Consider the following 71,854-nt stretch of genomic DNA (forward strand, 5'->3'; position numbering starts at 1 on the left):
GAAGGAAGGAAGGAAGGAAGGAAGGAATAGCAATAGCACTTAGACTTATATTCCACTTCACAGTGCTTTTACAGCACTCTCTAAGCGGTTTACAGAGTCAGCCTTTTGCCCCCAACAATTTGGGTCCTCATTTGACCCACCTCAGAAGGATGGAAAGTTGAGTTAACTTTGAGCTGGTCGTGATCGAACTCCTGGCAGTGGGCAGAGTCAGTCTGCAATACTGCATTCTAATCACAGGGAGGGAGGAAGGAAGAAGGAAGGAAGGAAGGAAGGAAGGAAGGAAGGAAGGAAGGAAGGAAGGAAGGAGGAAGGAAGGAAGGAAGGAAGGAAGGAAGGAAGGAAGGAAGGAAGGAAGGAATAGCAATAGCACTTAGACTTATATTCCACTTCACAGTGCTTTTACAGCACTCTCTAAGCGGTTTACAGAGTCAGCCTCTTGCCCCCAACAATCTGGGTCCTCATTTGACCCACCTTGGAAGGATGGAAGGCTGAATCAATCTTGAGCTGGTCAGGATCGAACTCCTGGCAGTGGGCAGAGTTAGCCAGCAATACTGCATTCTAACTACTGCAGCACCGGTATCTTAGAGAATTATTTATTTACCATATCATACATGGACTAGCAATCTATATTAACATTTCAACCAGATTAGTAGAACCCAATAAAATATAAATGTTGAAAAGATCTAAGTTCAAATACCAATTCTAGGCCAGGGGTCTCTCCAACCTTGGCCACTTTATGGCTTATGGACTTCAACTCTGAGGAATTCTGGGAGTTGAAGTCCACAAGCTGTTAAGTGGCCAACTCTGTTTCCCCGAAAATAAGACATCCCCTGATAATAAGCCCAATCGGGCTTTTGAGCACATGCGCCAATATAAGCCCTCCCCGAAAATATTTAAATGCAGAGTTGAAAATCAGGCAAGACGTCAAGAGGAGCCCCATGTTGATCTACATGCCCCAAAATAACAAGACCTCCCTGAAAATAAGGCCAAGTGCTTATTTCGGGGTTCAAAAAAATATAAGACTGGGTTTTATTTTCGGGAAAACACGGTAGTCGCAATGTGATCTACAGCTTGACGTGGAACCTTTAGAATAGATTTTATTTGTAAGCCTCTCAGAGTCACCCCGAGAGTGAGTGGGCGGCCGTATAAATCTTCTCACTGAATAAGTAAATAAATTTTGCGTACCTCCCGTAATGCATAATGGAGGAATAGTCATAATCGTCCAGCATGTTGGTATTCCAGTTCTTGATGAAGTTAATTTCAAAACCTGAAAAAAAACAAAAAAACAAGGCCATTTTTAATCATCTAGGAGTCATCTTAGCAGACAATTAGCAATCGGGATTCAAAGACAATAAAAAAAGGTGAAAATTAAGCAAAATTTAAACACAGCATGGATATCTTTTCCTCTGCATCTCTAGAGCTACCTTCTCACAGCTGGTGGTTACACGAACCTATAATTGTATTGGACTACAATAATGTGTAGACAAGGTGTCAGCATTCTGATGCTGCCATAAAAAGGAGGAGACGAGGCTCGACTTTTCACCTACTTATTTTCTCTGTAGATAATATCCCCTAGGAGATCGGATGGGAGGGGGACATTCCTGTGGGCTGAGGTCAGAAGCTGGGGAGACTGACTTGGAAGATGGCCAATGAGAAGATGAGAACTGGGGAACGGAAAGGGAAGGATTTGGGGGTCAGAGGGTTAGTATCGGCTACGACGAAGTCGGGGCCAGATCTGTCGTACTCAATAAATGGAATATTTCAGCAAAGATTAATAGTTTGGGAGTGCAATTTATTTGAGATGACATCGAAACCTGACACGTAGTTTTAAAACTACAGTTTTAATTCTAACCTAACTTCCGTGGACCTCATCTCACCTGACAGGGAGCCACAGCAGAGGGCCCAAAGAGCCGCATGTGGCTCTGGAGCCACAGGTTGCTGACTCCTGATCTAATCCCTTCTGATCATTGATTGGGAGACCATTTGCAAGCCGCAGAAAAAGCCCTTCCTCTGAACCAAAATGGCTGTGAGAGCGGCCCCGTCTCTTACCAGTCAAGATCTCATTCCAGGAAATGTGGATGTATTTGTCTCGGTCAGCCCTGGAGTGTTCGTGCCAGAAGCCCAAGACATGCATCAGCTCATGTAAAACCACTCCTTTGCCGTTCTTCAGGCAGTCTGGAGCCAGGGACACCACTTGCATGCCTCCGATGCGTCCCGCGCTGGAGAAGCAGCTGGAAAAAAAAAAGAAGAAGAAGAATTAAGACGTTGTGTTGCAAATTAGATGGGCTAATGCCCAGCCTCCTCTTTCAATAAAAACGACTCGGCCATTTGCCATGCTCTACTTATAGTAGACTTCTGGTAAACAGAAGCCATTAAACTGTCTCAGAAGCTAAAGCGAGATGCAATATTTACAACTCACACCTCCAAAGCAGTAGAAGAACTGTCGACAACTGTTCCTTTCAATATATAATCATTTTTCACACGTAACGACCATCGCAGCGTTCCCCCCCCCAACTCCTATTTATGACGGTGGCAGAAATGGACTAGAAATGGGGCAAAACTCAGTTAACAAATGTTAACATTTTTAAATGTTTAAATGTTTAAATTTTTAAAATGTATTGTGAGCCGCCCTGAGTCTTCGGAGAGGGGCGGCATATAAATTAAATTAAATTAAATAATTAAATTAAATTAAATTAAAGTAAAGTAAAGTAAAGTAAAGTAAAGTAAAGTAAAGTAAAGTAAAGTAAAGTAAAGTAAAGTAAAGTAAATTAAAAGAGAGGGACAGACAGAGAGAGACACAGAGAGAATAAGAAAGAAGATACATCTTTACAAAACATGTGGGATACCAATAAAGCGTACATAAGAGGATTGGCAATAACATATTTAGGAAAACGAAATAAACAAAACAGACAAATGCAAAAGAACTTAGAGGAAGAATATAAGAGATTAGAGAGGGAACTAAAAAAAAAAAACCCCGCACGACAAAAAGGTTAAAACTTGAAAAAAAACTAAGATGAATTTAATGGAAAATGAAAGAATTGGCGAATAGAATAAAAGCTACAAAGCGAAACTTTTTTGAAAATGCAAATAAAACCAGGACGATGGTTAGCATATAAAATGAAAAAAAAAAAGAGAAAGAAAAGAAATTAATAAGTCAATTAATAGATCAAGATGGAAAGATATGTTATAGAAGTGGAAGGAAAAGAAGAGGATAATTGAGAAATACTACAATGGGTTGCATCAACAAGAAATAACAGAAGACGACGAGATAGAACAATATTTGAAGAAAATGGAACTGCCTAGAATCCCGGAAAAGTTCAAAACATTATTAGAAGAAAGAATATCTATGATGGAATTAATGGAAGGAATTAAAAGACAAGAGGAGACACACAGAGAGAGAAATTATCTGCAGCAACTTTCTCCAACTTGGGGGACTCAAGTGATGTTGGACTCCAACTTCCATCAGCCCCAGCCAGCCAGCACAGAATCAACTCAAGCAGACCATCTGAAAAAGCTTCCTTGGGGGTGATCGGTTCGTGAAGCAGAAGTCTTCAGGAAGGAGCAAAATTTGAGAAAGGAAGCCGAGGAGCTTCGGCAAGACACGTCTTGGCTGTTACTTACCCAGACAGTGGAACGATGGAGATGAAATCTCTCTGGTAGGAATAAGGGACGAACTGAATGCAAGTGAATTTTGCAAAGTCTTCAAATGCTTCCTTGATGATCTTCACACTTTGTCTGTCTGGAATGGACAATTCAGGGACAAATTACTGCAAGTTCAATTCTCACCAGGCTCAAGGTCGACTCAGCCTTCCATCCTTTCTAAGGTGGGTAAAATGAGGACCCGATTTGTGGGGACAATAAGCTGACTTTGTATAAAATATATACAAAAGTATGAAGGCTATTGCTTAACGCATTGTAAGTCGCCCTAAGTCTCCGGAGAAAGGCAGCATATAAATCAAAATAAATAAATAAATAATAAATAAATTGGTGGTGGGTTGTTTTTTTTTTTTTTTTTGGTCCTTAGAGGGAAAGCTTTTAGAAGGAAATAGGCAGTGGTGAAATCCAATTTTTTTTTTACTACCGGTTCTGTGGGTGTGGCTTGGTGGGCGTGGCAAGGGAAGGATATTGCAAAATCTCCATTCCGTCCCCACTCTTGGGGGAAGGATATTGCAAAATTTCCATTCCCACCCCACTCCTGAGGGAAGGATACTGCAAAATCCCCATTCTCTCCTCACTCCTGGGGAAGGAAATTGCAAAATCCACATTCCCTCCCCGCTCTGGGGGAAGGATACTGCAAAATCTCCATTCCCTCCCCACTCCAGAGGAAGGATATTGCAAAATATCCATTCCCACCCCACTCTGGGGCCAGCCAGAGGTGGTATTTGCCAGTTCTCCAAACTACTCAAAATTTCCACTGCCGGTTCTCCAGAACCTGTCAAAACCTGCTTAGACCCCTTCATATGGCCACTCGTTAGATGGATTTGATGATCCTACCAAGAATCCTGGTTTAAGATCCTGGCTAGAGATCGCCCAGTTGAAAAAGCAAACCGAAAGATTCCAGAAGTGGTGGAGATACACCACTGAAGTTGAACCTCTGGATTTTGCAATGATTTCTTTGCAATTAAAATTACCAGAAGAAGAATGCGGTTGTTTGTTTTCATGTCACCAAAGTTTTCAGAATAACAGAATAACAGAGTTGGGAAATGAACCTTGTAGGTCATCTGGCTTGCTGTCAGGGTTCCGACGGATGCCCTAATTAAATCATGAGCCTCGAGCCAAGCTTCAAAAGAAATCCAGTTATTTATTAGGAGCTTCATGTCGGCAAGTTCCCAAGTGAAGCCAGCTCTGACCCTACATAACTTATGCCCCAATCATGACCCTGTTTCCCCCCCTCCAGGGTGTGTTATCAATCACATTCGCCAACGGAGCAATTTCGCGGGTTGTAGAGACCACTCCCCTCCAGCCGCTGTGGGTAACCCTGGGATACAGCCTTGAGAGAGATAAGTTTGGAATGTGCATCTGTCTTTGGCTGCTGTGCTGTTTTGTTGGTTTCCCATCCCTCCCTTGCTTATGGCAACTCGAGAGCAGGCCAGGGATGTTTTGTGAGTTGACACTCTGGTCCTTCCAAGAAGATGGAAGCCTGCTATTGTTTCTTTTCACCCACGTGGAAATTTTCCCAGAGTTTGCTCCTTACCGTATTTATAGGAGATGATATAGGGAATTTGGACAATTCCTTTCCTCTTCGGCCACCTCGGACTGGCAGCGGAGAATCTCCTGAAGGGGCTCTAGAAAGAAAAAGCCAGTCCCTCTTTCACGGACATACACACACTTCTCTTGACAATTAGGATAACTGTAGTTATTCTCCGTGCATTTAATAAACAATCCATTTCTGCACTTTAGAAGTTCAAATTCACCATCTGTTTTTAAAGGCTTCGTCAAAGTTAATTTACCACCGGCAAGATTGGCGAAAATGTTTAAGGACAAATCAACTAAATGTTGGAAATGCCACCAAATACCTGGATCATACTATCATATGTGGTGGACATGTGGCAAAGCAAAAAAGTATTGGACAAGAATCAAGTCATGGTTGGAAGAGATGATACAGCAATGTATTGAATTGAAACCAGAAATATTGCTGCTAGGAATTTTACCTGAAATTTATAATAAAGAGAATGTATATTTGATTATTCATGTATTAACTGCAGCTAGAATTGTATTTGCACAACATTGGAAAAGTGGAGCGATTCCCATTGATGAGAAGGTGATAGGGAAAATATTAGAATGTGCAGAAATGAACAGATTAACATTGGCAATTAAGGAGAAAGAACAAACTGAATATGATGTGATTATGGGAGGTATTTTATCAATGGCTGGAGGGAAAAAAGGGGGGGTTTGAAAATGAAGAAGATTAAAGAGAAAGTAAAAATACATTAAGATAAAGATATAAATAAAAAAGGAAATTGTTAGTGTGTGTGTATATATATATATATATATATATTCTGAGGTTTTCGCGGGTATTTGTATGTAGGTCTTTGGTTATTCGGGTTTTCTCCTGCGTAAAATTGGAAGTGTCTTGGCGACATTTTGACGAAGTCTCATTCGTCATCTTCAGGCTGGTGTTTTCAGCTTCGTGTTTCTTTCTGCGATCTCACATTGCTCCTAGAAGCACGAAGCCGAAAACACCAGCCTGAAGATGACGAATGAGACTTCGTCGAAACGTCGCCAAGACATACATATGAGAATAAGGACGTTTAAAGTTAAAATGTATTATTATTATTATAGGATATTAAGAAGAAAATGGAGAGCATTATAATGTTTAAATGTTTAATATACTAGAATATTAAGCTTAGCAAAATAATGTTATGTGAATGCGAATGAGATGGAATGTTGTTGCACAGAGATTTTGTAACCAGACCACACCCTGCAGATGGGACAGATGGAATGTTCACTTTTATCATTGAAAAATAAAAAACTTTTTGAAAAAACAGGCAACAGAGTTAGAAGGAGACCTTGGAGATCTTTTAGTCCAGCCCCTTGCTACATCAACTGGACAAATAGTTATCCAAACTCTTTTTTTTTTTTAAACTTGCCCAACTGCTAGAGATCTTCATCTCTCTAGCATTTCTTGACTTACCACCTTGATGATATCGCCTTCAAGCAGGAAACTGTGCTCAGGTGCCTCTAGCGGAATCAGTCCTGGGAACAGAACGTGGGAATGGTGTCAAAGACAAACTACTGGACCTGAAGTCTGAAACTCAAGAAACATCATTACTCATAGCTTGGCTCCAAAGGGGGCCAAAAATTTATAAATATTGTAATTAAACCAGGCACAAAAGGGGGACGTTTGAATTTCCTTTCTCTTTTTAAAAAAATCTATTAGTGCTCTGATCCTCGTCAAAAAAAGAAAAGAGCTTTATCTTTTCTTTTTTTAAGTATTTACAAACAATATTAAGGAATAGAATAGAGTGGAGTGGAGTGGAATGGAATGGAATGGAATGGAATGGAAGAATGGAATGGAATGAAAGAATGGAATGGAATGGAATGGAATGGAATGGAATGGAATGGAATGGAATAGGAATAGGAATAGGAATAGGAATAGGAATAGGAATAGGAGTAGATTAGAATAGATTAGAGTGGAGTGGAGTGGAGTGGAGTGGAGTGGAGTGGAGTGGAGTGGAATGGAATGGAGTAGAATGGAATGGAAGAATGGAATGGGATAGGAATAGGAATAGAGTAGAGTAGAGTAGAGAAGGGTAGGGTAGGGTAGGGTAGGGTAGGGTAGGGTAGGGTAGGGTAGAGTAGAGTAGAGTAGAGTAGAGTAGAGTAGAGTAGAGTAGAGTAGAGTAGAGAATAGATGGAGTGTGGAGTCTGGAATCTTCAGTGATGGAGCGCCCACGATTTCTGGTGGCAAGCTGTTCCACTGGTTAATTGCCCTCACTATTAGGAAGTTTCTCCTTAATATAGAGTGGTGATCTTAATATTAGCACTGGATTTGGAAAGGAAATATTTATTGTATAGCAAACAATTTCCTACAACTTCCCACATTTTTTTTTTATTGCTCCGCTCCAGATGTAGATGCCCAATGCTATGATCGTTACATATATCAGATGGCCAAAGGTAGTCCCCAATTGCACAAAAATGTTAATTAGAGATGCTTTTTATTGTCTTCAATTTTTTCCCGTTTCCTAAGAGCATATCCTCACAGTGCTGCTTAATCTGGATGGATATTAACCGACCCAGGGTGGCTGCAATATTATATTTATCAATTTTATTATCTTCCTTATTTCCCCTTTTATTGGTATTGTTACTACTCTTATTCTCTCTGTTGCTTTGCAAGTACTGTAATAAAGATAGTTGAGTGATCTGATTCTTATTAACGTTAATATTTTAAAGCGTAATTAGGATTGACAATACTTACTTCTTTTATTAAAAATTCAATGGCTTAAATTAATTAAACATTCGAGTGCTAATCATTCTTCATCAACATTGTAGAAATATCACAGTATTGAACTAATACAATGTGCAAAGCAAGTTTTATAACAGTATAATTAGAATAGAATAGAAAGTGGAATGGAATGGAATGGAATGGAATGGAATGGAATGGAATAGAATAGAATAGAATAGAATAGAATAGAATAGAATAGAATAGAATAGAATAGAATAATAAATATAGAATGGAATAGAATAGAATAGAAGAATGTAGAATGGAATGGAATGGAATGGAATAGAATAGAATAGAATAGAATAGAATAGAATAGAATAGAATAGAATAGAATAGAATAGAATAGAATAGAATAGAAGAATGTAGAATGGAATGGAATGGAATGGAATAGAATAGAATAGAATAGAATAGAATAGAATAGAATAGAATAGAATAGAATAGAATAGAATAGAATAGAATGTGGAATGGAATGGAATGGAATGGAATGGAATGGAATGGAATAGAATAGAATAGAATAGAATAGAATAGAATAGAATAGAATAGAATAGAATAGAATAGAATAGAATAGAAGAATGTAGAATGGAATGGAATGGAATGGAATGGAATGGAATAGAATAGAATAGAATAGAATAGAATAGAATAGAATAGAATAGAATAGAATAGAATAGGAGAATGTAGAATGGAATGGAATGGAATGGAATGGAATAGAATAGAATAGGATAGGATAGGATAGGATAGGATAGGATAGAATAGAATAGAATAGAATAGAATAGAATAGAATAGAATAGAATATGGAATGGAGTGGAGTGGAGACTGGAGTGTAGAGTAGAGTAGAGTAGAGTAGAGTAGAGTAGAGTAGAGTAGAACAGAACATTGGCCATGTATAATTGGACACAAGGAATTTGTCTCTGGTGCATAAGCTCTCAGTGTACATACAAACAACAAAGTGATATAATCATAAGATACCAATAGGAGAAGGTAGTAGAAAAGATGAGAAGGATAATAGCACTACAGCCCTTAGACACAAGACAGCGCTATGCTAATTAGGTTAGCGGAGTGATTAATATATATTTTAGGAAAGGACCGTAAGTTCTACCTTGGTTGATGTCAAGGATGTCATCATGAGGAGCTTCCTTCTCCTCTTCCTCCAGGTCATAATCCGGAGTGGGCGTTACTTGGAAGGTGTCTCCACGGCCATGCACGGGCTGGGCTGAACAAAGAGAAGTGGGGGGGGGGAGAGAGAATTCAGCCATCCTGTCTACCTGCCTGGTTAGTGCAGGAACCCAACAAAGTCTCTCTTGCTTCTGAACTCATCACCTCCTCGGTCCTTAGCCCAATGGACCAACCTTCTAGGGCAGCGTTTCTTGGCTGCTTGAAGATGTGTGGATTTCAACTCCCAGAATCTCCCAGCCAGGTTTGAGGCACACATCTTCAAGCAGCCAAGATTGAGAATGGAAGGGAAGGGAAGGGAAGGGAAGGGAAGGGAAGGGAAGGGAAGGGAAGGGAAGGGAAGGGAAGAGAAGAGAAGAGAAGAGAAGAGAAGAGAAGAGAAGAGAAGAGAAGAGAAGAGAAGAGAAGAGAAGAGAAGAGAAGAGTAGAATAGAGTAGAATAGAGTAGAATAGAGTAGAATAGAGTAGAATAGAGTAGAATAGAATTCCTTCCTTCCTTCCCTGCAACTCTCCTTCCTTCCTTCCTTCCTTCCTTCCTTCCTTCCTTCCTTCCTTCCTTCCTTCCTTCTTTCCTTCCCCCTCCCTCCCTCCCTCCTCCATGAAACTCTCCTTCCTTCCCTTCTTCCCTCCCTCCCTGCAACTCTCCTTCCTTCCTTCCTTCCTTCCTTCCTTCCTTCCTTCCTTCCTTCCTTCTTTCCTTCCCTCCCTCCCTGAAACTCTTCCTTCCTTCCTCCCTCCCTCCCTCCCTCCCTGCCTGCAACTCTCCTTCCTTCCTTCCTTCCTTCCTTCCTTCCTTCCTTCCTTCCTTCCTTCCTTCCTTCCTTCTTTCCTTCCCTCCCTCCCTGAAACTCTTCCTTCCTTCCTTCCTCCCTCCCTCCCTCCCTCCCTCCCTGCCTGCAACTCTCCTTCCTTCCTTCCTTTCCTACCTTCCTTTCCTTCCTTCCTTCCCTCTCTCCCTCCCTCCCTTGAGCTAATACCAGCCTCCGCCACAAGAGGGCAGTTTTTCACCAGGGATTTCAAAAGGAGGTTGGCTCAATTATTTATGGTAATAAAACCTTAAGATGCTTGTGGGCATCTTAAGAAGGTTGCCATGCCTACCTTCTGGAGTTTGGCACAATCTACTTGAAATGCCACGCCGAAAGCCTTCCCCTGCTAAATGCTAAGCTGGATGCTTTTTATCGGCGCTATCGGGGGATACATTAAGAGATTCTGTAATTCTAGAACTTCCTAAATCAGATTGTGTCTCCAGCAGAGGTTTGGTTTCAGCAGGTTCTGTAGAACCGGTAGGGAAAATTTTGAGTGGTTCGGAGAACCGATAGTAAAAATTCTGACTGGCCCCATCCCCATCTCTTCTCTGCCTCCCAAGACCCAGCTGATTGGGAGGAAATGGGGATTTTGCAGTATCCTTCCCCTGCCACGCCCACCAAGCCACGCCCACCAAGCCACACCCACAGAACCGGTAGTAAAAAAATTTGAAACCGACCACTGGTCTCCAGGCATGGTAACATCCATTACTCAGACTTCTTCTTATTTCATTTATTTATATTTAAGGGCTGCATAACTCCGGGTTTTGGGATGTTCGCAAGTCAAAGTATTAAAAACAAAGAAATGTAAGTAAAGATAAAGGTTTCCCTCGCACCTATGTGCTAGTCGTTCCTGACTCTAGGGGGCGGTGCTGATCTCCGTTTCAAAGCCAAAGAGCCAGCGCTGTCCGAAGACGTCTCCGTGGTCATGTGGCTGGCATGACTCAACGCCAAAGGTGCACGGAACGCTGTTCCCTTCCCACCAAAGGTGGTCCCTATTTTTTCTACTGGCATTTTTTACCTGCTTTCGAACTGCTAGGTTGGCAGAAGCTGGGACAAGTCACGGGAGCTCACCCCATTACGCAGCACTAGGGATTCGAACCGCTGAACTGCCGACCTTTCGATCGACAAGCTCAGCGTCTTAGCCATTGAGCCACCGCGTCCCTTAAATGTAAGTAAAAGACCCCCCCAAAAATGAAAAATAAAAGATACCCGAGATGACCAGAAAACCACACCTATGGAAAAGAAAATCACACACCCCTCCCCAATTCAAGTGGGGAAATGGAATCAAAGGAGTATAACAATCCTGGTTTATTGTCTGCACAACACAAAACACGGCCAGCCATGTTTGCTTAGCTGGATGTTGTAACCTTCTGAGCAGGAACAATGATTAAGTATCCTGCTCCACTAAGCAGTGGTTTGCTTTAACTAAGCAAAGGGGTCTCCAAACTTGGCAACTTTTAAGACTTGGGGACTTCAACTCCCAGAATTCCTCCGCCAGCTTTGCTGAGGAATTCTGGGAGTTGAATTCTGGCTGAGGAATTCTGGGAGTTGAAGTCCACAAGTCTTAAAAGTTGCCAAGTTTGGAGACCCCTGAACGAAGCCCTATTAAACAGGCCATCATGGCCTGGTTCAGATGTCACACCAAGCCATGATGCAAAAAAAAAAAAAACCCCACATCACCCCATAACGTTTCCTGAAAAACGTAGAACAGGGAATGTCCAACATTGACTATTTTTAAGACTTGTGGACAATACTGAGGGGGTTGAAGTCCACGGGTCTTAAAGTTGCCAAGGTTGGAATACCCCTGACCTAAAACATAGAATCCTAAGTCTGGAAGGGACCTTAGAGGTCTTCTAGTCCAACCCCGTTGCTGAAGGCAAGGAGGCCTTATCACCTCCTGGTAAGAAGCCCAATCAACATCTGGTCTTTGCATGGCATAGTAGCAACTCGAGGTCAGAGTGAAGATGGCCAGAGTGGAAAATATGGTAAGAAAGAAGGGTGTTGGGAGGGGGGTACGGACTCCCAGATGGCCTTCAACAGCCTCCAGGGTGGGCCCACTACCCCAAATCATGGCTTCTGAACCTAGAGTTAGAATAGAACAGAATAACAGAGTTGGAAGGGACCTTGGAGGTCTTCTATTCCAACCCCCTGCTTAGGCAGGAAACCCCTACACCACTTCAGACAAAGGGTTGTCCAACCTCTTCTTAAAAACTTCCAGTGTTGGAGTTTGCGTTAAGTCAAAACCGAAAGAGAAACGTGTTTGAACCCAACCTCTGACAACTTCTTGATGGCACTAGGGAAGTGATGGCTAAACTTTTTGCCGTCGCGTGCCAAAAGTGGGGGAAGCACGGGGAGGTCGCCCACATGCGTATCTACACCCATAATTCAATGCACCCCGCCCCCGCAACCCCCCGGTGCCCCCCCCCCACTTTTAGCATGTGATAGCACAGTGGGCCCGGTAGGCCCATTTTTCACCCTCCCCAGGATCCAGGCGCTTTCTAGGAGCCTGGGGAGGGCTAAAACCGCCTTCCCAGCCCACCACACCGGAGGCCGGAAACAGCCCATTTCCCAATTTCCGGTGGGACCGGAAGGCCCAAAAATCAGCTGGCTGGTGCACACATGCGCGCTGGAACTGAGCTACGGCAATCCTCGCGTGCCCACTGATATGGCTCCATGTGCCACGTGTGGCACTTGTGCCATAGATTCACCATCACAGCACTAGGGATTCCTGCCCAGGGCCTTACCTGAAAGAAGCCAAAGGCAGCTTATAACCAGGACCCCAAAGGCATCGTAGAGACCCATGGCTGAGGAACCAACCTGAGGAACCAACTTTTGCAATGCTAGTTCTTGGCTTAACTACTAATTAACTCCAGGAGGAGAGAACCACAAGCATGCTTAAGATGGGAAAATGCTCCTTGGGCTTCTTATATAGAGCTCAGGTGTAGCCAACACAAGCAGGTTAACCCCTTGTGTGACGGAGCCCATCAGCCTCTGCTGCACTCAGGGCTGGGAATCCTAGAATCATAGCATTGCAAAGTATCATCATCTGATGGTCATCTGGTCAAACTCTTACTCAGTCCAGGAGACACAAGAGCCGGCTTCTCCAAAGTAGTCAATGGGGCTATTCCTTGTTGTTGTTTGTAGTACGGATAATTAAAGTAGTGTTTTATTGCATTATTGTCATAAAATAAATATGGGAGGGGGTCATGAACCATCTGAAACTTGATGACCTTAAAAATTTGGGGACTCCTGTTTTAAAAGAATTGGCCAACAGCCTGTGAAGACTTCTGGGGAAGGAAAATCCAGCTGGTTACTCCACTGCCTGAGAGCACCTACAACCAGGAAGTTCTTCCAGATGGCTACCATAGTCTTCTCCTTGTAGACTTAACCCTTGGTTCTGGTTCTGCTCAAGAGAGGTCAGCAACCTGCAGCTCTGGAGCTGCATGTGGCTCTTTCATCCCTCTGCTGCGGCTCCCTGTCGCCTCCACAATTGACAGGGCTTTCGGTTAGGACAGATAGAGAAAAAAGGATGCCTCGCTAGGTGGAGACTCTATGATGGGGGAACTGGACTTCCAGTCGGCTCCAGAATTGAATGGGAGGCATCCGGTTAGGACCTTTGTGGCTCTTTGAGCGTCTAAGGTTGCCGACAAGATGTTGAGACTTTGGAAAGAGTGCAGAGAAGAGCAACTAAGAGGATGAGAGAGCTGGAGCCTAAAATATTTGTTGAATGATGGCAGGAATTGGGTATGTCTAGTCTGATGAAGGGAAGGACTAGGGGTGACATGACAGCAGTCTTCCAATATTGGAGGGTCTGCCACAAAGAAGAGGGGGTCAAGCTATTCCCCAAGGCAGGAGAAGAAGCAATGGATGGAAACTTATCAAGGAGAGATCCAGGGGTGAAATCTACTTACCTTGCCTACCGGTTTGGAAGTGCTCTTGGACCCTCTGCGCATGTGTAAACTCTTCTGCGCTTGCGCAGAGGGTAAAAAAACAGGTTACTTCCTGGTTAAAACCAGGAAGTAATGTCGACCAGGCGGGTGGGAGGAGCCTCGCACTGCCACCGCTACCGGTTCTCCGAACCACCCGCAGCCGCCGCTACCAATTCTCCCAAACCGGTGCGAACCGGCAGCATTTCACCAGTGGTAGGTTGCCCCCGGTTCGGACCGGTTCGTTAGAACCGGTAATAAAACCAGCGGGAGGCTCCGCCCACTGATCCGGATGTCATCACAGGGGATCTGCGCCTTCACGCGGGCGCGATGCGAACCAGTAGTAAAGGTAAGTAGAACCCACCCCTCCATTTCACCCCTGGAGAGAAGCAACCTAGAACTAAGGAGAAATTTCCTAACAGTGAGAACAATTAATCAGCGGAACAACTTGCCACCAGACGTTGTGGGTGCTCCAATAATGGTCTTCAGAAGTTGTGTGTCTGCCATCACTGACAGTTTCCAAGAAGAGACTGGACAGGCATTTACCTGGAACAGTATAATATCTCCTGCTATGAGTAGGGGGTTGGACTAGAAGACCTCTAAGGGCCCTTTCCAACTTTGCACATAGGACAACCCCCCCCCCCTCGACTGTCTTACCACATTTCGTAACCCTGCACTGCAAAGGAACCCATGTTCCAGGGGTGAAATCTACTTACGTTCCTTACCGGTTCGGAAGCGCTCGCGCCGCGCGCATGAGCTCGCTTCGCTCGCGCGCATGTCCCATGCCCGCATACACCTTCTGCACATGTGCAAAACTTTCTGCGCATGTGCGGAAGATTAAAAAACAACAACATTAAAACCAGGAAATAATGATACCCAGGTGGCGATCGCTACCGGATCGCCGAACCACAGGGAAAAATCTCTACCGGATCGGGCGATCCGGTCCGATCCAGGAGCATTTCACCCCCTGCCATGTTCCTTTCTGATGTTCTCCTTACGCCTGCAGGCGAGGCTGTGCAAAGTCTGTGAAACTCAGGTGGAGCGTTGATCGCACTGCAAAGTCCGCCACCTTGACTTTTTTGACCACGCTGGAGGAGATGTCTGCTCACAGGAGTTTGGGGGCCCAGCTCAATCCCCAAGGAAACATCTTCTCCCACTGCATCGTGTGTGTTCTGCGTTGCTGGCTTGGGGGTGACTCTCAGGAAGGCGAGGAAGCTGTAAGTAAGCCTCTCCCTTCCCGCCGACTGACGCCAAGGCTTCCTGTGGAAGAGAAGCTCCAGATGAGAGGGTGGAGGCAGAGCAAGGCAGACAGTCCCTGAGCGTTGCAGGTTTGGCCCCGGGTGCAAGGACCGGTCTTATTATCTCCTGGCCAAGACTAATGCCTCTCATTTCCCTCCTGCCCTGACACTTGAGAAGCCAATTTCAGTCTGGCAGGATCAGTCAGTTTCAGAGCCAGGGGGTGTCTGCACGGTGTGTAAGCAGACAAGATGGTGGGTGCAGTTTTGTGATTCAAATCCTGCCCCCTTTGAAGACGGACTTAGAACAGGGGTGTCCAATCTTGGCCACTTAAGGCTTGTGGACTTCAACTCCCAGAATCCCCCCCAGCCAGTTAACCCCTTTAACCTGGGTTAAACAGGAGTGTCCAATCGTGGTCATTTTAGGTTTTGTGGACTTCAACTCCTAGAATCCCCCAGCCAGTTAACCCCTTTAACTGGGATTAAAACTGGGGTGTCCAACCGTAGTCACTTTAAGTTTTGTGAACTTCAACTCCCAGAATCCCCCCGGCCAGTTAACCCCTTTAACCTGGGTTAAACAGGAGTGTCCAATAAACTGGAGACAACATTGGAGCGGTTACTTTCCTTTCGAATGGCGTAGACGCAAAGAGTTTTCCAGATTTTCGGATTGCTTTCAACCAGTGGTGAAATCCAAATTGTTTTACTACTGGTTCTGTGGGCGTGGCTTGGTGGGCGTGGTTTGGTGGGCGTGCCAGGGAAAAGGATACTGCAAAATCCCCACTCCCTCCCCACTCCAGGGGGAAGGATACTGCAAAAGCTCCATTCCCACCCCACTCTGGGGCCAGCCAGAAGTGGCATTTGCCGGTTCTCCAAACTACCATATTTTTCAGAGTATAAGACGCACTTTAGTTTTTGGGGAGGGAAATAAGAAAAAAGCTGAGTGGCAGGTGGATCGGCCTCCCGGAATACCCCCAATCAGCTGTTCTCAGAGGTGAATTTTAGTAACAGGTTCCTTGGCTGTGAGCTCTGTGCCTTGCTTTTTTTTTTTTTGATGCCTCTGAAACTTCTGAAACAGCTTCAGAAAAAAAAGCCTCCGAAGCTCTGTTTGGAGGCTTTTTTTCTGAAGCTCTGTTTGGAGGCTTTTTTTTCTGAAGCTTCGTTTCTGATGCTTTTTTCAGCCTCTGAAATCTCCGTTTGAGAAGCTGGGTGGGGCTACATTCAGAGTATAAGACGCACCCAGATTTTCACTCTCTTTTTTGGGGTGAAAAAGGTGCATCTTATACTCTGAAAAATACGGTACTCAAAATTTCCACTACCGGTTCTCCGAACTGCTCAAAATTTCCGCTACCGGTTCTCCAGAAGCTGTCAGAACCTGCTGGATTTCACCCCTGCTTTCAACCCTTCAACCCAACTACCAAGAGCCTTGGTAGTACAGTGGTCTAAGGCACCCTGTTATTAAGCTGGTTATTAAGACCAGCTGCCTGCAATTACTGCAGGTTCGAATCTTGCCAAGGCTCAAGGTTGACTCAGCCTTCCATCCTTTCTAAGGTAGGTAAATTGAGGACCCAGTTGTGGGGGCAATAAGCTGACTTTGTATAAATATACAAAAGGATGAAGGCTATTGCTTAGCACATTGTAAGCCGCCCTGAGTCTCCGGAGAAGGGCGGCATATAAATCAAATTTAAAAAAAAAACAAACCATTAAATCTCCATGCCTTTATTCTCTTTTTCTTCTCCTTGTTTCTCCCTCCTGCTGGCTTCCCGCCCTCCTTTTTTTCTTGAAGTAAATCTAGATTACATTCTTCCATCAACCATTCACGGATGCAGCTCCCTTCACCCCAGGCCCTTCGCCCTAGTGACTTGGGAAGAAGCGGTGCTTCTTACGTCTTGCGTTAAAGATTCTTTCGCCTCCCTCCCGCTGGGTCTTGAGAAGAAACCCACGTGCGGTCCGTGACTGCTTGTCACTTCCCACCCACCCAGCCAGCCAGAAATATTCCACTGGGGCTCGGTTTAATCAGCTCTGCTGCTTCATCACAGCCCACTCACTTGCCACAGCGCCCGAGCACATCGTGCCGCTCCAGATGTTTCCGTGAGTCTCCTTGTGGGCTCTTCTCCAACGCAGCTCCTAAACTTAGTTGTGGTACATTGACTCACTGCTCAGGCACACGCACACACCTGCACACAAGAGGGGTTCCGGGGGTGCATTTGTGGCTACACACTTTGCATTTTCGATCTTGCACGCAACCTTTTGGGTGCCGGCACCATAATGCAAATGGACATTAATTACATTTTTTCCCCCCTCTATTGATGAGGGATTTTCCGTTTTGACGATTCTGTGTCTCGGCTGTGAAATACAGTCCACCCTGCAGGAACTGAGCCAGGCAATGCACCTCCTGAATGGAGAGAAAAGACAGAGGTCAATGTACTATTTGCCTCCGCAGATGCGCTTTGAGTTACAGTGGTTTGCTTAGTGACCAAAGTTACAACAGCACTGGAGAAAGTGATATGACTATTTCCCACGCTTATGACCATTGCAGCATTCCCAGGGTCATGTGATTTACAGAAGGAAGGAAGGAAGGAAGGAAGGAAGGAAGGAAGGAAGGAAGGAAGGAAGGAAGGAAGAAAAAGGAAGGAAGGAAGGAAAGGAAGGAGGAAGAAGAAAGGAAGGAAGGAAGAGGAAGGAAGGAAGAAAAAGGAAGAAAAAGGAAGGAAGGAAGGAAAGAAAGGAAGGAGGAAGAAGAAAGGAAGGAAGGAAGAGGAAGGAAGGAAGAAAAAGGAAGGAAGGAAGGAGGGAAGAAAAAGGAAGGAAGGAAGGAAAGGAAGGAGGAAGAAGAAAGGAAGGAAGGAAGGAAGGAAGGAAGGAAGGAAGGAAGGAAGAAAAAGGAAGAAAAAGGAAGGAAGGAGGGAAGAAAAAGGAAGGAAGGAAGAAAAAAAAAGGAAAGGAAGGAAGGAAGAAAGGAAGAAAGAAAGAAAGAAAGAAAGAAAGAAAGGAACAAAAGGGAAGAAAAAGAAAGAAAGAAAGAAAGAAAGCGGACGGAAGGAAGGAAGGAAGGAAGGAAGGAAGGAAGGAAGGAAGGAAAGAGTTTGGAGATTTGGCCGGCCAAGAGAAAGAGAAAGAAAATCAGAAAGAGATCCATTGATTGACTGATCGATCAATTGATTGATTTGGGATATCTCTATGGCACAGCCACACATACTGTACACACACACACCACTTCCAACAAAGCAACTTCGGCCGGGATACAAAGCTCATGACTGTTGTCGGAAAAGGAATGCGTCCTATGAAAAGAATGGAAGGAGAGATCATAACCAGGTTGTAGCAGTCGGGAACTCGGCTCGTTCAAGACCCAGAAGAAGGCTTCACTGTCCCTTTTTTGAAGGCCTGCAGAGCTCAGGGTGAATTCTGTATTGGCGGGGAGGTTGTCCCAAAGATGATGGATGGATAATGGATGGAGATGTTTAGATGTTTTCTTTTCATCCCTGGTCTTTCTGGAGAGCAGCCAGAAAAGCCAAGGAACCTACCGGTATCTCCTGAGGCCCCTTAACTGCCTAATTTCTGCTGTGGGAGATTTCTGGGGTAGAAATCTGCCTGGACGTGACCTCTGCCACGGCCACTTAAAGTCCTTCACTTCCTACCTACATGGGGACGGTCTTTACTCAGACCACGCTGGAGCTCTGTGCCTCCACGAAGGCCCTGAGTTGGTTATCGAGTGGTTTTGAGTCACCGCAAAGTAGGATGGAGAGGCAGCAGCTCAGAAGAAATGAGGGTAGGTGGGTGAGTGGGTGGGGGGTTTCTCTTCCTGCAGACATCAGCGGGAGGTCGGTTGGAAAATCTGACTCCGATTCAGAACCTGTTGCAACGGGGAAGGGTAGGCAAGAGAAATAAGGCTGCCGAGCACCAGGGCTTGAGTGTTGCGTTCTCCACAGGATCAGTTGGGACCAGGGTCAGCTGCACTTTTCATGTGGTCCTCTTGGCCCTAAGGAAGATTAGATGGCTCTGTCCCTCAACCAAGTGCCCATGTGTTCTTCCTGCTCGGGACACAAGGTGCTTTGGACTTCGGTCCAGATGGACAATCCCTGGGCAGAGAAGGTGGCTTGTTGGCTTCCTGAGGAACCACACCATGCAGAAGTCAGCTGAGCTCCAGGCCACCAGAACAGGAAGGGGAGAAGGGTCTTTGTTTTACATTGAAGAATCCATCCGTGACACAGCTGGTCCTCAAGACAGTGAACCAGAAGAGAAGAGAAGAGAAGAGAAGAGAAGAGAAGAGAAGAGAAGAGAAGAGAAGAGAAGAGAAGAGAAGAGAAGAGAAGAGAAGAGAAGAGAAGAGAAGAGAAGAGAAGAGAAGAGAAGAGAAGAGAAGAGAAGAGAAGAGAAGAGAAGAGGATTTGTCAACCTAGACAAGCAACCAAGAACTAAAGAGAGAAGCAACCTAGAATTAAGGAGAAAGTTCCTAACAGTGAGAACAATCAACCGGTGGCAGAACGTGCCTCCAGAAGTTGTAGATGTTCCATCACTGGAGACTTTTAAGAAAAGACTGGACAGTCATAGAAATGGTCTATGGTCTCCTGCTTGAGCAGGAGGTTGGACTAGAAGATGTCCCTTCCAACTCTGATGATGTTCTCTGTTCTAACCACAGGTTATGGGTTGTTACATGTCAACTGGGTCATTATGGTTGATTAAACAAACCATGATTGAATGTATGGACCCTGATGACTAGAAGCTCCATCAAGCTCCATGAAGTCAAGGGAGGCTAGCTCCTTGTTTATTTTGGGGGGTGGGGGTGGGGAGGGGAGCAAATTACAAAACATGACGTCCCACAACGACAACCACCTGACACACTCATGTCAAGTTATAAATACATCATAATGCCATCTTTAGCCACGACATCCTTGTGTGCATCATTATGTTTGTGGTTTGCTGCACATGCTGCTTTGTGGGTCATGAAAGAGACCGAGAGTTTTCTATAGGGCCTCATCAATAAGGATTTCAAAATGGCGACCCTAACATAATTTAACACAATAGGTTGTGTGAACTGAGTAACGTGGCTTATTCAGTCAACCGAGGCTAAGCAAACCATGGCTTAGGGTGTTGCATAAATGAAGCCTCCATTATTTTATTGGTAGATAACTGAGTATGCTTAGAATGATGCAGTGGCCTAGAATTGGAGCTCTCCCCTCACAATCAGGAGGCTGTGAGTTCGATCCTAGGTAGAGGCAGATATTTCTCTCTCTGGGCACACTGAGAATGTATCTGCTGAACAAAACTCCATGTTGGCGACAGGGAAGGGTATCTGGCCATTAAAACACTCTGCTAGCTCCATTCAGTTGCCCAGACTCCAACCTGCAAGGGATTATGGGGTCTTTAAAAGAAGATGAGGATAACCGGGCATGCTTAGATTGTCAGCCAAGCATCCAAGCTGGAAATTCCTGAACAAGTGGAGCTGTGAATACAACATCATTGCCGCCATTTTGACTTTTTTTTTACCATGCCGCCGGGCATTCCTCTTAAGCACGCTGAGGGCAAATGAATTATTTCATCCTACAGGCGATAAATAAAGGACCCTCACCCTCACCCTCACCCAACCAAGCAAGCATTTTGAGACACACATCCTGTCAGGGCGCTGATTAATCCCATTCTGCCTTTGGGATAATCGCACCTTGATTAAGAGGTCGATGGATCGAAACCATCCTCTGCTACCAGGTGTCAGGGCGCTGATTAATCCCATTCTGCTTTTGGGATAATCACACCTTGATTAAGAGGAGTGGATCGAGACTTTTCCTTGCCAGCATACTTTTAAGAAAACAAACCCGAAGATATATCTTCTAAGAAAACTCATTTATTTGTTATAAAGAAAATAAAACATCTTACTATCTAAAAGAAATTAATTGTTACATTTTTGCAAAAGTTCTTATCGGCTACTTCTCAGCAGCCAGACGTCTCTTGGCAAGAGAAGAAAGAAAAGTGTGAGAATGTGTAGGAATATGGGTGGAGAGACATGCGCAGTTTAGCTTACTGATAACAATTCTTGGTAAGCTACGGAAAGTCTGATAGTCCAGAAATGAGAGCTCAGCTGGTAAATAAAAAAACGCAGTGACACATCCTGCCATATAAAAAGTGGTTGTTTATTGCAACAGGTGATAATAAATATAAAGTGCAGAAGACATTTTGAAATCAATGTCCTTCAAGAAAGAGGTTCTCCTAACAGCACACGCATGGTAGGAACAAGTGAGTATTGCTTTTTGGGAGAGTGAGAGAGTGGAAGGGAGAAGTTTGGGGCCCAATCCACCACTGCTCCAGATCCTCCTCTTTCCCGCCCCCGATGATTGTGCTCAAAGAGAAAGAGGGCCCTGAATTGTCCCATTTCACTTCACAGATGGGGAGGTCGACCTTCATCCCAGTTGGACAATTCTGTCCACACAACACATTTCCATTGTCAATTGTTGGTTCGTCTGACCCAAAGGTGCCAGATTAGGCTATCTGGATGGGAAACACTAGTGTGTGTTTCACGCAAGGCACTAATAACGCAGGGGTCTCCGAACATGACCCCCTTTAAGACTTGTGGACTTCAACTCCCAGAATTCCTCAGCCAGCATGGCTAGCTAGCTGGGGAATTCTGGGAGTTGAAGTCCACAAGTCTTAAAGGTGGGGGGCGACATTTGGAGACCCCTGCACTAATGGGATATCGGTGTGCCCCAAGTATGTTGTTGTGTGAACTCAACTAGGGTGATTTGCAAGCCAGGATTTACGGCTTGGCATCCTTCGGCCAACCGAAGATGCTCGGAGGCCAACGCCTACCTAGCTATGGGCTTTCTAAAGAGCAGACTCATCTGTCGTTCAGGCCACTTCAATCTTCGGGGGCTCCAGTGGGATTTCTCGACGTTTTTTCGTGCCAAAAATGGTCAAGAAATGCAAAGTGAGGCCCCATGGGTACAGCTGACCAAGACACTGAGATGTTTAGCAGAGAAGGGAATAAAATGTTATCCCTCAGTTAGATGACAATGGACATTTGGACCAGGGGTCTCCAACCTTGGCATCTTGAAGACTTGTGGGCTTCAACTCCCAGAATTCCTTTGCTGGCTGAGGAATTCTGGGAGTTGAAGTCCACAAGTCTTCAAGTTGCCAAGGTTGGAGACGCCTGATTTAGACATCTCTCTCTCTGTTCGCTGGTTTTCTTGCAGATGTTTCACTACCAAAGGTAGGTAGGTAACATCCTCAGTGCTAGAGGAGAACGGGGTTTGGTCTTCACACCCCTCTCCCTTCTAGCCCTGATGACGCTACCTACTTTGGCAATGAAACGTTTTCAAGAAAACAGCTGTGCTCAGAGAGTACCAAGGACCCCAGAATTCAACCCTGAGCTACAAATATTCTCTTCAGTTGGTACCTCCACCTTAGGGGGCTTCTAAGCTGTTCCTCCAAAGTACAAGTCAACTTTTTCCAGCTTTAGCACAAATGAACTTTTGGGCATTGAAGTCATGGCAAAAAAGAACATATCAATGTCACTTTGGACATTTACATGTTCATATTACTGTACTCAACGTAATGGTCACCCAAGGCAACTGATGACCGACAGCATAGCAAGGTCTCAGCTGTCCATCAACCTGAACCTGCTCCCACTATCCGATCCATAAAACCATTAGCAATCTGAACCTCTTTTTTTTAAAACTGTCATTTTAATACACATTATGACTTTTTAATAATAATTTTTAAAAAACGCGCCGATTTCAGTCTATAACTTGACGTCCTCCGAGATACCCAAGGATTTAGTTGCCTGGGCTAGAAAGAAATGGCCCCGTGTCCAATTTTGGAGGACGCAAAGGGAGGGACAGGTAGTCCTTGACTTACAACAGTTCATTTAGTGACGGTTCAGAGTTAGAACAGCGCTGGGAAAAAGTGACTTGCAAGTCTGGCCGTTTTTCACACTTACGACCTTACGTTGCAGGATCCCCAGTTCGGAGGCTTGAAAACTGACTCGCATTTATGACGGTGGCTGTGTCCCTGGGGGGTTGCGGGGGTGTGGGGTGTCACGTGATTTTCTTTGGGGGACCTTCTGAGCAGCAAAGTCAATAGGGAAACCCGAATTCGCTTCATGACCCGGTTGCTAGCTTAACAACTGCCGTGATTCGTTTAACAAATGTGGCGAGAAAAGTCGTAAAATGGGGGGTGGGGGAAACTCACTCATCCCATGTCTCTCACTTGGCGCCCTCAACGCCGGGCTCAATGGTGGTCATACATCGAGGATCACCTGTTACTCTGGTTGATTTATGCAATGCATCCAAAACTAGCAGTCAGTGGGATTCGCGCGCACAACGGACAAATAAATAACATTTGGCTCTCTTCGGATGGGGGACGGTTCGCCCGAGGGGAGCCGAGCAGTTCCTTGCTAATGGGGCTGAACCTCTTGTCTCACATTTATTTCTCTTCGTTTCCAGCTTATTCGCTTTTTTCCTTTCATAGTCATGCAATAAAAGCCAATTTCACACGGCGGAGGAGAAGTCCGAGCGGGGTGGAGGAGTGGGTGGGGGAAGGGCATGGCTCCCCCCTTCTTTCCCCATCTGGGATGTAAACAGAAGTGCCCCCACCCACTCCCGAATCTGTCGTCCATAAGGAGCCCCTCTTGGCCTCCTCCTCCTCCTTCTCCGCAGAGCGACGAGAAGCGGCGGGCTAATGGCACAGCACCTCGGTCTCGAACTGCAGGAGCTGTCCCATGAAGCCGAAATTGGGCGAGATGACCCCACGGCGCTGTTTGACGAAATCGAAGGCTTCCTCCAGCCGCACCCGGCGGCTCTGGATCAGGTAGGCGAGGCAGATGGTGGCGGAGCGAGAGATGCCCGCTTGGCAGTGTACCAGCACATGCCCACCGCTGGCCTTCACGGAGTCTGCAGAGAGAGAGAGAGAAGAGGAGAGGAGAAGATCAGAGGTGGGGAGGAAGACCTTAGGAAAACCACTATGCCTTAAAAAAAAGACCCTTTGACTGTCCTGGGGTGGCACAGAATGGGGGTGATGAGGTCTCACGGTCCCACCTGGCAAGGTGTAACTCTTGGAAGGATGGCCGAAGCAACCTTCTTGCTCCAATTTGCTCCAAATTGAAGAGATCGGACATGTCAAACCAAGGGGACAACATTCAGTGTTTGGTGTCCATTCATCAGTTGAAGACAGAACTTCATTTATTTGTCTGAAATGGTCCCTGCTTGAACAGGTACCTTGCCGCCCTGAGTCTTCAGAGAGGGGCGGCATATAAATTGAATTAATTAAATTAAATTAATTTAATTTAATTGATTAGACTAGAAGACCTCTCCCAGGTTCCTCCCAACTCTGTTAATCTGCTAATTTCCCACTTGGTCTAGGACTTGAGTCTCCAACTTGGGCAATTTTAAGACTTGTGGACTTCAACTCTTAAGAGTTCCTCAGCCATCAAAGCTTGCCAGGGCTTAAACCTGGGTTTAAAGTTGGTTTAAAGACCATTGGTCTAGGAAACAGCTTCTCGTGTTAAACATTGCTCGGGTAGGATCTTTCTCAGATTACCAGCTGCTCCGTAAAATTCACAAGAAAGACACAGGGCCTCTTGTCTCTCCAACTGCCCTTTGGCAAACTGGATCTAGAACTGTATCTAGAACTGGATCTAGAACTGTAACTGATTCCAGAACATTAGCTTGCAAACTCTATATTTAGCTATCGCTGTTCTCTGAAAGGCCCATCCTCCATAAACAGATCCAAAGCTCTAGCCTCATCTTTAAAGCAGGCCTCCTAATTATGTAACGAGTTGGATATGAGTCACGATTCTATCATATTCCCATGTACGGCTGTATAATAGAACGTTCACCCAAAGAGACCTCAAGGTGGCTTAATTTAGTTCTCTGCAGATATTCTTAAAACAATGACCGGCAACCTAGAGATGCCCCCTCCTCCCACTAGCACCCACTTTCAAGATCACATCATCAACATTTTGTGGCAAAAATGGCCAAATGCCAGCACTATGATTTTCATCAGTTATTGACGATTTAGAGTGGTTTAATGGTGTAAATAGGAATGGTTTGCCTCTGGAAAAGTTTTTATGACTAGAAATTAGGATAGGATAGGATAGGATAGGATAGGATAGGATAGGATAGGATAGGATAGGATAGGATAGGGTAGGGTAGGGTAGGGTAGGGTAGGGTAGGGTAGGGTAGGGTAGGGTAGGGTAGGGTAGGGTAGGATAGGATAGGATAGGATAGGATAGGATAGGATAGGATAGGATAGGATAGGATAGGATAGGGTAAGGCAGAGTAGAGTAGAGTAGAGTAGAGTAGAGTAGAATAGAATAGAATACAATAGAATGGAGTAGAGTAGAGTAGAATAGAATAGGATAGAATAGAATAGAATAGAATAGAATAGAATAGAATAGAATAGAATAGAATAGAATAGAATAGAATAGAATAGAATAGAATAGAATAGAATAGAATAGAATAGAACAGGGTAGGGTAGGGTAGGATAGGATAGGGTAAGGTAGAGTAGAGTAGAGTAGAGTAGAATAGAATAGAATAGAATAGAATAGAATAGAATAGAATGGAATGGAGTAGAGTAGAGTAGAGTAGAGTAGAGTAGAGTAGAGTAGAGTAGAGTAGAGTAGAGAATAGAATAGAATAGACTAGACTAGACTAGACTAGACTAGACTAGACTAGACTAGACTAGACTAGACTAGACTAGACTAGACTAGACTAGAATAGAATAGAATAGAATAGAATAGAATAGAATAGAATAGAATAGAATAACAAAGTTGGAAGGGACCTTGGAGGTCTTCTAGTCCAACCCCCTGCTTAGGAAGGAAACCCTACACCACTTCAGACAAGTGGTTATCCAACATCTTCTTAAAAACCTCCAGTGTTGGAGCATTCACAACTTCTGGAGGCAAGTTGTTCCACTGATTAATTGTTCTCACTGTCAGGAAATTTCTCCTTAGTTCTAGGTTGCTTCTCTCCTTGGCTAGCATCACCCTTATCCCTTCCACCCAACAGATCAAACCAGGCCAACTACAGTAATTCAGCCTTGTTTCCTCCAATGACTTCATCGTGTCAACCAAAGGAGACCCTCCACCATCCTTCCGAAGGCCAAGAGGCCAAGTGACAGCCTTCCAGTTTACCCTAGAAACCATGGGTTTCTCCAAATGATGGCACTCACCGATGAAATCTATGGCTTCCTGGAACCATATGCTGATATCGGCCATGTGATTGTCTTCTACCGGAATGCTCTTGTACAGGAAGTGTCCTTCAAAGTAGTTGGGACAACTGGAAGAGACGTTAAGGACCGCTGTGATTCCCAGTGACTCCAGCACTTCTCGGTTGGAAGAATGGTAACAGCTACCCAAGTAAAGGAAGGGTAGGATCTCCACCGGTCCATCCTGAAAAGAGAAGAACCAAGAAGACAACGTTCAACTTTGGGGGTCCATCAATTAGACAGAACAGCCCTTCAGCATAGCTTTATGAATGTCCACTAAGTCTTGCATCCAGTTAACAGAATAACAGAATAACAGAATAACATTGGAAGGGACCTTGGAGGTCTTGTAGTCCAACCCTCTGCTTGAGCTTCCTTGAAGACCTCCAGTGTTGGAGCACCCATAACTTCTAAAGCAGAGGTCTTCAAACTTGGCAGCTTTAAGACTTGTGGACTTCAACTCCCAGAATTCTTCAGCCCTTCCACTGATTGACTGTTCTCACTGTCAGGAAATTTCTTCTTAATTCTAGGAAATTCTTATTCCTCCTTTTATTCCCTCTTATGGCTAATGTTGAAGCAAAACTTAAATGCAAGTGAGTTTGTTCTCTAGATATCTGGGTCTTACTTCCAAATAGAAAGGCAGAGGTTTAATACAAATGAAGCCCACTGTTGAATGGGGCGTGAATGTAAAGTGGCGTGAAAAACTCTGAGCATATAAACTGTTGCAAATCACAGTCAGTTTTCCATAATTGGCCACTCAGCAGAATGAGAAGAAACTTCCAAATGTCAGGAGGAGAAAGAAGCGTCTCTGTTGAAGACTTCTGGGTTAAATTGCATTAATTCATTAACAGGAGATGTAATTATAGAATGGATGACAGCTGAGAATTAAAGGGACTTTAGGACTATTTTGGCTCTGGTATAACCTGCAATTAAGCCACCAAGGAGGAAACATGAAGAGACAAATCTTCATACCCCCCCCCCCTTCGTTATCTCCAAGACATTCCTGCCCGGAGATGGTTGCAATAGGCCATTAAAACATAATTAATTGATTTAGAAAATGATTATGAGATGTGACAGCTAAAATCCAAACTCGGCTCCGAGCCTTAAGGAAAGGCTGGATGAATAAAGGGAAATGCAGCTCTTCTCCCATGTCAGTTGCAATCATTTCACCAAAGGATTACTCACTCAACAAAGTCTAGACAGTTTAATTAAAGCAGGCCAGAAGATTAATTAAAAAAAAAACATATATATTTGGCTTGGGGAATTACAGGTGTGTCAGTAGGTCTTATCCGTTTCGCTCTACACTTTTCCCTGGTCCAGGAACTTACCTGGTCATACAAGGGTGTCACCACTTCTGCGCCATTGTCTTCAGGGCTTCTCAAGGCCGGGGAAGGCGCCAAAGTAGGTGGTGCCACCGCACACAATTCTGGGAAGTTGGCTTGGAAGTGTTCAAAGCCACCTAGATGAGAGAGATTGGAAGGAAGTGGGCTGTTGAGATGGGAGACAGCAGATAATAGCTACCTTTCCAAACTATTTCCGTCTGGACGGGGAAACCTGGTTAAGCAGCAAGCAGGACATCCTTTGCCCACGCCTAAAAGCAGCGTTTCCCAACCCTGGCAGTTTTCTGAAGAGGTGGACCTCAACTCCCAGAATTCCCAAGTCGTCTGGGGAATTCTCCAGCCCGCTGGGGAATTTTGGGAATGGGGAATCCACCCCTCGGAAAAGCTGCTAAGGCTGAGAAAGGCCACTTAAAAGCATCTGCTGGAAGAAGCCTTTATCCTTAATTTTATTTTAATATTTCTATTCTGCATTTATTTATTTTTTTACAAATAACTCAAGCCAGAGAATATATCCAACACATACCTTCCTCCTCCTATTTTCCCCACAAGAACAACTATATTGTGGGTTGGGCTGAGAGAGAGAGAGAGAGGGACCAGCCCAAAAGTCAAGTCAACCCAAGTTGGCTTTGATGGCTAAGGTAGGACTTGAACTCAAGATTCTCCTGCTGCTTTCTAGCCCAGGGCCTTAACCACTAGCCCAAACTGTCTCTAGTACAGTGGTCTAAAGCACCCTGTTATTAAGACCAGCTGCCTGCAATTACTGCAGGTTCGAATCTCGCCAAGGCTCAAGGTTGTCTCAGCCTTCCATCCTTTCTAAGGTAGGTGAAATGAGAATCCAGATTGTGGGGACAAGAAGCTGACTTTGTATAAATATACAAAAGGATGAAGGCTATTGCTGAGCACATTGTAAGCCGCCCTGAGTCTCTGGAGAAGGGCGGCATATAAATCAAATTAAAAAAAATAAAATAATAATGACTCACATCTGCCAGCGGAAAGGACTCAAAGCAAGCAAGGAAGGGACATTTTTAGTTCCGAGTATAATTTTATGCGCTTCGGTGGTGACAAGGAGAAGCCACGGCTAATATTTGCGAAGTGATCTGATTGAAGAGATGCTAAACCATGTTTGGATAGTCCAAGATTGCTAACATGGGCTGTTTTTCATTTGGCCTAAGCATTGAGGCATGACCGAGGGAGGACCAAGTGAGGAAGCAAGAGCCAAAATCTCGCAGGCAGATCCAGACATAAAGGATGTCATTGACACCTATGCTTGACTGTGGAAAGAAATAATTGCAGATGTGCCAAACTATAGATTTTGGGGGCATCAAACAGGGCGCCCATCCAGTTTAATTCCTACTACAAGATTCCCAGCTGGAATCTCCTTGGAAGTCGGAATGAAACCTGGCCCTGATGTTCCACTTTGCCCGAGATTGGGCATTCATGCCTTTTTAATGAGATGCCACACAATCCAAAAATGCATTTATGATGGGCAGGTCATGAACAAGTCGCCCATCACCCCAAAGGAAGAGGTCGCAAGTTGGGGTGATGGAGTATCCATCATACCATGAGAATGGTTGACATCTTGACTTTTTTGGCCGTGCTCCTGGGATCATCCTGATAATATTATGCTTTAGTTCTGTAAAGATTTTCTCTTACAGAAGAGAGAGGCCAAGACTTCTATCACCAATCCTCAGCAGATGCTCCCCGTTCTGTCTTTCCTTGAAGGCATCTTTTGAGTTCACAGAACCTGCCCTACTAGCCTAAAATAGACAGTTGGGTATTTCGAGGGTCAGATGGTGAGGAACCAACCATCCTCCAGCACCATACTGTGCCCAGGAAGTGGAACGGTGTCTAGGCATGACATGAACCCGTGGTACAATGTGTGGGTTGACCCTGGTTTAGGATGTAATGTGTGAATCCAGATTGTGTAAAGCAAAGATAGCTTGCTTGCTTATTTATTTATTTATTTATTTATTTATTTATTTATTTATTTATTTATTCATTCATTCATTCATTCATTCATTCATTCATTCATTCATTCATTCATTTATTTACTTACTTACTAACTAACTAACTAACTTATTTATTTACTTACTCACTAACTTACTCACTAACTTATTTATTTATTTACTTTCTAACTAACTTACTAACTAACTTACTAACTTACTTACTAACTTATTAACTTATTTATTTATTTACTAACTTACTTATTTATTTACTTACTAACTTATTTTTTATTTACTTTCTAACTAACTTACTAACTTACTAACTAACTTACTAACTAACTAACTAACTAACTAACTAACTAACTAACTAACTTACTAAGTAACTTACTAACTTACTAACTTACTAACTTACTTACTTACTTACTTACTTACTTACTTACTTACTTATTTATTTATTTATTTATTTATTTTGCCGCCTGTTCACACATGGTGACCCAAAGCGGTTTACAGAATATAAAACCTCATGTAAACCTCATAAAAAAACCTCATATAAAACAGTGAAACTAATAAAACAAGAGCCATCTAATAAATTCATATAATGAAAATCACCCCCATAAATTGTGTTGTGTTTTGTTGTGTGTGTGTGTGTGTGTGTGTGTGTGTGTAGGAACTCCAGGCTGGCTTTTTACCTTGCCAGCTGGGTGCAGACCCCCATCTCTTTGCTTTCCCTCTGCCCTCACCCCTAGGCGTTGTGTGTGTGTTGTGTTGTGTTGTATTGTGTTGTGTTGTGTGTGTGTGTGTAGGAACTCCAGGCCGGTTTCATACCTTGCAGTCCGGGTGCAGACCCCATCGCTTCGCCTTCCCTCTGCTCCCAGCCCTAGGCGTTATGTTGTGTGTGTTGTGTTGTGTGTTGTGTTGTGTTGTGTTGTGTTGTGTGTAGGAACTCCAGGCCGGTTTCATACCTTGCCAGCCGGGTGCGGACCCCCATCTCTTTGCCTTCCCTCTGCCCCCAGCCCTAGGCGTTATGTTGTGTGTGTTGTGTTGTGTGTTATGTTGTGTTGTGTTGTGTTGTGTTGTGTGTAGGAACTCCAGGCCGGTTTCATACCTTGCCAGCCGGGTGCGGACCCCCATCTCTTTGCCTTCCCTCTGCCCCCAGCCCTAGGCGTTATGTTGTGTGTGTTGTGTTGTGTGTTATGTTGTGTTGTGTTGTGTTGTGTTGTGTGTAGGAACTCCAGGCCGGTTTCATACCTTGCCAGCCGGGTGCGGACCCCCATCTCTTTGCCTTCCCTCTGCCCCCAGCCCTAGGCGTTATGTTGTGTGTGTTGTGTTGTGTGTTATGTTGTGTTGTGTTGTGTTGTGTGTAGGAACTCCAGGCCGGTTTCATACCTTGCCAGCCGGGTGCGGACCCCCATCTCTTTGCCTTCCCTCTGCCCCCAGCCCTAGGCGTTATGTTGTGTGTGTTGTGTTGTGTGTTATGTTGTGTTGTGTTGTGTTGTGTTGTGTGTAGGAACTCCAGGCCGGTTTCATACCTTGCCAGCCGGGTGCGGACCCCCATCTCTTTGCCTTCCCTCTGCCCCCAGCCCTAGGCGTTATGTTGTGTGTGTTGTGTTGTGTGTTGTGTTGTGTTGTGTTGTGTTGTGTTGTGTTGTGTTGTGTTGTGTTGTGTTGTGTTGTGTGTAGGAATTCCAGGCCGGCTTTTTACCTTGCCAGCCGGGTGCGGACCCCGTCCTTTCGCCCTGCCTCTTCCCCCAGCCCTACGCTTTGTGTGGGTCTGTGTGTGTGTTTGTCTGTTTGCGCGTTGCGTTTCTTACCTGCCAGCAGGTAGATGTGCGACGTGCCGGCCCGCTCCTCCCGCAGCAGCGCGTTGAGCAGCAGCCTGGCCAGGCTGTCCGGGCGCAGAGCCGAGACGGAGCCGCCGGTTTCGTCCAGCACCACCAGGTGAGCCAGCTCGCCTTTCCGGAGCCGAGCCAGGAGAGCCCGATCCGGCACCAGCCACTCCAAGCTGACGCCGCTCCGGCCCCGCGATCTCCGCCGCAGCAGCCCGTTCCAATGCACCGGCCGGGCGTCCAGCAGGTGAGCCTGGCAGTAAGCCAGGAACGGCCGGCAGTCCAGCACCAACGTGCGCCCGCTTTCCTGCGGGTCCCGCAGCAACCGAGCCAAGCCGGAGCTGTCCAGCGGCACCACCACCTCGATCACCATCCCGGCCGGTGGGAAACAACCCTCGCGGGGGCTTACAACGGCTCGGAGTGCCCGATTCCCACGACGATTCCCCCAACACGCGAGCCCAGGGATCGCTCTTCCTCACTTCTGCCTTGCTGCCGGCCGGGAGGGAGCTTAAATCTGCTTGCAAGCCCCGCCTGGGCTGCCCATATATGGAAGTGTGCGTCATCAGGAACTCCCTACCTGGGCCACGCCCCTCCCTCCCTTCCTCCCTCCTCCTGTGGGGCTGGGAGGGGGCTGGCCAGGAGCCTCCGAATGTCCTCCCTGAGCAGAAACTCACACGTGCGCTGCGCGTCTCTTCCTCACCCGATGCCAGGGATAGGAGTGATGGGGTGGCATCATGGAAACAACCCAAGTATGTGGGTAGCCTCCCTCCAAAAACGGCTCACTGGGTGGGTGGGGGTGGGGAAGAAGGCCCAGCAGAAGGGCTAACCCTCCCCTCCCCCCCAGAATGAAATATTTGGGGGAAATATTAAAAGAGGCAGAATAGTACATTTCCCCGAAGGAGAAATGGAGAGAAAAATCTCAACCCAGGCAGAAAGCAGCCCCCTCGACAACCTCCAGCAGATGCCTGAAGAGATGGAGATTTTGGTGCCCATTAAGAAATCCAGGCTGGGGAATTCTGAGAGTTGGGGGTCTACAGGTCTTGGAGTTGCCAAGTTTGACAAAAGAAAGGAAAGAAAGAAAAAGAACGAGAAAGAGGAAAGAAAGAAAGGAAGAAAGAAAGAAAGAAAGAAAGGAAGGAAGGAAGGAAGGAAGGAAGGAAGGAAGGAAGGAAGGAAGGAAGGAAGGAAGGAAGGAAGAAAGAAAGAAAGAAAGAAAGAAAGAAAGAAAGAAAGAAAGAAAGAAAGAAAGTTAAAGAAAAAGAAAGGAAGGAAGGAAGGAAGAGAAAGAAAGAAAGAAAGAAAGAAAGAAAGAAAGAAAGAAAGAGAAAGAAAGAAAGAAAGAAAGAAAGAAAGAAAGAAAGAAAGAAAGAAAGAAAGAAAGAAAGAAAGAAATCCAGGCCAGCCACAAACAAAACACCTTCAGGTCCAGTTAATGGGATTAAGAATGTACATCCCCTTCCCACCCACCCAAATTCTAAGAACAGGACATGACTTTTAGGACAAAATAGGATTAACCCACCACAATTAGAATAGCATAGGACACAAAATACTACATTGCACAACCCCCTGGGAGCATTTCACACACATTTCACACAAAAACCCAAAGAACGTATCCCTCCTATCCCAACCCCATTTGGTCAGCTGTCCCAGAACTACATGCTACGGTTGCTTCTGCTCATCGATAAACAGAGTCCTTCTTTCCAATCGGCTTCCGTTTTAATTCCAGCGTCTTTTCCCCCCGGCTTGGAACCGGACTGGATTTTTCTTCTAACAGCCTGTCCTGCTGACACTTGAATCCATCCATCTGGACGTGCGAGGGGTTTGATGGAGATGCACCTAGAAAGGGAATAAGGGGGCGGGGGAGCTCATGTTTTCGGAGAGGGGGGGCCTTTGAAGGGCATCTTCCCCGGAAAAACTACAAACACGTCTGAATTGGGTTTCCCACAGGTTGTTAATAAAAAAAACTTAGGTGAAACTGAGATTGTACTAAGATTCTTGATCGAGAGTATCGGCCTGTGGCATACCCAGCATTTTCCGAAAACCAGTTTTCCCTTGATTGAGGGGGGCACGGGGTAATTTATACTTGGGCATTTGGGTTAGGAATTGGCTGGATCCAATTCCCAGTGGACAAGCGAGATGCTCTTTCACGGTGATTTTTCCAAATGATCTTAGCATCATTTTCAGTCTGGAAAACCCCCATTCCTATACAGTCCTTATCTGAGCTCTCTTTCAAACCCAAATTATTCTAAAACAGACCCAGTTTAAGGACCATCCGAGGGCTAAATTCCCTTATAACAAAGATTTGTGGTTTCAAGTTGGAGCTAAATTCTGTTTCTTCCTCCTCACCCTGGGCTCCAGTTCCTTGCCCCAAGAAGCCCCCTCCCCATCCCATCCAGGACAATGAGCATTACGTGGAGAAAGCAAGAAGGTGGGCTACTATTAACCTTGGTTAGATTTGTGGGGAGTTGTGCGAATCCTGCCTGAATTATTCTGCTCCCTTGGATTTTGTAAATCCAGGTTAATTCAGTACCCAGGTTAAACAGGTGAACAGAGCCCAGGTTTTTTTTTTGGCCTTTGCTGCATTAAAGGAGAGTCAACTTTACACAGGTGTTAAAATACAAGCTCGGTAATCAAGGATAATCTGCACCAAAAATATAAGGATTTTGCACTCAGAATGCCAGAGCATATTTCTTCCATGTATTCCGAGCTCCTTATTTTTGTGGCTCTTATTTCATGTAAGTTCTTGACGGTCCCAATTTATGTGATGGATGTGATGTGTGTGTGAGAAAATCAGTTTTCTCATTTTTCACATTAACAGCCATTGAGAAAGAAATCAGAGGAGGAAGGAAGGAAGGAAGGTAGGATTTTAAAAACAGGAAAAAGAAAGGAAAGAAAGAAGAGAGAGGGAGGGAGGGAGGATTTTAAAAACAAAGGAAAAGGAAAGGAAAAAGATAGAAGAGGGAGGAAGGAAGGAAGGAAGGCAGGCAGGAAGGAAGGATTTTAAAAACAAAGGAAAGGAAATAAAGACAGAAGAGGAAGGGAAGGAAGGAAGAAACGAACGAAGGAAAGATTTTAAAAACAAAGGAAAAAAGGAAAGAAAGATAGAACGGGAAGGGAAGGGAAGGGAAGGGAAGGGAAGGGAAGGGAAGGGAAGGGAAGGGAAGGGAAGGGAAGGGAGGAAGGAAGGAAGGAAGAAAGGAAGGAAGGAAGGAAGAAAGGAAAGAAAAGAAATTTAAGATTATTTTGGTTCTCCTCCCTTTGGCTGCATTGTCCAGCCTGATATTTATGCTGAATTTTGTACTATGCTGAGCCCACTTGACTGATTTATTTTGCGGTAGGCAGCAATCAAAGAATATTTGAAACAAATAAAATGAACGTCAAGCTGATTTGGAGAAAGGAATGAGAGAGCCATTAAGGGAGGAAAGAGGGAGTTTTGAAACATTTATTTAATTTGTACGCCTGCTGCCTCATTATCTTAAAAAGATGTTAAGGAGGGACTTACAAAAAATAATAAAATAAAAAAATCTTAGTCCCGAGAAAGAGGGAGAGGTGTGAAAGAAACTCAAAAAATCCCTGCCTTGATGTTCTTCAGTATAAGATGCGAAAGGAAGAAACCAGGATAATAAAGTCTCAAGGTTCTCTTATTCTACCTTACTCCAAAGGAGACCATTTCGTAGCTTGGATTACCTCAAAGGGTTGACATTGTGTCAGCATTTTCTAAATTTAAGGCATTGTGGTTTTTTTTCCTCACATGGGCCATCGGCCTGCTGTTTTGGGACATGTCCAGAAGTTGTGGTGGAGGTTCTCAAGAAGAGACTGGGCAGCCATTTTGTCTGGAATCTCCTGCCTGAGTAGGGGGTTGGGCTAGAAGACCTCTAAGGTCCCTTCCAACCGATTCCATATTCTGTGGACGGGGCCTTTACGCAGAAAAGAGAAGCTGGTACGTGGGCTCAGCCTGGCTTGGCACCAGCAGGTGGCACTACAGGCACTGAGCCATCCAAAGGCCATTGCAAGAGATCAGCTTAATGCAAGATGAAATTCCATCGAGAGCATCCAAGATTATTTCGTATTTGCAAAGATATACTGTATGTAGATGAGGCTTCCTCGACAGATTCTGGAGAGTTTACAGGTCTTTTTTTAAAAAATACGATAAGACCTTTCAACAAAACGGTGATTTATTGCACTCAACGTTGTACGCCATGGGTCCTCCATCTCAACGTTCCTACAGAAGGTCACTTGGGAATGAAAGTGCCTTCAGGATGAATAAAATGGGGAGTGGGTGACAATTTTGGGGGTCACCCTCTTCCATGATGCTACTGAAAGTTGACCTTCTAGGTTCCTGTTCTCCTATCTCCTGGAGGGTGGACATTGGCAGGTTCTGGTGGCCTCAAATGATCTTCTTGAAGACACAACTCATGTAGGATTTTATAGGGGAGCATCAGCCCTTTAAATTGGGGCCCCCAAATTCAGCTTCCACAAGGTAGAGGGGATTCTACAAGAGTCACCTTCAAGGGTTGTCTTACGTAGAATGGCAGTTGTCCACCCGGGAGTTGAGAAGAATGTGAGTCACGTTATGAGTTTCTATTATGTGTTGAAACAAAGAGCCTATTTGGATGGCTGAGGAAAACTCTGCATCACTACACATGGCACCTACTCCTGCGCTCCTTACTCCCAGTGGGGCTGGGTTAACACAAACCACTTCATGTCAGGCACAAAGGATCAGGACTGTACATTCAGTTGCTGCTCAAAAGGTTTATTGCTCAAGCAATAAATATACAAGAAGCGACCTTCTGAAAAGTAAAGGCGATGGGGAAATCAGACTCAACAATCGTGATCATCTCAGAGGCTGCCCCAAAGAAGAGGGGGTCAAGCTATTCTCCAAAGCACCTGAGGGCAGGACAAGAAGCAACGGATGGAAACTCATCCAGGAGAGAAGCAACTTAGAACTAAGGAGAAATTTCCTGATAGTGAGAACAATTAATCAGTGGAACAGCTTGCCACTAGAACTGAATGCTCCAACACTGGAAGTTTCTAAGAAGATGTTCATTTGCCTGAAGTGGTATAGGGTTTCCTGTTTAGGCAGGGGGTTGGACTAGATGACCTCCAAGGTCCCTTCCAACTCTATTAATCTGTTAATCTTAGATTTCCCAGTAAAATACCAGCTGGAACTTCTATTCCCACCATATCTGAGTGGAAACCAAGAAACTTTTCTTCTTGGTCTCTTCTTGCGTTGACCACACTGGAAGACGCCACATCTAGGAAGTCTGGTTCAAAGCAGTCCAACAGCCACTCAGATATTTTTACTATATTATCAGCAGATTTCTGCATGTTTTTTTCCCCCCCAAACTTCTATGTCTAGCATTAAACCCTGGGGTTTCCTGTGCTCTAACTGGACATATTTGAGGCTCTTCTCAATTAATCAAGCAATCAAGTTATCTAATTTTAGGTTCTATTTAATTGGGCCAAACTATGTTATAATAATAATTTTAATTAGCAATTTTATAATGTTTGTGTATCTATAGTTTTCTTGACTGTACACCGCCTTGAGTCCTACGGGAGAAAGGCGGTGTAGAAATATAATAAATAAATAAATAAATAAATAAATAAATAAATAAATAAATAAATAAATAAATAAATAAATAAATAAATAAATAAATCTCATTATGATTTTTTTTTTCCTGGGTGCCAATAAAGCATTCCTAAAAGCCTGGCACCACCCCAATGCTCTCCAAAACATTGCCATGACTAAGAGTTCCTCGTCCAGCGTGATATGAGCACATTCTTTCCATTCAGGTGTATGGAAACTTTTGAGCTACCAACAAACATCTCTTGGCTCTTTTGCAAACCGAGCTGATATCGGCAAGCTGGAGTCAGGCTGTGCAAAGCTATGTAGCTCATGCTCAGAACAACAGAGTTGGAAGGGACCTCGGAGATCATCTAGTCCAGGACTCTGCAACCTTAAACACTCAAAGAGCCATTTGGACCTGTTTCTCACAGAAAAGAAAACACCGGGAGCCACAAAACCTTTCCCGTGCCTGACTATTTCTTGAGTGGCCACAAAACTGCTGCTAGGTGGGAGACTACTAGAAGGAAGAGCTTGCTGGCTGCTAGAAAGGAAAAAAGCCCAGAATCGAGTGGATGTGATTCTACTGAGCTAGGGCTGCAGAAAAACCTTGGTTACCTAGGGAAAACCTGGCTAGAAGAAAAACACACACACACACACGTGTGTGTGTGTGTGTGTGTACAGTTAATATCTCGGGTTTCTTCCCGTGTAATGGCAAACATATCCCTAGAAGTTTGCCATTATACAGGAAGAAACCCGAGATATTAACTGTACACATATATATACCCATGAAAACTTACATAAACAAATATCTTTTTTCCTTTTTCGTAGGCTTTTATGTGCATATTCTTTCTAGCCAGGTTTTACCTAAGGTTTTACAACTAAGTTTACGTAGGTAAAACCTGGCTAGAAAGAATATGCATATATATATGCATGTATGTATGTATGTATGTATGTATGTATGTATGTATGCGATCACACACATTGCTCCTAGAAGCACGAAGCCGAAGACACCAGCCTGAAGATGACGAATGAGACTTCGTCGAAACGTCGCCAAGACACCTCCAATTTTACGCGGGAGAAAACCCGAATAACCAAAGACCTACATTGAGGTAGATTGAGGTCCTATATTGAGAGAGATAGATAGATAGATAGATAGATAGATAGATAGATAGATAGATAGATAGATAGATAGATAGATAGATAGATGATAGATAGATAGATAGATAGATAGATAGATAGATAGATGATAGATAGATAGATAGATAGATAGATAGATAGATAGATAGATAGAGATATAGCAAATGTTTCTTTTCCTCTTTCCAAATGAGGGAGGCCATTGAAAGCATTTGCACCTGATACAAGTTGCTAGATGAAGAACCAAAAAAAAAGAACAGCAGGGGGAAAGAAGCTATCACCCCCGCTCCGAAAAACCAAACTAAACCAAACCATTTTTTTAAAAAAAAAAAAATGAAATGAAACGAAACCTAAGCATGATGTAATATCCTCCAACACTTCAATCTAACCTGCCTCTCCTCCTTTCTCTTGGGTTTAGTGGCAGAAAAACGTGACGCCCACGCTTTCAACCTACAGCCTCGGCAGGAAACGTGCCCACCGCTGGTTCAAAGCACCGACCGCTTCCTATGGAGCAACTTGTTCCGTTGGGGTTTATTTTTTTTTTCTAGCTCTCCCCCAACTCTCACCTGGGGCCTCTTCGGTGATGGTTTCCTTTTCAAGAAAACAGAACCCAGATCCCAAAAGACGTAAGAATTTCTCCTTGCCCTCCTCCCAGATGCAAAAAAAAATAAATAAATGTGAAGTTTCGATAAACTAACTTCATCCTACCCTTTAGAACAGAGGTCTTCAAACTTGGCAGCTTTAAGACTTGTGGACTTCAACGCCCAGAATTCTCCAGCCAGCTATAGCTAGGATCTAGGATCCAGGTGTAATCTCCTTTTTTTTTTTTTTAATTTTAAAAAGCAAAACTTTATTCATTCTTAAAAACATTTAAAAGATACAAAAACTTGATTAAGTTAAAAGTTAACTTAATCAAGAAACAAATTTACATATACATATACAATAAACAACTTCAACTACTAACTAATTTCTATTATTATATATATACATATATACAAACCTACAGTGACATATTTCATTTTCTATCTATCTGACAGTGCAGTTTTTAATTATATTAATTTCCTCTAAATTTCATCTCTACCCATTTGCCCTCCTCTGATTTATCCACTGGTACCATCTATTCCATATTGTAAAATATTTTGAGTCCTCCTTATCCTGTAACTCTAAAGTTAATTTGTCCATTTCTGCGCGTGTGTATATCTTTTGTATTGGCTCCTGATCGGTTGGCAATCTATTTGTTTTCCAAAGTTGTGCTACCGCTAATCTAGCCGCCGTGATTATGTGAAGTATTAAATATTTTATATCATTCCTAATGTTCTTTTTAATCCAGGTGTAATCTCAGTCATAGCCAGCATAGCTGGCTGAAGAATTCTGGGAGTTGAAGTCCGCAAGTCTTAAAGCTGCCAAGTTTGAAGATCTCTGCTTTAGAAGGTCTAGGATCCAGGTGTAATCTCCATCCATCCATCCATCCATCTCTGGAGGCTTTCAAGAAGAGACTGGGCTGCCCTCTGTCAGAAATGGGGGTAGGGTCTCCTGCTTGGGCGGGGGGTGGGGTTGGACTAGATGACCTACAAGGTCCCTTCCTTCCAACTCTGTCGATCTGTTAATTGAGACATGTTCCTGGTTTGGGTTTGGTTGTTTTCTTGGCTGCTTTGCATCTGAACCTTTGCAAAGTTTGCAATTGTTTTCGTTTTTATTTCAATTCTCTTCACCGCCCCAGAGACACTCACTGAGATGAGTGGCCAAATACACCGGATGAACAAACAAACAAGCTCCTGTAATTCCCCAGCCAGTCGGCTTGAAGACATGTGGATATCAACTCCCAGATTAGGAGCGTTGACCTCCAGACGCGGAGGTTGCTGAAGTTGAAAAACACTGTCTCCACTGGAGCAGGAGGAGGAGCAGGAAGAGCAGGAGGAGGAGCAGGACAGGGATGGTGGGTTGCCTCCGGTTCGGACTGGTTCGCAATAACCGGTAGTAAAACTGGCGGGAGGCTCCGCCCACTGACCCGGACACCATCAGGAAACTTCTGCGCATGCACAGAAGTGCGTGGGGGACTCTGTTGCAAACTGGTAGTAAAGGTAAGTAGAATCCACCCCTGGAGCAGGAGGAGGAGCAGAAGCAGGAGGAGGAGCAGGAGGAGCAGGCGCACCAGGAGGAGGAGCAGGAGTAGGAGCAGGAGCAGGAAGAGGAGGAGCAGAAGCATCAGGAGGAGCAGGAGTAGGAGCAGGACAATAATGGGTTACCCCTGGTTCGGACCGGTTCGCAATAACCGGTAGTAAAACCGACAGGAGGCTCTGTCCATTGACCCAGACATCATCAGGAAGCTTCTGTGCATGTGCAGAAGCGTGTGTGTGGCCCTGTTGCAAACTGGTAGTAAAGGTAAGTAGAATCCACCCCTGGAGCAGGAGGAGGAGCAGGAGGAGCAGAAGCAGCAGGAAGAGGAGCAGGAGGAAGAGGAGCAGGAAGAGGAGGAGGAGGACTGTGGGGACCTTGGTGGTCTCTGAGCTTGGTTGTTTTCTACTATCCTTCACTGTTGCACAGTCCTAACACTGATGATGTTACCTAGTCGGCTAATGAAACGTCGGCCCAGCTCAAGGAGCGCCGAGAGGCCCTCAAATGAAGGCGTCCCAACCTTCTTTCAGGGCGGCCCAAACGGGCCCTTCCTTGTCCCTGTGGAGAAGAGCCTCCCTGGAGCTTGAATGGGTCCCTGCCCTCCTGAAGGACAACCTCCCAAGGACGACGTGTGCCGAGGGCCACGTGAGAGCTGGGCTGCTCCAGGGAGGCAGGAGGCTGAAAAAAGCCCACAAACTAATAGGCACCTGTAGCAAAGAACGGAGGCCGGCAGGCAGCTTTGTCCTTCGCTTGCCTCTTGCTTCCCCGTCTGCGACCTCGGATTTAGCTAGAAAGCTGTGCAAATTCCAAGTCCATGACGCTGGGAGCCCTTCCCTGGGTGGGGTGCTGCCTTCTTTGCCGGAGAGGTTCTTGCTTCACGAACGCTACTCGTTCGAGTGAAAGAACAACGGGAAAATGTGTAGGCATCAGGCTGAACAGGTTAAGGAAAGGACTGGGCTGCTCCTTCTGTGCACGAGGCTCGGTCCCAGCTCCCCTTCCCCAAGGGATCTCTCTGGATTACTATCTGATTGGATCCATTCATGGGGGATGGCGTCTTTTTTTTTAATTTGATTTATATGCCGCCCTTCTCCGGAGACTCAGGGCGGCTTACAATGCGCTAAGCAATAGCCTTCATCCTTTTGTATATTTATACAAAGTCAGCTTATTGCCCCCACAAACTGGGTCCTCATTTTACCTACCTTAGAAAGGATGGAAGGCTGAGTCAACCTTGAGCCTGGGGAGATTCGAACCTGCAGTAATTGCAGGCAGCTGGTGTTAATAACAGGGTGCTTAGACCACTGTACTATCAAGGCTCTTGTCCTAGCATAGGTGGGGGAAAGGCCATGGATTTGGCACAGGAAAAGATAAGGACAAGACTAGAGATGAAGTCAAACCAGAAGGTTCACTGGAAGTAGTCATTACGAATTTGAAAGTTTGGCAATTACGGATCAGTCATCCCGTGGGAGCAAATCTCTCTGAGGAAGAGCCCTCGATGTTCCGAAAAGTTGAACAGGATCAAAAAAAGAGGATGGGATAATGAAAGAGTATGATAGATTTGATCAGCTGGAGCTTACAAGAATAGGGAGGGAGGGAGGGAGGGAAGGGAAGGCAGGAGGGCATAAGGAAGGGAGCAAGAGAGGGAGGGAGGGAGGAAAGAAGGAAGAAAAGAGAAGGAAGGAAGGAAAAGAGGAAAGAAAGAAGGGAGGGAGGGAGGGAGGGAGAGAAGGAGGGAGGGAGGGAGGAAAGAAAGAAAAAGAAAAGAAAGAAAGAAAGAAAGAAAGAAAGAAAGAAAGAAAGAAAGAAAGAAAGAAAGAAAGAAAGAAAGGAAGGGAAGGAAGGAAGGAAGGAGGGAAGGAGGGAGGGAGGGAATAAGGAAGGGGGGAGCAAGGGAGGGAGGGAGGAAGGAAGGAAGAAATAAAAGAGAAGGAAGGAAGGAAAATAGGAAAGAAAGAAGGGAGGGAGGAAAGGAGGGAGGGAGAAAAGAAAGAAAAAGAAAAGAAAAGAAAAGAAAAGAAAGAAAGAAAGAAAGAAAGAAAGAAAGAAAGAAAGAAAGAAAGAAAGAAAGAAAGGAAGGGAAGGAAGGAGGGAAGGAGGGAATAAGGAAGGGAGGAAGCAAGGGAAGGAGGAAGGAAGGAAGAAATAAAAGAGAAGGAAGGAAGGAAAGAAGGGAGGGAGAGAGAGAGGGAAGGAGGAAAGAAAGCAAGAAAAAAGAAAGAAAGGAGGGAGGGAGGGAGGGAGGAAGGGAAGGAAGGAAGGAAGGAAGGAAGGAAGGAAGGAAGGAAGGAAGGAAGGAAGGAAGGAAAGAGAAGGAAGGAAGGAAAAGAGGAAAGAAAGAAGGGGGAGAGAAGGAGGGATGGAGGGAGGAAAGAAAGAAAAAGAAAAGGAAGGAAGGAAGGAAGGAAAGGAAGGAAAGAAAGAAAGGAGGGAGGGAGAGGGAAGGAAGGAATAAGGAAGGGGGGAGCAAGGGAGGGAGGAAGGAAGGAAGGAAGAAAAGAGAAGGAAGGAAAGAAAAGAGGGAAGAAAGAAGGGAGGGAGAGGAGGGATGGAGGGAGGAAAGAAAGAAAGAAAAAGAAAGAAAGAAAAAGAAAGAAAGAAAGAAAGAAAGAAAGAAAGAAAGAAAGAAAGAAAGAAAGAAAGAAGGAAGGAAGGAAGGAGGGAAGGAGGGAATAAGGAAGGGAGGGAGCAAGGGAGGGAGGAAGGAAGGAAGAAATAAAAGAGAAGGAAGGAAGAAAGGAAAGAAAGAAAGAAGGGAGGGAGAGGGGGGAAGGAGGAAAGAAAGAAAGAAAAAAGAAAGAAAGGAGGGAGGGTGTAAGGGAAGGGAAGGGAAGGGAAGGGAAGGGAAGGGAGGAAGGAAGGAAGGAAGGAAGGAAGGAAGGAAGGAAGGAAGGAAGGAAGGAAGGAAGGAAGGCTTATTAGCAGACAGTTTTGGGTATTGGGCCTATTGGGTTATGAAGAATCCAAAATTGCTAAACCATACAGGTACTCTTCAATTTATGACCATTTGAATGATAGTTGAATGTTACAAAAGTGGTACTAATACTTCACGTGATTTTGATTCTATGCCTCTGTTTATACAACCAAGGATTGTATTAACATACAAAGAACGGTTGCTTGTCTAGTCTAGTGAAAAGAAGGACCAGGGGTGACATGGTCGCAGTCTTCCAATATTTGAGGAGATGCCCCAAAGAAGAGGGGGCCAACCTATTTCCAAAGCAACTGAAGGCAGGACAAGAAGCAACGGATGGAAACGAATGAAGAAGAGAAGCAATTTAGAAATAAGGAGAAATTTCCTGACAGTGAGATCAATGAATCAGTGGAACAACTTGCCACCAGAAGTTGTGTTTGCTCCAACACTGGAAGTTTTTAAGAAGAGATTGGATAACCATTTGTCTGAAGTGGTGTAGGGTTTCCTGCCTAATCAGGGGGTTGGACTAGAAGACCTCCAAGGTCCCTTCCAACTCTGTTATTCTGTTATTACATTTACAATGGGAATGATAGGTAGACATGCAGGCATAATCTTCTAAGAATTAAAAAAAAGTTAGTTGAGTGAACTTCACCATCTCATAAAAGTGCATTTATAATGCCAACGCTTGCTATGTGGGAAAGGAAAGTGGATTTTTATTTTATTTTTTTTGTAATTGGAATGCTAGTTCCAGCGGAATCTAATAATGTCCCTTCTGCACATCAACCAATTGATAAAATTTTAATTCCTCTTCATTCAGACTCGTCACGTTGTTTAAAGCAGAATAGATATGGGAGCTAGCTAAGGTGAACGTTGAAATTTACGCAATCGTTCGCCATGTGCGTTAGGGCACTGGCACGTAAAAAAATTATGGTTGCGGAGGAAACAATTATTGATTTCCACACACCCCCTTCCCTCCCACCACCCTGTGCCCAAGGCAGAAATCCAATAAAAGTTGGAGGATAATTTTAGAATTATCACTACTCCTATTGGTAAGATGTTGCTAAACCGGATCGCATACCCAGTGGGAATTGAAAATCTTGCGTAAGCCCAGATCAAAGGAGCACGAGGAAAGAAACGGTGGGAGAAACAGGCTGGGGTGTGCCACATGAGTGAGCCAGGCCTGGGATGAACCGCTGGTGTTGATTAGCTCTCTACTTTTGAGTTTTTGTTTCTTCTGTCTTTTGGTAAAGCATAAACACCAGAGAAACGTAATCTGGAGCAATTTATGGAAGAGCTGGAGGCTTTCAACAATGGGCTGGACAGCCATTAGACTGGCAGTGGTATAATGCCTTGAGTAGGGGGTTGGACTAAAAGACCTCCAAGGTCCCTTCTGGCTCTAGGATTTTTTGATAGGTCTTCAAAGGAGGAAGAACTTACGATTATCCACAGATGTATTGGTGCTGCTGCAAACTCCAACATCTCCAGCTTGGCACCTCGCTAGTGTCCTACCATCAAAAGGACTAGGGGAGAGGGTGAGAGAGAGGAGGATAAATGGACAATAAAACTATAGCAGTTGTGTGAGAGTTGGGGAGGGGTACGACAGCTGAAGAAGAGCAGAGCTACATGGAAGAGGTTCGTACCAGGCATCTCCAAGGTCGATAACCCTGAGTGTGGAAAGTTATCAGCCCAAGGACCTCAGTGTTCCCAAAATATTGCAGTGACATCGCATTGGCTGAATTCGAACTGGTCACCGGGGGGGGGAGAGGGAATGGGGATGGAAGGGAGTAGTTTTGTATTGTTGCGCAGGAAACCTCAGATCCCGCCTGACCTTACTGCAACCAGCTTCTCTTCGTAATAGTAGCTTTTACTTCAACCAAATGGAGTCGAGGGTTTCCCTTTCTTAAGGGATCAGACTGGGGCAGGCCTGACAGCGGCAGTTATCACAAATAGTTCTCGACTTCCCACCTTAATGAAGCCTGCCCATCACGGCGGTAAGTCGTGATGGTTATTAGATGGTCACCCAGGTGACCAACCCAATTTTATAACCTCTTTTACCACAAATGCCTTGGTGGTTAAGTGAACCAGTGGTCCATTTGTGCCGAAATTGGAGGCCTGACAGTCATATGATCGCAGGTGGGTGGGTCGGCTATCAGAATAACAGAATAACAGAGTTGTAAGGGACCTTGGAGGTCTTCTAGTTCAACCCTCTGATCAAGCAGGAGACTCTATCCTGTTCTCGACAAATGGTTGTCCAGTCTCTTCTTGGAAGCCTCCAGTGATGAAGCTCCCACAACTTCTGAAGGCAACTTCCGTTCCATCGGCTGATTTGTTCTCACTGTCAGGAAATTTCTCCTTAATTCAGAATTGGGTTGTAAGGACCCCCAGGAACTTGTAATTTGAAATGTGTGAAATGCAAACAAAACAACTGTAACTTTACTCCATGCTACCTGTACACAAAAATCTGATCTACTAACGGCCAGGGAGAATTGGCGCCAGATAAGAGTCAACAGATTTCAAGAGGGACTGGACTGACGGCTTTTTCGGGGATGTAGGGAGCCCCAACTGATGACCCATTTGACCCTCAGGCCCCACCTGATCATCTCTTACAGAATGGTCGCTAAGCAGGCAGCCATAAGTGGAGGACGACCTGCAAATCTGTTCTCCAAGAACGGCAAGCAACCGAAGGCAAAGAACTTTCACAAAAATCCTTGGCGGTCTAAGCTCCAACCCCTGTGGAAAGACCATGAGCAGCCTCCAAAAAGCTTCCATCAGTTTTGGTCACCATGATGTCCATGTGCTTCCTAAATACAGAAGAGGTAGGACATGTGCTCTTCCATGTGCTGTCTTGAGTGATTTCATCCCATCCATCTCAGAAACTTCTTGTCTGGCCCACACGGCCCTGCCAATGTTGTTGGGAGTCTCCAGTAACTTTCGACAGTCTGGATTTTATGTTCTTTATTTTTAGGACTCCACCTCTGCTACTATTGTTTTTGTTGTAAAAGGAAAAGAGACGACTCACCAGCCGGATTTCCATAGTTTCTTTAGAGGGTGAAGACCTGCAGCAAGAAGAAAAGTTTAAGATTTGAATCTCAGTGAGATGAAGAGTCTTTAGCCAAGCAAAAGGACAACCCAGAATAGGAGACATAGAATCATAGAGACCCCAGAGGTCTTCTACTCCAACCCCTTGCCCAAGGCAGGAGTCTTGTACCATCCCAGTCAAAGGATTGTCCATTTGTCTACTTTTTTTCTTGAAATCCTCCAACAATGGAGCACACACGATTCTTGGAGGCAAGCCATTCCATTCATTAATTGTTCTCACTGTCAAAAGTTGGGTCTAAGTTGGGTCTCTCTTTGAAAAGCTTCCACCCTTTGCTTCTTGTCTTGCCCTCCTGTGTTTTGGAGAACGAGTCAACTCCTTTTTTCTCCATGGTAACCCCTCAAGTATTGGAAGACAGTTGTCACGTCCTTCCTAATCCTTCTCTTCAAGGCTAGCTCGCTCAACTATTCATCGTATGGTTTAGCCTCCAGCCCCCTTAGTCATCTCTGTTGCTCTTCTAGGATCCCAGCTTCGCTTTTTGGTATTGTGGTGGTATTGTGGTGACCAGAACTGGACACAGTATTCCAAGTGTGGCCTCACTAGTGTGGTATACCTAACCATGCTAGACGAGTACATTTATTTTGGCTATTTCTTCTCCAGGAACTCAACCATTCTGGAGGATGGATAAAGCTTGATGCCTGAGTATTGCATAACTGAATTGCAATTCAGTTTCACTCCATAAATGATGGTTGCATGGTGTAATGCATCGTGTGAATGTGATCTTAAGTCCTGCCGACCCTTCTCCATCACTCTAACCACAACACCCATCATCCCCCGGTTCAAGAAATGTGGAGGTGATGGTTTGCTGAACAAAAATGGGCCTCTCTTCCACAATGCAGGCTGGCCTCTCAGAGTTCTCTCTTCGAATAAGATGATGCCACTGCAATACAAAACTAACTAGGACTGGGTCAGAAGTGGGCTTCAGCAGGTTCTGACCAGTTCTGGAGAACCGGTAACGGAAATTTTGAGTAGTTCGGAGAATCGGTAAATACCACCACTGACTGGCCCAGCCCCCATCTATTCTCTGCCTCCTGAGTTCCAGCTGATCGGGAGGAAATGGGGATTTTGCAGTGTCCTTCCCCTAAACTGGGGTGGGAATGGAGATTTTACAGAATAGAATAGAATAGAATAGAATAGAATAGAATAGAATAGAATAGAATAGAATAGAATAGAATAGAATAGAATAGAATAGAATAGAATAGAATAGAATAGAATTCTTTATTGGCCAAGTGTGATTGGACACACAAGGAATTTGTCTTGGTGCATACACTCTCAGTGTACATAAAAGAAAAGATACGTTCATCAAGAATCATAAGGTACAACACTTAATGATAGTCATAGGGTACAAATAAGCAATCAGGAAACAATATCAATATAAATAGTAAGGATACAAGCAAGAAAATTACAGTCATACAGTCCTAAATGGGAGGAGATGGGTGATGGGAACAATGAGAAGATTAATAGTAGTGCAGACTTAGTGAATAGTTTGACAGTGTTGAGGGGATTATTTGTTTAGCAGAGTGATGGCGTCTGGGAAAAAACTGTCCTTGCGTCTAGTTGTTCTGGTGTGCAGTGCTCTATAGCGTCGTTTTGAGGGTAGGAGTTGAAACAGTTCATGTCCAGGATGCGAGGGGTCTGTAGATATTTTCACAGCCCTCTTTTTGACTCGTGCAGTAGACAGGTCCTCCATGGAAGGCAGGTTGGTAGCCATGGTTTTTTGTGCAGTTGAAATTATCCATTGAAGTATCCTTCCCCTGCCACGCCCAACAAGCAATGCCCAACAAGCCATGCCACGCCCAACAAGCCACACCCACAGAACCGGTAGTAAAAAAATTTGAATCCTACCATTGGACTGGGTAACCCAAAACTAACTCAGATTCAACTAAGCCCCACTAGTTTTTTGTCCTGGGGTCCTACTACTTCTTCCTCACCTCCCTGCCTGACCCTCTTATCTTCGGACACAGGATTCTTTCATTATGGGTTAGTTTCCCAGGCCACACAAACAAATTTACCAAGTGATTTTTTTTTTCCCCCTGCAGAAATCAGCAGCTGGAAAGCTGGAACAACTTCTTCCTTATTACGCACCCGTTCTTTTTCAAAGGTGTGTCTCCTTGCGGTGCTCCAACGATGTTGGGAATTGCACCAGGCGGGTATCGCTGGTACAGAGCGGACTCCTGCTTCTCACCAAAACCGCCCTCGCATCGCATGGAAAGACTCCAGAACCACCCCAGAGGCACACAGGACTCCGGATTGTTCCACGTTGGCTCGGGAAGGATAATTACAGTGCCAGTGAAAAGGCCGCTGTTATATAATTGCTCCTCGCCACGTTCATACAGGCAAACAATTCAGCATCTAATTGCAGAAACTGGAGAGCGCCTAATGAGTGGAGTTCGCTAGGAAGGAGCCAAGCCCAGCCTCGAGTAATCAGAATTGGAATGCAGCCTGTCCATCTTGGAGAAATTGAAGAGAAAGCAGGAGCTGGGATGCCGGTGCGTCACCTGGACAGTCAGGTAACCTGAAGAGAGTGAAGGAATGACTTGGCAGCCAGAAATGCAGACTCCAGGTGCATTTCCAAAGACCTGCAGAGCTGCAAACGAGGGCTTTGCAGCCAGCCAGCAATGCACCAGAGGCTCAGTGCCAAGGATATCTCCAATTTGGTTGGAATTGCGGTGGAGAAACGGAGCGGCCAGGTTTCATTTGAACTACGGGAAATCTACCAGACGCGCCAAGAGATTGATCTATCTACCTGCTGCACCATGCAGAGGGGGCTTTCCCCCCAAAAAGGGGGCTTTCCCTCCCCCAAAGAGCAAATTTGCTGTGGGAGGTTAAAAGTACAGCAGCTGAGAGGGGAGGAAATACCTGTGCAATGTGCAGAAACGGGACAATTTTCCCCAGTCTGCTTTGATGTCGCTCTTTGCGATCTGCAAAATTACCAAGCTATATCAGAGAGCGTGTGTCTGTTTGCATGTCCCTGTGTGTGCATACCAATTTCCTACATGTTCGTGCATGATTGTATCCTTTGGTATGTTTGCAGGGCTGTGTGCATACTTATACATGTGAATTTCTACGTGACTGTGTGCCTGTCTTAATGCTTGTTTGCGTTTGGGTAGGGGAGTCCCACAAAGATGTTTTGGGGGTGCATCGCACACTGTGTTCTGCGCATGCCCAAACAAAGCTATTCTTGCAGCATTCAGAAGGTCTGCATATTTTACGCCTGCGTGCATATGGTTGCCATGTATACATTTGGCTCCTGCTTAATTTTATTTCGTCAAACTCGGGTGCATTTTGCAGAAGCATGCAAATGTTACAGAACTTTGCCTGTCTTCCGGAAGATGAGACTTGTGGGCCTTGCAAATTGTGCACAGTCGCACCAATGTGGTTGCTCGACAATGGATAAATACGGCGTGCGTCCCAGTGCACGCATTCATATTTGGGTGTGAGAGAGCCTTTTGCGTATGTGTGTATGCGTGTGAGTTTGTGCAGCCGTAGGAATCCGAGTACCTTCTGCAGGTCTATTTGTATCCTACTCTGCACAAATGGGTAGGGGTGCTTCTTGTCCATCTGTGGTTGCGTCGTTTTGTTCTATCTGTGCACTTGCGTGCAAAACGAAGAGCTATCGAGCTGTACGTGGCAATAATTGTGCATGAGTATACTGTTGCTCATAGGAGAAATAATATTTTCCTATTTGAATATATGTTTGCTTTTCTGCCAGAAAATCAGATCAGCCACATCCCATTCGTAGGGAGTTGACTGTTTCTCGTTCAGAGATACCTTTTGCCCACAAAATAGCAGGTGGTTTTGGTCTCCTCCTTTCCTTCTATCCTAATTGCCCACTTAAATTCTGATTTAGGCATGGATGGAATCTGCAGCATCTCTCTCCTGGAAACCTAACGAAGTCGTGTCAGGATCCTCGGTTGCTATTCCTCATCTGGCTTGTGCAGATGTTCAGAAATGACTCCAGCTACGGAGTTTATTCTGGGCTCTCCACCTTTGGGTAGTTTTGAAGAGGTGGGAAACCACCTCGCATAAACAGGCCTCTTGGTTTTTCTTGCACATTGATTTCTCTGTTCTGTTCTTCCCAACTCTACAATTCTAGGATGCCGTGTTTCCAACAGCCCATCCCAAATGTCTTTCTTGGATTTATGAACCTTCAGCCTTTCTGTGGTGAACATTCTGCTTTAGAATCTGAGCCCAGATTTGTTGTGTTAAATTGGTCGATTTAGCCTTGTGAAGACCAACGAGCTGGTTGGTGATAAGCTCGTCCCCACTTTTGATTTGCAAGGGATGGGACTTCTGGAAGCTACCTAATAAAAGGTTCATGTTCTTGTATTTTTTTTTTGGAAGCTGAACTCAAATGTCAGCGTTGCAACGCTGGCATAGAGGGAGAGCAGAGGACAGCGAAAGATAAACTCTGAAACTTTTGCCTGCAAAATCCCTTTGAAGCTTGGTTGTCGTGGAGATCAGGGGAGGGGGGCACATTCCTGAGAAATGACGGGGAAAAGAAGTCTGAAGAATGACTTGGAAGACAGCCAATGAGAAGCAGAGACTTGGGGGTCGGAAAGGGAGGGATTGGGAGGCAAAAGGTCAGTCTTGTCCGCGCGGAGTCATGATCCGGTGGCTGAGCTCAATTAAAGAAAGATTTCCTTAAAGATTGGCAGTTTGGAGATTCATTTAATTTTGAGACAGCATCGCAGTCTGACATCAAGGGCAATTTGGTTGGGTCCCATTGAGGAGCCCCTTGCGTGGAATTTCTCCTATCCTGAATTTTTAGGTATATAGGAAGGCATTTCTCTGCAAGGAGGAATGAGTGGAGGAATAATGTTAATATGTACTCTGCAAGAAAATGAAAGCAAACTCCACAAATCTGGGGGAATTCAAGTAGAAAATGACAACATGGATCTAGGACAGCCATTACATAATATACTGCAACAGGCTTGTCATTGTGAGTTTTTCCGTAACACCCAATGATGTGGCAATCCTGAGGAATGTTCTCCCCCTTCCTTGATACTTGCTGGGCAGCAAATAGTCACTTGTCCACGAAACTTCCTCCTCTTCTCCTCCTCCTCCTCCTCCTCCTCCCTGAGATTAGCAGGTACCAGCCATAGACATGTTTTGGATGGGAGAGGTTGGAAAACCACAAAGAAGGCATTGACACCATTGAGTGGAGCTGTTCTCTGCAGCACCAACAGAGAGGCCAACCACGTTAAGGTGGCAGCTACTCCCCAAAAGTGGTCAGGGCTTCATTTGTGTGGGCATGGCTCCATGTTGGTTTATTGGACACCTTCCCCTGTCTCCACTGGTTGCATTTTAAGCTGCATTGAATTCAAGATGTTCCCACTCAAGATCCTGTTATGGGTTGAGAGGAGGTGGCCTCCTCCTTATCTTATGTTTTATTGGAGGATAGGTGGGTTCAGCTGCACGTCGAGCTGCAGGAGGCAACTGGACTTTCTGGTTTTTCTTTGAAGACATTTCGCTTCTCATCCAAGAAGCTTCCTCAGCTCTTCCCCACCATCCAGTCAGAGCTGAAGAAGCTTCTTGGATGAGAAGCGAAACGTCTTCAAAGAAAAAACAGAAAGTCCAGTTGCCTCTTGAAAAAAGCACCTTTGGGATCCCCATGGAGGGAAGTAAGCAGTGGGGTACCACAAGGCTCCGTCTTAAGTACTCTTCATAAATGTCTTAGATGAGGGAATAAAAGGGAAAGTCACCAAATTTGCAGATGACACTAAGCTGACAGGAATAGCCAACACCCCAGAAGACAAACTCAGGGTCCAAAGAGATGTTGACAGACTTGAAAAATGGGCCCTATCCAACAAAATGAAATTTAATGTGGGGAAAAGCAAAATTTTATACTTAGGCAGGAAAAAAAATCAAATCAAACAATGGATAGAAGCTAATCAAGGAGAGAAGCAACCTAGAACAATGAAGAAAATTAATCAGTAGGACAATTTGCCTTCAGACGTTGTAGGTGCTCCAATACTGTAGCCTTTTAAGAAAAGACTGGACAGCCACTTGTCCAGAATAGTATAGGGCCGTGACGGTGACCCTATGACATGTGTGCCACAGGTGGCATGCGAAGCCATATCAGTGGGCATGCACGCGCCGGCCAGCTGATTTTCGGGCCTTTGGGGCCCACTGGAAGTCGGGAAACAGGCTGTTTCTGGCCTCTGGATGGCCTGGGGAAGGCCTATTTTTCGCTCTCCCCAGGCTCCAGAGGCTTTCTAGGAACCTGGGTAGGGCAAAAACAGCCTCCCCTCCCCCTCTGTGGCCCTCCAGAGGCCAGAAATGGCCCCTTTGCCAACTTCCAGTGGGACCGGAAGGCCTGTTTTTCACCCTCCCCAGGCTCCAGAGCCTTTCTAGGAGCCTGGGGAGGGCGAAAATGGCCTTCCCAACCCCCACCCTCAGAGGCCCTCTGGAGGCCTCTGTCAGTTCTTGCTGACTCACCAGTGAAGACGGCCCCTTCGGCACATAGCTCGTGACAGCTTCCTCCTCCTCTATATCATCCTCCGAATCAGCATGCGAGGATAAATCAGCCTCCGGGGCTGGGGTCACAACACTTCATCTGTATAGTCTGGATGAAACTCTAGCTTATTCCATTGGCGGTGTCTCCAATAAGGATGAAGCAGAGATGCCAAAACTTTGGACCGGTTCTCAACACCCAGCCCAATCAGCATTTTCTTCGCGACACAGGCATGTTTTCTCAAGCTACCGGTTCTGAAAAGCAGAGAATAAGGGGAGAATCGTATCCAACTCATGAGCCAGGAATTTCAAAGCAAAGTGTAAATGTTGAAATTGGAAAGTGGTGACCTCATGCTTACACTCATCTCCTTGCAACTTTCCAAACGCTGAAAAAGCGCATCTCATTATTCAGCTCGTCACCAGCTCAAGGCATTCCTCTCCATTGACCAATTTGTCATTTTTCACAAAGCATAACAGAGAAAGTCCATCAACCAGACAATTCATGGAGTCCCTGGCTTTTGCTTTGTCTGTTTTTCAGATGTCTACAGAGATACTCAGTCCTCCAGGTCATGGTTGTCCCAAAGGTGCTTTTTTCAGGGGGCAATTGAACTTTCTTTTTCTTTCTTTCTTTCTTTCTTTCTTTCTTTCTTTCTTTCTTTCTTTCTTTCTTTCTTTCTTTCTTTCTTAAATTTGTATACCGCCCTACTCCCGAAGGACTCAGGGCGGTGAACAGCCATAGAATAAAACATATAAATACAAAATTTAAAATAGAATAAAACAAATTAAATAATTTGGCTGAATTTTAAAACCCCAATAATTTAAAACCAAATTTAAAATTTCCATTTAAAAAGGGGAAAAAAAAAACTTAGGCCAGGCCCGCCTGGTGGAATAAAAAAGTCTTGAGAGCGCGACGGAAGGTGCGCAGATCCGGGATCCTCTGTATCTCCGGGGGGAGCTCGTTCCAGATAGTAGGTGCCCCCACAGAGAGGGCTCTCCCCCAGGGGCCGCCAGTCGACATTGTTTGGCCGACGGCACCCCTTCTGAACTGAAGAAGCTTCTAGAAGCTTCTCCCCTTCTGAACTGAAGAAGCTTCTTGGATGAGAAGTGAAATGTCTTCAAGGAAAAACGAAGGAAGTCCAGTTGCCTCTTGAAACAAATACCTTCGGGAAGACTGGATTTGGCATTTTTATCCACCTATCCAGCCCTTTTCTCAACATTGAATTTCATTTTGTTACGATAGGGTCCATAGTTCAAGTCTGTCAAGATCTTTTTGGATCCTGAGCTTGTCTTCTGGAGTGTTGGCTATTCCTTAGATTCATCTACGAATGTGATGAGTTCCCCTTGTGTTCTGTAGAGATTCTCAGTCATCCAGATCTTTAGTTGTCCCAAAGGTACTTTTTCAAGAGGCAACCGGACTTTCTGGTTTTTCTTTGAAGACATTTTGCTTCTCATCCAAGAAGCTTCTTCAGTTCAGTTCAGCTGAAGAAGCTTCTTGGATGAGAAGCGAAACACCTTCAAAGAAAACCCAAAAAGTCTAGTTGCCTCTTGAAAAAAACCTTTGGGACAACCAAACTGAGATGGGGCTCTGATTTTTAGGGTTGAGCTCAACATGGTTGCCCATGGTTCTTTCGGAAATTTAAGGATTTCTATCCTGACAGCGAAGATGAGGCAAAAGGAACAAGATTTGGTCCACAGTGGGAAGCATCGTCATGTTCCACCTAGCTTTGTTATCTGAGATGATCAGTGAAGACTAAATTGGCGCTAAAGCAAATACAGTGAAAATATAGCTAGTCCTGAAACAGAATACGAAAAAAAGAAGAAGTATCTAATCATACATATAACAACAGCGGCAAGGATAACCTATGCTCAGTATTGGAAGGAGGAAAAACTACCACCCGAAGAACAAATAATCAGGAAAATATTAGAGTGCGCCGAAATGAATAAGCTAACATTAGAACTTAACGAAAGAGAGAACACGGAATATTATAATGTGTGGGAGCTGTGGTACGAGTGGATAGAGAAAAGAAACAAAAAGTGAAATTTGAGAAGTATTAAGGTTAACTAATAATGATCATAAAGAGTTAACTATTTCCATGTGCATTACTGAACTAAGGTTGCAATCTATGTAAATAACAAGTAAATAATATGTATATATGATCATAAAGAACTGTGCATTACTTACTACCTGTAATAATACCCAAACCATATACAAGCAAAGATGCAATACTATGTAAATAATATGTATTTATATTTAACACCACGGAACCGAAAAACGCAGAATTGTATTTCTATATTTTCACAATAAAAATCAATTTAAAAAAAAGAAAAGAAAATATATATAGTCCTTGCATCATGATTGCAATTGGAGCTGTAACCTCCGTTGCTAAGAGATGCAATTGTTAAAGTGAGGCATGCACCATTTTATGACCCTTTTTTGTTGCAAATTGTGCATCTGTTAAACTAATCTGATTTCCCCCATTTATTTTGCTAGTCAGAAGCCCCCCAGGAAGCCCCCCAGAAATGGCCAGATTGCATTTCTCCAGGCTTCTCCTGGATCAACCAGGGACTATCAATAAAATGCCCAAATTTTGATCACGTGACGTGGGGATGTTGCAAAAGTCATAAATGCAAGGACCGGTCATAAGTCACGTTCCCCAGGGTCATTGTAAGATCCAAAGGACGCTAAACAAATCATCACTGTGGTTGCCACACTGAAATGAGCTACGTGATACGAGAGAAACATCAACATGAAAAAGTGATCATCCCGAGGTTGGGCAGAAGAAATCCAGAAATGCCTTCTCCAATTTTCCAACCCTCCCATGCTGTTGGAGCTAGCCCAGACCTGCCGGCTGAATTCCTTAGTAATACAATTAAAAGGTAATCTTAAAGACTATAAACATCTGATTAATGTCAGGAAGGATGCTTGACATGTCGAGGGCAGCCAGACGTTTTTATGGAATCGAGCGGTGCTTCAGACTAGACTTCATAAATCCCATAAACTTCTTTGAATAACTGGTTTCACTCAGGGAAGAAAAATCCCAAAGATGCTTTTTCAGGAGGCAACTGGATTTTCTTGGTTTTTCTTGGTTTTTTTTTTTTAATAGTCTTTATTCAAGATTATTAAAACTTTTAATAGTTTTAAAGACTTTTAAAACTTTTTTAAAAGACTTTTTTAGTTTTAAAAGCACATTTCCATTTTTACAGCTTTCAACTATCGGTAACCATTCAAATTTCATAATTCCGAATCTATGGCCTATCATTTCATACATTATGTACATCTTTAAATATATAGCATCTTTTACTGTATTCTGTTTTTGTTCTTCATTAACATCGATTTAATCTATTCTTCATACGTGTAGTATATCTTTATGCGTTTACGTATTCCTTTTATCCTTTTAACAAGTTTTGTCGTATTTATAAATATATATAATTTTCAATTTAACGTACTTTCTGTATCATCTTTATGCATCGATTTTACATCTCGTTTCAAGCCATTGATACCACATGTTCCAACTCTTGTAATACTCTGATTTCTTGTTTTTTCATTTGAAGATGTTTTGCTTCTCCTGCGAGAAGCTTCTTCAGCTCTGGCAGGATACTTGGAAGTTGAAACCCTGACAATAGTGGGGAATGGAAGGATTTTATACTCCTTGCAGACAGCTGGTCATTTGCATCCTTTTAGAGGGTCGTTGAAGCACTTGGAGGCTTATCTGTGTCCTCAGGGTCACCTTAGTAATTCTAATGGCTCCTGTAGTCTGCAATTTTTCCTCTGGAAATCCATTCCTACTCGCACACCATTCCAAGGGTGTCCATCCCAAATTTTATAGCTAAAAGTCTGTAGAGATTCTCAGTCATCCAAGTCGTGGTTGTCCCAAAGGTGCTCTTTTTTCAGGAGGCAACTGGACTTTCATGTTTTTTCTTCTGAAGTTTCCTTCTTTTGAAGATTTACATTTCTTGCAGTGAAATCCTTCCATTCCCCACCATCCTATTAAGAGCTGAAGAAGCTTCTTGGATGAGAAGCAAAACATCTCCCAAAGAAAAAACAGGACAGTCCAGTTGCCTCTTGAAAAAGCACCTTTGGGACTGTTGGAAGAAACATCCTTCTAGGTTCTGCTCCAAGTGGGGAAAAAGACACTGGAAACATGGAGACTGCTTGGAAAGATGGTTTAATGGTGGACAGAATCACATGGCTTGAGTTCCTGAACAGAAAAGGGGGCAGATACAGTAAATCCTCCGGTTTTTATGCTCTCTCTGGCTCTACGTTTCTTGGGGCGCCGAAAGAGTATCCTGATTGGTTGTCAGACTCCCAGGGGGTGGGGGCCTTGCTGGCTGATGGTCACATGTGCTTCCCAGGTCACATGTGGTGAGTTTCTGCTGCTATTGTGTAGAGGGCTAATCCTATCTTTGTTGGATCTTTGGCAATTCCTACTTTGGCTCTGCCTGAAGGAGGCAGATCTTTGTTATGTAGAATAGACTGGCCCAGGCCTTAATGGTCCATTGACAAAGGATGGGGGGCAGGAAGATGGGAGCTGCTTCAAAACATGCTTATCCATTTCTCATCCAGGGAAATATAATATTCTGCCTTTTTCATATTTCCTAAAATATTTCACTCTTCCAGGAAAGGGGTGGGTGCTAACTTCCTACAGGACAACTAAAGATCTGGATGACTTGAGAATCTCTACAGACTTACATCCCAGGAAAGCTCCCTCCAATTTAACATTCTCCAAATACGTTGGGAATAAGCTATAGGTAGTCATTGACTAACGACGACAATTGAGCCCCAAAATTCTGTGGTTAAGCGAGACATTTGTTAAATGGCTTTTGGTCCGTTTTACGACCTTCCTTGCCTCGGTTGTTAAGCAAATCACTGCGGTTGATAAGTTAGTCACCCGGACGTTAAGTGGCTTCCTCCATTGACTTTCCTTATGAGAAGGTCGCAAAAGGGGAATTGCATGACCTTGGGACACGGTCATAAGTATGAACCAGTGAATCTGGCTCCCCCATTGACTTTGCTTGTCAGAAGGTTTAAAAGATGATGACGTGACCACGGGACACTGCAACCGTCATAAATGTGAACCATGCATTAAATTACGTGAGCATGGGGATGCTGCAATGGTCACAAGTGTGAAAAGTGCCATAAGTCATTTTTTTCCCAGTGCCCTTGTATTCAAACCGTCACTAAATGAACTGTTGTAAGTTGAGGTCTACCCGTACCACGACTGGATCCACAGAACAGAGCGATCTGAAACCGGATTACATCATGGTTGCATTTTTGAGAAGACCTCTGGACGCCACCCAATAAGTAGATCCTCGACACGTGACATGAAAAACTTTGGATTGAACTTGGGAGATCCAAGGATGGGGCCCCGTTGAGAGATGACCATGTGAAAAAGTCTTGGCTTCCAAGGGTGAGGCCAGGTTTTCAAGCATGGAAGAGAACTGTTCATGTCCAGGCAAGATTAGATCGCAAATTAACCGCCTGCTTAAAACTCGTTCGGTGTGTTTGGTTGCCAGTTTTCACCCTTCCCTCTCTAAATAGTCCCTCAAGATACTTAGCTGGCTCTGCCCAGCTTTCTGCTCATTAGTGGGTGTGTGAAGGTTGTCAGATCCACCAGGTAAATCAGATGATGCTTCTCCATTCTCCCACGACTAAATGGACCACAGCCAAAAAATATCTGGCCAGGAATGCTGGAACCATTAAGTCATCATCTGCCCCTGATCTGGTCCTTCAGGGTGAAATGTGGAGGGCCACAAGAGCTCTTCCTGGCATAAGGTCCCTCAAACATCTTAGGACAGGGGTCAGCAACCTGCAGCTCTGGAGCCGCATGTGGCTCTTTCACCCCTCTGCTGTGGCTCCCTGTCACTCAAAATATGCATCTCAACCGCCAATGTGCGACACCTGCCAGTACGCGATTTATTGAGCTTTTCAACCCCCGGTAGGCCAACCATGGATAAATCCAAGAAAACAAAAGTTTCAGAGAAAACAGAACGTTTAATTCAATTACATATGCTAGTTTTGTGGCCGCTCAAGAAATAGTCAGGCACGGGAAGGGTTTTGTGGCTCCCGGTGTTTTCTTTTCTGTGGGAAACGGGTCCAAATGGCTCTTTGAGTGTTTAAGGTTGCAGACCTCTGCCTTAGGACTACAGCTCTTGCAATTCCCAGCAATAACAACCTTTACGCGTGCTAGTTCGAAGTTGGCAGTTGCAATCCCAGGGACCTCTGATAAGTACAGATTTGAGAAGATGCTGGTTTATGGTGCCTTAGCCAATTCAAAGGTCTTCTGCTGTCACGACATTAGCCTAAGATTGAAAAATCAGGCTGGTCAGATGTTACATCTTTTCTATCCTGCTCTACGGAGCGGAGAGTTGGTTGCCGAGAGAAAGCCACTGGAAGAGACTGGAAGCATTTGAAATGTGGATTTACAGACGGATGTTACGTATAAGCTGGGTGTCAGGTTTCGATATCGTCTTCAAATAAAATAAATTGCATTTCCAAACAGATAGTCTTTGAAGAAATTTTATTAAGCACGACAATCTGGCCCCGATCGTGGCACAGCCAGCTCTGGCCTCCTGACCCCAGACCCTCCCTTTCCGTTCCCCAAATCTCTGCGTCTCATTGGCCTTCTTCCAAATCATTCTCCCCATATCTACTACCTAAGCTCCCAGGAATGCCCCCCCTCCCATCTCATCTCCTAGGGGATATTATCTTCAAGGAAAATAAGTAGGTGAAGTGTCAAGCGTCCTCTTGCCAGCTGCCCCCTCTTCTCCTTCTTATGTCAGCACTAGAGTAAATGCAGGTTGAAGTGCTGATACTGGGTTGACAAAATCAGAAACGAGGAGGTGATAAGCTGCCTGAGAAAGCCAAGAGAAATTATCAAAACCATTAAAAAGTGAAAGTTTTGGACAGGTGATGTGACATCACTGGAAAAATACGGCACCCTTCACTTAATCCTCCAGGGAAAGATTGAAGGCAAAGGAGGTCCAGGTAGAAGAAGAATATTGTGGCTTCAAAATCTAAGCCAGCAAAACTGGCTGAGGAACTCTGGGAGTTGAAGTCCACAAGTCTTAAAGTTGCCAAGGTTGAAGACTCCTGATCTAAGTGACTTGTTTGGACAAAACTCAGTAGCACTTTTTCATGCGGCTGTTGACAAAAATAGGATTGCCAACATGATCGACAATGTCCAATGATGGATATGGCACAAGAAGAAGAAGATTCTGCTCTAATCCTAGTTGACCATTTTAAAAACTGAGATACTTTGGGTCCATCAAGCTTCTTTTTTTTTTTTTTGTGAAAAATTTTATTTTTATTTTTAAACAAACAAACATACATTAAAAACATAAAACCATCTTCAATTACACACAGTGTGTTGGTTGGTTACAAGTCTTTGTAACCACGAAATATGATAGAGATTTTTATAATACAAGAATGGTAGAACTATATAAAATATAACATAAAGATGCATTATTATTATTATTGGATCGATTCAGGATGATGAAATGAATGTTATAATATGAATTAAATCTTAGAATATTTTGTACAAAATGAGGGAAGAACAGCTATAGTCAAATAAATGATTAATGAGGACATTAATACATAGATATATACTAGATCGATAATACGAGAATTTAGGTAAACTGTAAGCTATGAATATGGCGAAGATGCACGAAAGGGTCCATCAAGTTTTACATTACTTGGGTTCACAGGGAATCCTTCACGGCCCTTCCTGAGAAAAGGAGGGGTGGGGGAGAGAAAAGAATAACCTTGAGGAACAGGAGAAAAAGTCATCACAAAACAAGGGTCAGATAAAAGAAACTCGAGTCCAGAGCAGAAATGTAATCCGAGGAAGCATTTTAACCAAGACCCTCCCTAGTTCTCACAAAGGTAAAGAGTGGGGAAAGAACTGACATTCAGACTTGCAAGTTTCTGTTCCTGTAACCTTATAGTAAAAGTAGTGTTTAGCATATACAGTATATATATATAACTTTGGTTTCCTAGTCTGATCTATCTTGTTGGACTGATATATGAATTCCAGCTGGGACTTTTAATATGTGCTCTTTAGAGAAATACTTATTATGCCTTCTTCTCCTTCTCCTCCTCCTTCTCCCTCCCTTCCTCCTCTCCTTCTCCCTCCCATCCTTCTCCTTCTGTCTCCTTCTCCTTCTCCTCCTTCTCCTTCTCCTCCTTCTCCTCCTCTTCCCTCCTTCCCTCCTCTCCTCCTCCCTCCCATCCTTCTCCTTCTCTCTCCTTCTCCTCCTCCTCCCTCCTTCTCTCCTCTCCTCCTCCCTCCCATCCTTCTCCTTCTCTCTCCTTCTCCTCCTCTTCCCTCCCTCTCTCCTCTCCTCCTCCCTCCCATCCTTCTCTTTCTCCTCCTCCTCCTCCTCCACTGCAAATCGTTTAAGACCCTTGTAGACAAAATGGATGCAACTTTCCTTCCAGAGACAGAACAGGAAAAGTTTACTCTCCATAACATCCGTGGGTAGGACAAGAACCAACCGGTTTTAGCGTGGAAGATCCAAACTCGAAAGGAGGAGGAACTTCCTGACTGAGATTCCTTCCAGCCCCCGTTTTCCTAAAATGTTAACCTTTTCATGCCTCTATTAAATAAGCGGTTGTCTATTCTGGGGATGGAGACAAAGGGCCTTTCATGATTTCCCACTGAATTTCTGGATGGAGAAAGCAAGGAAACCGTTTCTCAGAGTTATCCTAGGGCATGGAAGAAGTACACCACCAATCGATCAAAGACAGCGCTTTAACTTGGTACAACAATGAGAACCTTACTGAAAAAGCTACAGCTGGAGCTCTTGCTGTCCTCTGAGGTTGTTTGTTTGTTTGTTTGCAGATGTTTCGTTATCCTCTTCTGCAAACAAACAACCAAGCTTAGAGAGCACCAAGGACTCCGCATATCTTCCTGTCTGGAGTATCCTGTCAGACTTCGATGCTATCTCAAAATAAATGAATTTCCAAACTGCCGATCTTTAAGGAAATCTTTTCTTTAATTGAGCACAGCTAAAGATCATGACTCAATGCGGACAAGACTGACCTTTTGCCCCCCAATCCCTCCCTTTCCGATCCCCAATTATCTGCTTCTCATTGGCTATCTTCCAAGTCACTCCACTGACTTCTTGTCTCATCATTTCACAGGAATGTCTCCCCCCTCCTCATTTCCACGACGACCCGACTTCAAAGGGATTTAGCACGCAAAAGTTCAGAGCTTATCTCTCTCTCCTCTGCTCTCTATGCCAGCGTTGAAACGCTGACATATCCTCAGATAGGGTCAAAGAGAGCAAATGATGAAATGAGGGTTGTGTAGTCATGGTGCAAGCTCCACCCTTATTGTTCGTAAGTGGCGTGCAGAATGTCTCACACAACATGGCAACATTTTTTTTTAAAAAAAATGATTTTGACAAACTATCCAATCTCGATCCGTCCTCAAAACTTTCCCTGGGCTGAATGGACACAGGAAAAGCCATGGAGTCACAAATGGATGGAAGGAGACCACTCCTGAGAACTTCTCCAGAAGTTTCCTCAGCTTTGAGGGAGAAAACACTGAAAGCCAATTGCATTTTTATCAAATTGAACAAGAAGAAGTAGAGGGGAAAAAAACCCCACAGGATTTGTTTGCTTGCACTAATTTATAACCACAATACAATGGATGACAACATAACTATCTAATTATTATTATAGCATGGCATTGGGGAAGGTCCTATCTCCTAGCCTAAGCTGCCCCTGCAATTCCTAGGAATGCAAGTGTGATGGGAATGTTACAGATGTTGACAACACATTCCATAATATGTACTTCACATACATCATTTTAATAACCTAGTCAAGTTCAAACTGCATTTTGCTGTTGCAACCCTTATTGCTTCTCAGCTTGCCAACGAACCAAGTGGGGAGGGAAGGGTGAGAGGGAATGTGTGCTCCAGACATCGGGAAGCCGAGCCGTGAGAGCCAAGGACGCTTCGGCAGGTGTTTGCCAGAGCCAAAGACTTTTTCTCATAACAATACAAAGAGACTCAATTGGACCATGTGATCTGCTCTAATAGGGGGAGGGAGAAGCCTATGTTTTAATTACGTGGGTTTGCGGGGGAAGTAGTTAGATCTGGTTTTGCCCTCCCCGGTGCCAAAATGATGTACTCAATAAAGTTTTGCATTAAGAGATGGGGATCGTCTCGACTGTGCTTGCTTTGGTTGTATTCGTCAGTCGGGAACGTTGACAAACCTTTCACGCAAGCTTCTAAGGTCATATGATAATATTATTCTCCTCACACCGCAAAGAACTGAGATCTGTGAAGGAGGGAAATGTGAATATGGAGGTTTTTGTCCGTCTATTGTTCAGCTGAAACCAATTAAAATAATACCCCCAACCCGGTACCCTTGAAATGTGTTGATCTTCAATTTCCATAATTTCAGTCCAGAATTTTAATTAATTAGATGTTCTAGGCCAAGGATCTTCAAACTTGGCAAGTTTAAGACTTGTGGACTTCAACTCCCAGAATTCCTGAGCTAACATGACTGGAGGAGGAATTCTGGGAGTTGAAGTCCACAAGTCTTAAAGCTGCTTAAAGTTTGAAGACCCCTGTTTTAGGCCAAACATTTGCCTGGTGCCTATCACTGTTGGAGCTGCCCATGCTTTCCTTGGTCACTGTCATTCTATTTCTATTTGCAGGTCTTTGTATTTTTTTTTTTTTATTTCATTTATATGCCGCCCTTCTCCGGAGACTCAGGGCGGCTTACAATGCACTAAGCAATAGCCTTCATCCTTTTGTATATTTATACAAAGTCAGCTTATTGCCCCCACAAACTGGGTCCTCATTTTACCTACCTTAGAAAGGATGGAAGGCTGAGTCATCTTCTCCACTTCCTTCTCTTCTAATCTGCATTTAGGAACTGGAGAAGATATTGTTATTGTTGTTTTTATTTAGATTTATTAAGGCAGCCTGACTCCAAAAGGACTTGGGTGGCTTGCAAAATATCTAATATATAATTGAAGCACAATGAAAAAAAAAATAACATTGCTCCAATGACTTCGACATGAAGCCATTGGGTGAGATCATCTGACACCACGGGACAAGGTATGATCAGTATGCTGATGATACTCAACTTTATATCTTTTCTCCAAATGTTGTTATGACTGATCTTTCGTGGTGCCTAGAGGTTGTAGGGGTCTGGAAGGCAAACCACAGGCTTCATCTGAATCTTGCTAAGAGAGAGTTGCTGTGGGTGTGTAGACCTCAAGATCTGGGGCAGGAGTAAAATGCACTTACCTTCACTACCAGATCGCAAATATGAGTGCGTGCACCTTCTCCATACATGTGCAGAGACTTCTGCACATGTGCAGAGGGTCAAAAATGGGACGTGATGACGTCCAGTTGGGTGGCCACCACCAGCCCTACCGGATCGCGCAAGCTAGATAGATCCGGCAGCATTTCACCACTGAGCTGTGGTTTAAATCATCTCATCAACTCTGGATTGGGTCATGCTATCCCAGGTAGACCCCATCCACAACCTGCAGGTTCTCGTAGACTCACAATTCTTGCTTGGAGAACAGGTGGCAGTGGTGTCTAGGAGAGCCTTTGCACAACTTGCATTGCGTCCAAGTTGTGCCCTTTTGCTAGACTGCGAGGTTCTGCATTCAGTCACTCGTGCCCTGACCATCTCTCGTTTGGATTACTGCAAGACGCTCTTTGTGGGGCTGCCCTTGAAGAGTACTTGGAAGCTATAATTGCAGTGGCGTGGACAGTTCTGGAGGTCCCCCCGGTGGTGCATGCAACATTGTTGTTGCACAAGCTGCACCAGTTACTGGTTTGTTTCTGGGTCCAATCCAAGGTGTTGAATTAAAGCCTTCATGACATGGGTCCAGGACCTCTGAGGAACCGTCTCCCTCAGTGGGGTTGGTCCTTCCCACTCACTCCAGCCGAAGACGTCTGCTAAAGACCTAATATGTCAAGGAATTTCAGCTGGCAGGGTCCAAGGGAAGAGCCTTCTTTGCCATGCCCTCCCCAACCCTTTGGAATATCTTGCTGCCAGAGGGCTATTACTACTGTAAGTGCTAAAGAAGGAGGGGAGAAAGAGGAAGGAAGGAAGGAAGGAAGGAAGGAAGGAAGGAAGGAAGGAAGGAAGGAAGGAGGGAGGGAGGGAGGGAGGGAGAGAAGGGAAGGAAAGGGAAGGGAAGGGGAAGGAAGGAAGGAAGGAAGGAAGGAAGGAAGGAAGGAAGGAAAGAAAGAAAGAAAGAAAGAAAGAAAGAAAGAAAGAAAGAAAGAAAGAGGAGGAGGGAGGGAGGGAAGGAGGAGGGAGGGAGAGAAGGGAAGGGAAGGGCAAGGAAGGAAGGAAGGAAGGAAGGAAGGAAGGAAGGAAAGAGGAGGAGGGAGGAAAGGAAGGAAGGGCCGTGATGACACAGTGGTTAGAATGCAGTATTGCAGGCTAATTCACTGCTCACTCCAGCAGTTCAATCCTGACCACCTCAAGGTTGACTCAGCCTTCCATCCTTCTGAGGGGGGTAAAATGAGGACCCAATTTGTTGAGGGCAAGAAGCTGACTCTGTAAACCACTTAGAGAGGGCCATAAAGCAAAGTGGTATATAAGTCTAAGTGCTATTGCTATCAACAACTGCCTTGCTCAGCCATGGAAATTTCAGGCTCAGTTGTGGTCATAAGTCAAGCTGGGTCAGCACAGCAAACTTCATCTGAGACCTTTCTGTATTTTGTGTTTGGTTTCCCCACAACCAGAATGCCTATACTATCCTACCTCCTTGATTAAAGTCAAGGTATTGTGGCACCTGCTGCCATCTCACCTCTGTTGATCTCAGGGCACTTTGACACCATTCCATTCCATTCTGCTTCTTGTTTTTTTTGTTTTCCTTCCTTGTTGCAAAATCAATCCAGGGACACCAGGGGAAGGACTCTGGCTCGATGCTGGTTTTTGCACTCTCCTCCTTGTCACAGAAGATAGAATAGAATAGAACAGAATGGAATGGAATGGTATGGAATGGAATGGAAGGGAGTGGAGTGGAGTGGAGTGGAGTGGAGTGGAGTGGAGTAGATTAGAGTAGAGTAGAGTAGAGTAGAGTAGAGTAGAGTAGAGTAGAGTAGAGTAGAGTAGAGTAGAGAAAAAGAATAGAATAGGGAAATGGAATGGAGAGGAGAGGAGAGAAGAATAAAATAAAGAAGAGAAGAGGAAATTGAGAAGAGAAAAAAAATCACAGCACAATACACCAAAGAAATAAAATATCTGATCATCCATATCCTCACAGCAGCACGTATACTTTTTGCCCAAAATTGGAAATCTGAGCAGTTACCAACAGAAGACAAAATAATCGCCAAAATCACAGAATGCGCAGAAATGGATAAGCTCACAAAAGAATTACAAGAGAAAGACGATACTATAGAATAGAATAGAATAGAATAGAATAGAATAGAATAGAATAGAATAGAATAGAATAGAATAGAATAGAATAGAATAGAATAGAATAGAATAGAATAGAATAGCCCATCATCCATCTATCCTTCTATCCATCTATCCATCCATCCATCCATCCATCCATTTGGGCTCATCGGTGGGCAGGCAGGCAGACAGACAGACAGACATAATGTGATTCCTCTCAGAAATATCACAAAGAAAGTTTTAGGATTATTTTGCTGATACAATGGGGGCATCACCCATCAAGTGTCTTCCTCCTGTTTTGCTCGCTCAAAAAAAAAAAAAAGTCTTTGAGAAGTACCACGTGTCCCTCTAAAATTTCAGCAGAAATGCTTAAGCTAGAAAATCTATGCCCTAATAACATAATCCAAAATTGCTCTTCCGAAAATTACGGCGTTAAAAATATTGCACAAACTCTCTTGACTTCCTCGTGGGGCTTTATTTTTAGAAAGTTACACAATGTTTCTTGGTGCAAATAGATGAGATCATAGAAACATTGGGCTGAAGGGACCTTGGAGATCTTTTCGTCTGACATCTAGGGACTAGTCCCTATACCATTCCAGGTAAACATCTGTCCAAACTCTTCTTGAAATCCTCCAGTGTTGGAGCTCCCACAACTTCTGGTGGCAAGCTGTTCCACTGGTTAATTGTTCTCACTGTCAGGAAGTTTCTCCATAATTCCAGGTTGCTTCTCTCCTCGATTAGCTTCCATCCATTGTCTCTTGTCTTGCCTTCAGGTGCTTTGGAAAATAAGTTGACCCCTCTTCTTAATTTAATATTTATGTATGTGTTTGTTTTATTTTATTTAAAGGTATTTAATACTTTTCCTTTATGAACTCTCAGTTCGCAATTTAGTGGTAACTTTTGAAGTATCATCTAAGGGAGGGGAGGAAGATCTGACCTTGTGGTTTAAGGTTGCACATTCCTACAAAGATGTCCATCGTCATTGTCAAGATATTGTCACTGTGCCTTCCTTCCTGACTCTTGTCATGAATGTTGAGCAGTCCCACCACTGAAAATCAAAATTGCACCTCACACAACGCCATCTTCTTCCACCTCAGGTTGTTGAACGTATCAAATAAATTACGGTAGATATTTCAAAAGCAGGGGATACGTTTCCTTCATGCCATGATAAAACAGGTGGACCAGTGGTGAAATCTAAAATTTGTTACTACCAGTTCTGTGGGCGTGGCTTGGTGGGGGTAATGTAACTGGGTGGGCGTGGCCAATTTATTTATTTATTTATTTTTAAAACCATTTTTTCTACAACCTCTTTGGCGAAGAGGTTGTAAAAAAAAGGCTTTGACGATCCCAGCTGAGCCACGCGATCATCAGAAGCTTTTTTTTTTTTTTTTTACTTTTAAAAGCATTTTTTCGGCTGAAGAGGTTGTAGAAAAAATGCTTTTAAAAGTTAAAAAAAAAGCCTCCGATGATTGTGCGGCTCAGCTGGGCATGGGGGGAGGGTGTTTGCAGGGATTTTTGCTACCGGTTCTCCGAACCACCCACCTCCATCGCTACCGGATCAGGCGATCCGGTCCGAACCGGGAGCATTTCACCCCTGAGGTGGGACTTTCCTTCAGTTAAATGTTCTGGCTTACAAAGGGGAAAATCCAAACCTCTCATTCTGAGATTTCTTTTTCGAAAAGCAACGTCTATTATTCGTTTCTACTCAAGTCTTATTTCAGGTGATCTTTTGACACATCAGGTCCTTGAAAGCATTGGAAGCATTTCCAACGTTGCCACCAGATTGCAATTCCTCCTGGGACTTGGAATTACAGTAATTATAGGTTAAATAAATCTAATCTATATTTAATCTATAGGAAGTAGTTACCTGGAAAAAAAAGAAATTCCATTTTGCTAAGCTGACCAAAACTGCCTGTTACATCATGGTTAGGTCCAGGAAGTTATCTTTGGAAGGAAACAGAAATCTTTCTCAATCCCAGGTTAACGTTCAATCAGGGCTAGTTTTAAGCAGGTTTAAACCAGTTTGTGTTTTGCAAATCGGCCACAATCCACTAAATGCCACCACCCAAATGGGCCTGGTCACTTAACCGCCCTCTAATTTGATTTTTAATTAATTAAATTTATCGGCTGCCCGACTCTCAACAACTCTAGGATTTTAATTGAAATTGAATTGTAATTCAACTGAAAAGTATTTAAAAAAAAAATTAGTTGTTTAAATGGATTTTTATCCTAAAAGGGCTCCCCCCCACCTTTTCCAAAAGGCAACTGTACTTTCTTGGATTTGTTTGTTTCTTTGAAAACATTTTGCTTCTCACCCAAGAAGCTTCTTTAGTTCTAACTTTCAAAGAAAGTTTTCAAAGAAAAAAAAAAATCAAGAAAGTACAGTTGCCTTAAAAAAAAAAAAAAAACTACCTTTGGGACAAGATCTGGATGATTGAGGATCTTCATATTTATTATTCTATTCTATTCTATTCTATTCTATTCTATTCTATTCTATTCCATTCCATTCCATTCCATTCCATTCCATTCCACTCCATTCTATATTTATTATTCTATTCTATTCTATTCTATTCTATTCTATTCTATTCTATTCTATTCTATTCTGTTCTGTTCTGTTCTGTTCGGTTCTGTTCTGTTCTGTTCTGTTCTATTCTATTCTATTCTATTCTATTCTATTCTATTCTATTCTATTCTATTCCATTCCATTCCATTCCATTCCATTCCATTCCATATTTATTATTCTGTTCTACTCTACTCTACTCTACTCTACTCTACTCTACTCTACTCTACTCTACTCTACTCTACTCTACTCTACTCTATTCTATTCTATTCTATTCTATTCTATTCTATTCTATTCTACTCTTTCCCATCCTCGTTCAAAGGAAGACCCTCAGGCCTCTATAAACAGTGGGCTTCTGCATTGATTCACCCTCCCAATGTGAATCTATCCCAATTTTGTTAATAGACTAACTTTGGGTAGGTGTGGGGGTGGGCATGAAAATATGAAAGTTCTAGGAAAGTTAGAAGGGAGGGTGGATCTTCTCATACCATTCAAGAAATGCTGAATAATATTATTGGAAGGGCCATCCTTTGAAACCCTGTTGGTGAAATGATAGAAACCACTTGAATTGAACCAATATTTTCTGCGTGTTCTTTTTATTGCTTGATGGAATTTATAGATCACTTCATTTGAAAACCCTCCGTGTGTTGTTCCGGCAAGCAATAATACTGTAATATTCTTCTTGTGCAATAGTGAACACCTACCTATTAAGGGATTACAGGTAAATCCCTGAGTTACAACTGTAATTGAGCAAGGAATTACAACTGTAAGTCATTGCTTGTCATTAAGCAGGTCATCATGTTGATTTTACAACCTTTTTGGGGGGAGAGTCATTAAGTGAACAAGCAGTCATTAAATGAATGCAAATGGGGCTCTGAGTATTTTTGGGGGACGCAACTTTGAATGATCAGTGAGCGACCTGAATCGTTCAGCAAGGACTCCCTGCATATACTGTACATATTAAAGCATTTACATAACACCCATCATCCAAATTCGTTGGCCACATAATTGGCCTCTTAGGATAACTAGGGTTTTGTAAGGTTGTGCAGGTAGGAGTTAATTTTGCTGCAGGAAGCGTGCTATGAAAAGGTTGATCACCTCCATGATCCTACATCCCATCTCTTCCTTGGGTGAAAAACATCAGCAGGTAGACTCCGTTTGCTAGGAAAGGTTATTCAAAGCAGGAAGGAGAGGCAATCAGAAGACTGAGGATGATGATGATGGTGTAAAGAAGGAATGACCTTGAGGAATAAGAAGAAGACTCACAACCAAGACAGCAGACAGATAAAAGAAATTTGAGCCCGGGTCAGAAATGGAATTTGAGAAAGCATCTTCAACATGCCCTCCCTCATAAAGTGAAAGAAGAAGAAGCACATTTAAACAAACAAAACATGATGATGATGATGTAATCCATTCAGTCATGTCAGACGCTTGGAGATTCTAACTGCTTTCTCTTGGTGAATTCTCTCGCATGACGTGCCCAAAATAAGTGAGACACACAGTTGGGTGATTTTTGCCTTCCGTTCACATGCCTGGTGTTATGCACCCCTAATGCTTGCTGGTTGGACACCTTTGTTGTACAAAGAATACACAGCTTTCACAACCACAGGGAGCTACAGGGAGCAGGATAGAGTAGACTAATCTATATTTGGGTTGCTAGACTGATGTCTTTGCTTTCCCAGTTGACCCATACTTCTGGGTCAGTAGTCTCGCTACTATCACGCAACATTCCTGCTGTGGGAGCCACATTATTTTCTCACAATTGTGGGTTTCTGAGTGTAATTCTGGTCATTACCTAGAGCAGGGGTCTCCAACCTTGGCAACTTTAAGACTTGTGGACTTCAACTCCCTTCTGGGCAGGGTTCAGAAGAGGCCTTGAACCATCTGCTCTTTGTCTGTTCCACCTAGGGGACCCTGGAGCCGACCTGACTGTGGCCATTTTGAAACTTCAGTGTTGTCACACTGTGTTCTGCCCCAGCTACAGACCCCAAAGAACGCAGCACACACAAAGTCAGTTCAAACCTTAGTTTACTAAACAAACCAGTTTTTTACAACAACGGCTGTTAATTAACTGCATTAACAGCCGCCAAGAATTCAAAGAATAATACTGAAAGCTTACTGTGGTTGGCAGAATGCCCAGAAGCAATTTGCAGGAAGCTGATAAGATAAGCAAGACAAGACATTGAAGGTATGTGAACAAAGTTGTTCCCTGCAAATTGCTTCAGTCGGTGTTCCTCCTTAAATAGGCTAAGGGAGTGGCCAATTAGCCCCAAGCCTTACTCTCGAGGAGACCTCCTCCTGAGCCACTCCTGCCTTTTGGCAGCTCTGTGCATCGAGAAGAGGCTCCTCCTCTTCGTCTTCTCACTTATGGGAGCTTCTGGAGGTTCTGAAGGCCCTGGCTGAATCCCCACCTCTGGCACCACATCCTCTCCAGCCTCCTCATTGTCTGACTCGAGTGCCAGCTGCACAGCCTGCTGGTGCAGCACCACACCAGCCTCCTCGCTGTCAGAATCAGCTACTAATTGCACAGGCTGCTGATGGGCCACAACACACTGGAGCTGAGGGATAGGGAGGTGATGGTGGGGGGATAAAGACAGCTGGGGTTTTGTAGCCAAAACAAAATACTTTCCCCCTGGGAACCAAGGACATTTCCACAGGTGGTCGGAGAGGAGGAATAATGAAGTTATCAGGCAACCGGACAATACCTTGATTGGAACGGTGTGACTGATTGTTTGGGAAAAGGGGAAAAACTTTTACTTTTAATGAGGTGAAAACCGCAGGAATATTCAGAGCTGGTTTTCACCAGCCTGTGCCAATATGATATATCCAAATAAAAACTATTCTTTGAGGAATCTACCTGCCTCGGAGTTTTGTTTGCTATGGGTGTATTACTTGGAACGCTGACAGGGAATTCATCTAGAGGGGATCACAGGCAATTTGGATCTATCCTGAAGGAATTCTTTGGTGGGGAAACCTAACGTCTATTTGCTGTTTCTTCTCTCTGTTCATTGTTTGAATATCTATTTCTGGGTTGTCCTATTTTTCCACCTCTGGAAAAAAAAGTGCTGGACTAAGATACAAGGATGGCTACAAGAGCTAATCAAATGTCAAATAGAATTAAACCTGGAAACATTTCTCCTGGGAATACTTAAAACAAAATTTGATAGAAAGATATTTGATTTTACACATATTAACAGCGGCAAGAATTGCGTTCGCGCAATACTGGAAGGAGCGCCATACACACCACCAGAGGGATTGATCATTC

At 44.2% G+C, this 71,854-nt stretch overlaps 1 protein-coding gene across 1 annotated transcript; it reads right to left on the reverse strand.

Annotated features, from left to right (window-relative positions):
- Nucleotides 1-23,740: 23,740 nt before the first annotated feature.
- Nucleotides 23,741-31,748, reverse strand: DUSP2 (dual specificity phosphatase 2). Its single transcript, XM_070956531.1, has 4 exons — nt 31,361-31,748; nt 27,595-27,725; nt 26,234-26,453; nt 23,741-23,955 (listed from the first exon to the last, which is right to left on the reverse strand). Exons 1-4 carry the CDS (start codon nt 31,746-31,748, stop codon nt 23,741-23,743), a joined length of 954 nt encoding a protein of 317 aa, XP_070812632.1.
- Nucleotides 31,749-71,854: the final 40,106 nt, after the last annotated feature.

This window comes from Pituophis catenifer, unplaced genomic scaffold (assembly GCF_029215685.1).
Source record: "Pituophis catenifer annectens isolate HBS135680 unplaced genomic scaffold, rPitCat1.0.hap2 SCAF_53, whole genome shotgun sequence".
Classification (NCBI taxonomy): Eukaryota; Metazoa; Chordata; class Lepidosauria; order Squamata; family Colubridae; genus Pituophis; species Pituophis catenifer.

Bases quoted from the DNA above. Each gene is read 5' to 3' on its own strand.
- DUSP2 (XM_070956531.1), bottom strand. From the start codon at position 31,748: ATGGTGATCGAGGTGGTGGTGCCGCTGGACAGCTCCGGCTTGGCTCGG. The intron at 27,726-31,360 runs GTAAGAAACGCA...TCTCTCATCTAG, and splicing joins GCACATCTACCTGCTGGCAG to GTGGCTTTGAACACTTCCAA. The intron at 23,956-26,233 runs GTGAGTGCCATC...CTCTCTCTGCAG, and splicing joins GGAAGCCATAGATTTCATCG to ACTCCGTGAAGGCCAGCGGT.